This window comes from Apteryx mantelli, unplaced genomic scaffold, assembly GCF_036417845.1.
Source record: "Apteryx mantelli isolate bAptMan1 unplaced genomic scaffold, bAptMan1.hap1 HAP1_SCAFFOLD_220, whole genome shotgun sequence".
NCBI classification, from domain to species: domain Eukaryota; kingdom Metazoa; phylum Chordata; class Aves; order Apterygiformes; family Apterygidae; genus Apteryx; species Apteryx mantelli.
This window is the reverse complement of record NW_027118574.1, coordinates 1-71086: the sequence shown is the minus strand read 5'-3', so window position 1 is coordinate 71086 and position 71086 is coordinate 1. Positions and strand designations below refer to the sequence as shown.

The window sequence follows — 71086 nt, the reverse complement described above, 5'->3', positions numbered from 1 at the left end:
CCATTTGGACTGAAAAAGACATCAGTACTGTAGGTTAAAAAAAAAAAAAAAAAAAAAGCCTTTCCCAGCCACTTAATCTGCATTCAGAAGTGATTCCTGCCATGATCACATTAGAGTCAAACATGGCAATCATTACTGTAAAGTTCATCTTGACAGATTCACTGCAGTATTCTGCACTGAGTTGTTATGCCTTGAAGTGCCTTGAAAGGGAGAGTGAATATTACCCACTTGTTTAGGGCAGGTATTCTTTTCGTCCTCTGCATATATGTGAGACTGAATGTTTCAGGCTAGGAGGTCCACATGGTCTGTGCTTAGACCGAGCACCTTGGGTGGTTTCTCAAGGAGACAGTGAGTAAAAATGGCATTTTGATCACAGGCAGCCCATAAAGGGGGGTGAACATGCTCATATGTAGACAGTGATCGTGGTATGGACTGGCCATGACCATATGGAAAGTTGTGCAGCAGATGAGACTTGTCATACCAGCACTTTCCATGTTTGCCAACAGAAGAACTGATTTCCTTTCTGGAGCTGACTCCAGTGGAGTTCTCTGTACAGGCAAGTACTCGGGAGATTTCCTCGGTGAGGTAATTCTATGTTTTCTGAAAGCAGGAGAAATTTTCAAAGCGGCGTGTGAGCAGTCCAAGCATTGTTTCCAACGAGAGATCGCCCAGGGACTGGGACGTGCAGGACCACTGACATGGGATTTCAGGCATCACCCATTACGAGAGCGCTTTCAAACTGCTTTGCGATCTCCTTTCCAGCCCCCTCCTGTTTACATCTTTGAAACTACGTTTTGTGGAGAATCATTAAGTGAATGTGCGGGATCCAGGTCCTGTGAAATCGCTTGCTGAAACTCAGGACTGAGAGCGCATCATCATTTACCCTGGGTGGCAAAATCCTGCCCCGAGGGGCCTCCAGCACACTCCCAGGACGCAACCCACTCTGCTCTGCTCTGCTCGGCACCTGGTGCATGGTGTGCACCTGAGAGCATCACAGGCCTGCGCTGGCAGGGCTCGGTTGAGGGCCACGTCACTTGTTATGCTCCTCCATACAGCAGTCTGTTGAAAGATGGAAAAGCGGCCTTTTAGGTATAAAAGTGTTAAATAACTTCTAGCAAACCTAAGGTGTGCAAAGCGAAAGATCTCTAAAGAAGAGTATCTGTCAAAGGCCAGAGCTTTTAAGAGTTGGGATCCCAGGGAAAGGCCTGAAAGTGCTTGTGAGGGCTTTTGCAGCCTCAAACTTACAAAGCATATTTGGGGAATGACCTGCTGTGATTTTTGAGGAAAAGTCAATGTGTGTTGTTCTGGTTTTCAAATCAGAGGCGAGGTTACCCATATATTGATCCGTGGGAAAGATGAGTTACCATGGGTGGGGGCAAAACCCCTTAAAACGTCAGCATCTGCAGTGCTGTATCCTGAGATACAGGCCAAGGCTACCTGCAAAATGAGGAGCGAGTATCTGGAAGCCCAGAGTGTGTGTTTCTGCCCTCTATTTTCAGCTCCACCTAGCTGTGCAGGAGCATGGAGAAAGATCTGGGTGCTGTTCCTGCGCTTGCCTGTAGCATGGTCTTGGGGGCTTGAAATTCAGGGCTGAGCTCAGTGCAGGACATCTCAGAGAACTTGCACTGCTTGTTTTGCTATCAGCAATTTTTTGTCTTGTTTTCCTACGTGTAAGCAGAGATGACTGTCCTTTACCCTCCTTTGCAAAGGACTTTCATATCCATCTGTGAAATACGCTGTGGGAGGACAGAGATGGTCTGCAGTAATGCTCCAGAGACTGTTGGCTGGAGGCTATGGAAAAGCTCCAGACTGTTCCCAGTGCACTAGATAAAGCTGTGCAAAGGTCTTGATTACGGAAGCATGTACAAAGCCCATCTGTCTCCCAGGTTCATTAACTGGGCTGCAGTGTCACCAGGAGTTACTTCGCCGCTAGATCCCGGGGAGGCAGCCCTCCAGATGGTCTGTGTCAAGGGACTCCTCCTACCGCGCTTTAGGGGACACTCCACGCTGCTTTGGTACTCCTACACAGTGCAAAGTTGAGGACTTGCTGCAGGGCTGTGGTAGACCTGTTCTGCTGGTGGGGGTGACATGGTATCAACAGTGCTGCGTATTCATAAATCTTGAACTCACCTCCTAGCATCACGATCATCTTAGATTCCACGAGAATCTAAGAAAACAGTAAGTTTTTAATTGGTCTCTTGGCTGTGGGTATATCTGGGTCACCCTTTCCAGCACAGGAGGTTGCTGTGATGCTGATGTGGGAAGGAGGAGGGGGTGAGAGACGGGAGAGGGATGCATGTCTGCAACCTCTCTCCTGGGGTAGGCAGCATACAGCTCTTGCAGCCTCTTTCTAGAAAATCTGCCCCTGTTTTCAAACTTTGCAGTTTAGTAAAAATGAAGGGCTCATAACCATGTATCACTGGGAACTTCTGCCCCAAAGAAGAGTCAATAAATCCGCAAGAGTGGGCACACTGGGGTGGTGCAGCATGACCTGCACGCGGCTGTTCCCGAGGCAGCCGGTCCTTTGAAGCCAGTCCTGGTGGTGGTTCACTGGTGGCTCTGGCTGTGGGTGATGTGAGAGATGGTGCTGAACGCTGGGAAAACACTTTTAGTCTGTCCACATGTGTGAAATCTGTGGTTTGGTTGGCAAACTTTCTGTAAATACGATTGTTTTGGAGTATGTGTTAAGCACGACCCCCAGCAGTGGCCCTAGCTCAGCGTTCCCCACTTCCACATTGTTGGGTTTGCTCATCCGCTTCATGAACAAGTTGCTCAGGGTCCAGCGCGCTTCATGTGATCTCGTCTGCTGGTTTGATTCGCTGCGCGGCGAGTCCCATCGAGCCTCCTGCCCTCCCATGGTTTCTGTGAGAAACACTACCGATTTAGGCAAATGAGCTCTCCGGGGCAGGAACGTGTCATCGTCATGGATGGGAGGCGGGGGCGCGAGGAGAGCAGCTGGCCGGGGGCTGCCGGGTGCCAGGCGGGCGCAAGTCCCGGCGTGGGGCGGGAGAGGAGGAGAGCGCGGACGGGAGCCCGCGACTGCAGCCTCACAGACCGTCTTTCCATAGCGGTATTTAGGGCCCCGCACCCAACCCTCGGCAGAACTGTCCAAAGCCAACTCCGTTGGTACTATTGTCGGGTGAATAAGTGTGCTGTATTACAATTATTACTGTAATAATACTGTATCGTAAAACTGTATTGAAATAATGAATTATCAAGTTTCACAAAACAAGAGCTGTGCTTTCCAAATGGTGATGGGAAACATGCAACCAGTAAGAAAAACTCATTTTCTATAAATGTTGTGGGGTGTTTTTTTTTTTTTTTTAACTTTGGTGACAAAACTGTGGTTTTAAAAATATTTTGTCTTGGAATAATCACGTGACCCCTAGTAGGATTAAGACACAGAGAGACTAGGGGAATTCACAGGAATAAACTGTTCAAACATGGACAGGGAGATTGATCCTCTCCGCAAGGAATGCAAAATCTGAGTGTGGAACAGAGTATAAATGTCACAACCTTGAACTGACAGAAGCAACAAGGTGACAAAAAAGTAATTTTTGCCTCAGGAGGTTTTTGGCTGCTGTCTGTGAAGAGGAACAGGGCAGTCTCCCCAGATGAAAGTCCTTTCCTCCAGTGCCTCCACCACAACACGCCTTAGTTTCTGCACCCACTCTCTGGTCACGTTGTAATGAAGATTTAGAGGAGATCTTGCAAAAAAAGATAGTACAACTGTTTAACGTCCTTTTTTGGAATCACAGTGGTGTATTTTGCAGGTCCAAATTCAATTCAAACATAAGCCAATAAATTTAGATCAAAGAAGAAAAAATCCCAAGCAGGGGTGTAATGTCCTCAGGAAGCGGTGTAAGATGCGGTCCCTACTCGTGGTCAACCCGTGCAGGATGGCTGCCATGCACAACCTTAACACAGTCAAAACTGGGACAAAAGGAAGATTTGAAGGATCCAGTTCTGTCTCTCGGGTTCCTCTGTTGAACATTTCCACTTCTCAAATAGCTTGAAGTAAAAGTTTTTATGTAAACGAAGCCAACTTGGCTGGTTCCAAAGGGCTCTTTCTGTCGTGACTCTAGAATAGCTTCATGCGCCTGTTTTGAGAGGAGATAATCCCAAAGTCTTCCCACTAATTGGTTCATCACGACCGCATACACAACCTGGTTATAAATGTTTTAAGATTTCCTATCCTGTATCTTCGTGCTGCCAAACAACGCGTGTTTGGGGTAGGACTCAGTGCAGCTGGAAACGGCTCCTTCCTGGCTCTCTCTTTCCCCCTCCAAAACTTTGTGACGACGCCGGAGACTTGAGGGGTGCGAGAGCTGCAGAGGTGGTGTGCACCGGGCAGGGCAGGGGCCACGTCCCTCCTCTGCTGTGGTCTGCATGGAGGTTGGGCAGCCGACACTGGCTTCGCCGCGAGCCAAACCACGCGTGCGCTGGGCTGATGGCATCGCTTCGCTTGGCGGCTTTTTCGGTGGGAGCATTTGCGAACGCCCCCAGGCTGAAGGCCAGTGCACGGCCGCGTCGGTGCAGCCCGGCTTAAACCCTCCGTGCACGCCGGTCATCTTTCAGCTTTTTGTCAGCTTAATGAAATGGTCCCTTTCCCCTGTTCCAGATGTGGCCACTGCTAAGTGCCTGGAAAATGCATTCCCGGGGGGAATAGTCCTGCAAGTGAAATGGAAATGACCTGCTACGGACTGCATTAGTTTCGGTGTAATCGCTTTTATTTTGTGTTTTTGCTGGCAAAGCGCTTTTTGCCCTGCGGTGTCACCTACTGTCCCAGCTGTTCTGCAGGAAAGGCGATTCCTGTTGTGGCCCTCGCGGACACGGCTCCCAAAGGGAACTGCTCTGGCTGGGAGCTTTGCCAGCCACGACAGAAAGCCTGCAGCCGTGCCAGGGGCCAGGTTTGCCGGGTCCAGCTCTGCCGCTGCATCCCTGCTGCTCGCGGCTGAGCGTGCTTCACCTTGGCGCGTTTCATCCCGGCAGTGCCAGGCCTTTCCGCGCTCATTATTAGCCCCTATGTCCCGTCAGTGCCATTTGGTGTTTTCTTCCATGCAGATCATGACTTGAACACAATTTTGCTATAACAAAAATAATTTTCTACCAGGAGACACATATATCTTGTTTGGTAGTCAAAGTCATTGAATCCTGGAGTCCCAAAGCATTATTATTTACTGGCAACTTTACATAAGTGCGACTAATGTGTCCTCTGAGAAAGCACTGTCCCAATTTACTTTGGTGTAAAGGCAAGAAGGAATTGCGATCCACCGTAGGTGAATTAAAGGAGTTTATCTGACATTAATTGCAGAATTTACAGCACTACCATTTAGTGATAGGGATAAAAATGTGAAGAATCCAGTGTCCGCAACGTTGCAGACCAAACACCAGAGTGGGAGGGTGACTGGTATGATGATAACACAGCAAGTATAAAATAGCGTCTCAGCAATCAACTGAATTTTCAAAAGGGCTGGGAATTTAGCAAATGATGTAAAGTGCCCAATGTGTCAGCAACGACAGCAATGGTCAAACTTCAGCTAATGCAGCAGCTGAAACATGTAACACTGTTAACGACCTTTCATAAAATCTTGGTGTTGAGGGGTTTTTGTAAATTCATTGGCCGACTTGCAGATACTGAATATGGACTATTTCTGTGGCAACAAGGTTCAGGAGGAGTTTCTGCCCCCCGAGCCCTATGTGAGAAAACACCTTGCCTGCGTGCCAGCCGGCCGCCCTCGCCTGCACGTGGAGGGTCGCTCCTCTCCAGGTGCCCTTAGGTGCCACTGGCTTGGAGGCAGATTTGGGGACTGTGCTGGCAGAGTAAGGATCCCTCCAGAGGGATCTTCTCTTGCAGTTTTCATGCAGCTGCTGCGAGGCCCTTGCCCTTCGGGACACAGAAGTGATGTCTCCCGTGGGAGTTTACACGTGCCGGGACTGCATTTCTGGTCCCCTGAAAATGTGGATTGTTTGAATTTTTTGTTAAAATTTGTAAATGAAAATAGAATAATAGGAAATTTGGATAGCGTTATGCTGTCTTTTGTAAGTATCTCCAAATAATATACGGACTAAAATTCTGGACTTCACTTTAGCGGGGCTACGTGGTATGAAATGTGGTGCAGAAGCTACCCGTGTTGTCATGTGGCTGCTGTCACCGACTTCAGCAAGGCCCTTGGGAAGGCGTGCTGGATATGTGAAGGAAGAGGTTATATTCTGATGCAGAAGCTGTTTTCCTCAAATCCTTAACCAAGAAGTTCACAGGGAGCTTTAACGCAGAATTTCAGTGTTCCTTCTCTTGCCCTGGGGTCTGTCAGGCAGCCTCTACCCTGTTATTACTTTTTTGGAGTGAATTGGCTTTTTGGCCTAAGGCTGCATGAAGGCAGCAGGTTTGCAATGAGGCTGAAGTTTTGACTTTGATTTTTCTTATATATGGAAGACCTATTGGTCGTAACTGTGTGATGAATTTGTGGAGCAGAAGGGAAAATAGGGACAGAGCAGCCAAAAAGACCACTCTGAAACCTGGCACCCCGAGGGAGCGATGAGCGTGTCGCTGAGAGTGTGAGGCTCAAAGGACAGCTCAGGTTCCTTCATTTCCTCAGGAAGCCTCGAGGCACCCAAGAGCCCAGAAGATGAAGGTGGAAAGGAGACTTTTAAAGCAATGTCCTAGACTACAGTAAAATGCTGAAGATGCTGGTCTGCTTGAATTTGCACTGGTAACCGCTCAGCAAAGTTAAATGAAGCAGCACAAATTTAATTAATGGCAGAATCTGGCTCACAGTGTCGAGAGAAGAATATGAAGAGAACCAACATGGAAATGAATTGTTCTGTGATTTCATTAACCCCAAGGTTAAAAATCAGCCCTAAGGTTAGATTCAAGATAATAAAACCCACAATGCCTTTTTTTCTGGCAATAGCTGTTGGCAACATCTTACAGCTGACTTGCATGGAGATCACAGTGATGGCTCACGTGGATGGGACAAGACTGCTTTTTAGCACTGCTGCAAATCCTTCTGGCACCCTGGTGCTGTCATCGTGCCCGTGTGGGACCACAGCAGAGCAATGACTTTTGGGGTGAATCTGCCAATTCAGCTGAAAGATTAAGGCAGGAAAGGGCTATTTTTATGTGTTTTATTTTGGGGGGTGGGGGAAGATATAAACACCTCTTCTTAAGGAAGAAGTGCCTTTCCGTGTTCATTTATTTTTGCATTTGATCTATTTATGACAAGACAGCTCAAGGAGAAAAAAAGACTTGTCCGTAGCTGGAGTAAAATGAATATTCAACTGAACTTCTGGTGCCTGACTTTTGATTCCTTATTTCCTTTTGCATAGGCCAGAAGCTATTGAAGAAGTTAGGGAAAAATGGCGTATGTCTCTCTTGGATCTGGGTGAAGATCAGTGAAAGGAATCTTGTGCACTAATTCAAGGGGAATCAAATAGCAGCAGAATCTGTTATAGTCTCCTTGTTAGGAAATTTCAGCTAGAGGAACCTCCTGACACCTCTGCTGCCTCTCCTGTTAGTGCTGCTTCCGGGAATAAAAGTGTGATAATTCACTTAATTTTATGGCAATTTAAGATGCACAGCATCATGTAATTCCATGGTTTACATAAATACAAGGTGATTTGTTCCTCAGCGAATGTCTTGACTGCTGTAATGTAGACAGCAAGTTACTACTGACTGGACCACTTTGGGGAATTTTGGGGGGGAACCAGAGGCCATTGGAAGGCTAAAGAAGATGAGGTTTATGACCTCTGTCTTTGCTGAGTCCCTCTGCAGCTGACTTGCCCTGGGCAGTGGGAGCGATGTCAGCTACTCTCACTGAAGGATGTTTGGTCCCTCGTGTGAGCGAAACCTTTCTGAACCTGACCTGATGCCCCACGACCAGGCTGAGGGGGGTTTTGCACACGTATAACCGAGCTACGCTTATGAATGCAGCTGCCAGTGCTCTTCCCACCTGCAAAAACCCAAACCAGCTCCCTCCTCCAGGACCAACAGCGAGGTTCAGCAGCACGGAGCAAGCTGTGGGGTGTGTGGATCCAACAGGTGGGCGGCTGCCCAGCAGTCTGGAGACAGGTCACGTCCTGCTGCTGTTCGGCAGCAGTGCTGCTGGCGTGGGGCTGTCACCCGCTGCCCTTGGCAGCGCTGGGACCTCCCGGGGCGCCTGGATGACCTGTGGGCCGAGCGCTCTGTCCCCTCCTCTGCACTTCCTTCCCCTCCCTATGGCAAAGTCATTCGGTCTCCCCCTCCGCAAGAGCTACGAAGGGACCCGACACGAGTCGAGTGCTTTGTTTCATTTTAAATCAGTCTGCATCACTATCTACCTCTCTTCCTTACAAACCGCCATCAATACTCATATGACTAAGCCCCAGATCCTTGTCCTGCAAAGATCCCTGAGCAGTTGCACCGAGGTCAATGTATGTGTGCTGCACAACACAGGACAAGCAGCCGGGAAGTCTTTGCAAGACAAGGCCTGGGAGAAGTGGTTTGCAAAAAAGACCAACTTGAGACAGTCTGCAGAAAAATTAGAATGCTTTTCCTTATGCTCTGATTTTTCCCTGTTCCATTATAATCCAAATCTGGCATTAGCTACATGAGCTGTGCTCAAAGATGAATGTGTCAGACTTGTTTTTCAAGCACTTTTGCTCATACCTGTCCCGATCCTACATGCAAGGTAGCATTTTCAGGATGGGGTCCTGTACTGGTCTGCCTGCGCTCTGCTCTGCTTTACAGACTGCTGTAAAACGCGGTAGCTGACAGCCTGATTCTGTCTTGAGGTCCTTAAAAGCAAAGCTCCCCTTTACTTCAGCGGGGCAGCATCAGACTGTGGGCGAGCAGCTAGTCACTACAAAGGCACCTGAAAAAAACAGGAACTTTTCATTGCACAAAGAGGCAAAAAATGTTGTTTTCCTCCTTTATTGAACTTTGGCAAATAATATGTGTGTGTGGTTTTTACATCAATAGCTATAAATAAAAATTTGAAAACAATGCAATACTTGTCATTAAGATAAAGGACATCTATTGGCACAAATCATTGAGTAAAAACCCTTTAATGATAAAATAACATTCACTCTTTAGCTACTTTATTTGTCTGAAAAACTCAGCTTACACTCAGTTCAACATATCACCTTCCACAAAGTTAAAAAATGACATAAAATGGCATAATAAAATATACCTTAAATTTCATAATACAAGTACCTTGGCAAATTTTAGTAAGCTGAACCGTCTACTGTTGAGAACAGTAGTGAACATTGTCATTGTCTCACATACCCCTTGTTTCCTTTGGATTGAGAAATGCGTGTGAACTTCATGTGTAGACATTACAACAACTGCGTTTCCTAGGAATAGATTTTGGATCTGTTAGCATGAGTCGAGTTTACTGAAACAAATATTGATTCTGCTTATTGCGGAAGAACATATAAAGCTTTTTGGAAGATTAAACACTATTACAATCATTAACTGTCTTACAAAAGAACCTATTTAAAATTCTTGTATCCATTACTGTCTTTGGCAGATAAATAAGAAAAAAAATAAACAGACTATATTACAAAGCTTTCATTATCACAATCTACTTTTATAAGGCCAAATAAAAATATGTTTCTTTGCACTAATGAAAGCACATCTCTAATATATCCTTAATGACAGACACTATAAACACTCTACTGACGTTAACTCCAGATGTCTTGTTAGAAGACTGCGACTTTTGTACTTCCTGTTCCCTAAGTTGCACTCTTCTATGCAAAGTAAAGTGTATTTAGTAGTTGATTTGGCTTTATGCTTAAGGATGATCAGTGAATTAGGGTTATGTTAAATGTCTGAAACTGGACCTGGATATAAAAGACAATAAATTTGCCAGTCCAATGGTGGTATTATAAAATTCGGGGGGGTCTTGAAAGTGAAACTAGTTTATGACATGAGGGACAACTCCAATGGGGTAGAAAACATTTTAATAAATATTAGCCCAGAGTGAAGGGTGATAAGTGATGGTGGTGTCTTACGTAGACTGCAAGGGACTTATTCCTTATTACTCTCATTTCCTCTGAGTGAGAGTTAAATGGAATGACCATATGCGCTTCGGGGTGGAGAGAGGGAACCGAACTGGTTGCATAGGCAAGAGGGCTGCAAGGGGACCATGGCCGTGCCACCGAGACCGACATGGAGGCAGCCTGGTCCGCCGCGACAGGCAATGTGGCTGTGATAGATCTGCTAATACTGAAGTCTTTTGGTTCACGCTGAGTACTGACCTTGTTGTGAGGTACCAGAAACCAAGCGCAAAATGATTAATACAAGCTTGATCCACAGAAGAGGCATGGAATTCATGTGAAGCTCTGTTGTTACATCTCTTATTACATGTTATGTTTGAGGTCTCTGCCATAAAGCCAAAGTAACTCCTTTTCTTCGGAAAAAATGCACAGTTGGCTCAGTTTTGAGTAAGACATGTATTTTCAAGTGACCGACTATAAATTAAATTGGCTAGGAAAAACTGCCAGTTGGTCAAACTTTTCCTCAGATAAAAATTAAATTTAACTGGAATTCAATTTGACTCAGTTGCCTTTAAAACATAGATCAGAATAGATCTAAATATCAGTATTTAATTGTATGAGGCAAAACTGTGCATGTTTTCACAGTTCAAACGTATACACAACTGTTCCACAACTGCTAACAGATAACAGGCTCCCATGCATAAATAAATACCATTAAACCAAAAGATCTATTTTCAAATTTAAAAAAAGAAGTTGCCATTAAGAACCACGATGCATCACACTGCTAAGTTTTTTGCCTCATGCATAAAAATGATAGCACTGGTTGGCAGTTGCTAATTATAATACTACACCGTAACACAGAACAATTAGCTGTTCAGACCAAGTAGCACAAATGTAGAAAATAATCTTTTTTTTCTTTTTTTTTTTCAACAGAGCAAATTAACACAGATTGTTTCTTCAGCAAAATATGAAACTGTAAACTTTGGGCTCATTCTGCAACTTTTCCCCAATCCTTAATAAACAAAAAAAATCTAACGGGAAGAAAGACTGACATACATTTTTAAGCGCACCTTTTTTGTCTATTACAAAAGCACAACCTAAAACGTATAAAGCTTTTTTCTTTTTTTTTTTTAAATCACAGTTACCAAAAAGAAAGAGTGAATAATTTATTACATACGCTATAATAACATTACTCTAAACAACTATTATCTATGAGGTATATCTGAGAAAATTCGGTAAGGGATTGCACGGTCTGCGTTGCCAACATGCCCAGTTTTATATTAAAGCTTTGGAACCATGAAGAAACAGAAGAGAGAGAGGAGAGGAGAGGAAGAGGAAAGGAGGTGAAGGAAAGGAGGATGAGGACAAGGACGAAAGGATGAGGACAAGGACGAGAGGAGGAGGATGAGGAGGAGAGGAGGAGGACAAGGAGGAGGAGGAGGAGGACAAGGAGGAGGAGGAGGACAAGGAGGAGGAGGAAGAAGCAGGAGAAGGACCTTTGGTATTATCACAAACCTTGTTCTCTGCAGGGCTGCATTGCAAAGCACCACAGTACAATAAGCCCACCAGGTACGTTACGGTGGCCCAGTTGAAGCTGAGGTATTCACAGGAAGAATAAAAAAAAGCACAGAGAGGTCTAGACTGGCAAAATCGTTGCTTTGGTTCAAGCAAGGCACTCGTCCCGTGGTTATGTCACACTTTGCAAGTGAAGCATGAGTCTGGTAAGAAATGCGACTGCTGTAGAGGACCCTGCCAATTCTGAGCATTTTCTGTGTCCAGCCTGGGGCCGTTCCTTGCTGCGTAAGGGGGTAACAGAGGGGCACGGCAGGGAAGGTCTCGCTCAACGCGAGGGACAGACCATCTCCTCCACACCTAAAAGGCATCCTGAGAATTATTATAGCTTTTTATTGAAGGAATATATATTTATAGTTATAAAAAGCACACTTGTCAAGTCTCTATCTTTTCCAATACAGACTTTTTGAAAAAATGAAATAAAAAATAAAAGCCAACATTTAGTTGAAGTGGAGCTTTTGCGTTGAGCTGTTGGTAAGCATAGTTAGTCTGTGTAAATCCAGAAGGTGTTGCTCACGCAGGCTTGTTAGCGGCAAGCCCAGGCGTCCCTACCCTGTGTGCACCGGACTGCTGCAGGGGCTTACGGCCCCAAGCCCGCGGCGGGATGTGGTCCCTCTGACCGCTCCACCCGTGCAACATCCCACCGATGCAGGAACTTCAGCATTAGAATAAGGCGTCCCTTGCCTTGATCCTCACTGCGAAATCAGGGGTTTGTATCTATGCGGAGCTGCCGGTTTCCATGTATTTCCGTGGGAGGAGGATGGGGTCCAGATATTTTATGAGCCAGCTTTTAAGCCTGGCCAAAATGCCATACCTGAAATCTGACTGAGTTGGGTTTCTTTAACCTATCTACCAACCCATGCGTACCACGTTCTTGTTGTTTTTACAGAGGAACAGGTTCTCCTAATCGCGGGAGGACTGTGAGGGCTCCCAGTCAAACGCTGAGTTTCACCCTGTGCCGAAAGCTGGAGAGGTGCAGAGTCATGTAATAGCAAGCAGAGGTGAGGAGTGGACTTGGCTCGTCAAATCACTTGATTCAATCGTATAAAAGGATAAAAGAAACAAATACAAAGGGCTCCATTTACTCCCCAAAGAGAAACAACCAACTTTTAAGTAATCACTTAGGAACATGATACTAATGGAGCTTAATGTATCTTTGTTTCATCGCTAACTTGAGAAAAAATAATTAATTGATTTTCATATGAGAACTGTAGTTGTAAACAACAACAAGAAGCTCAGCAGGGGAAAGCAGCCCTTGTTTTCTGCGCTGCTCGGCGGCAGCTCGGCAGCACGTGGCCATCCCGCCCTGACACCAAGCATCCTTTCCCCATGCCCCTCCGCAGCTGCTGACGCCTGGACAAGGTCTAGCTAGGAATGACTACGGCCTGCGCCTCCTCGCCTCCCTCTGTTTTATGCCATGGCTGGTGGGACCAGGCTCTACAGCTTCCTGTCCCATGTGTTAGAGGTTCTGCCACAGGTGATAAGTAGTTTCAGACATGCCTGGGTCTCGCACACGCTGCCCACTGGGAAGGCCGGTGCCGAACCCTCCTGTCCAGGACAGAAAAACCTCCAGGTTTCATTTCTGGAGCTTTTACTAAGGGTTTTTTCTACATTGGGAAGGCGAGTCTGCAAGCAGGCGTATGGCTTGAGCAGCTCCTCTCTGCAAACTTGAGGGTGCCAAGCGCCTGCAGCAAGAGGGACTGCACTGGATGGTGCCTGGCCTCCAGCGGGGTCATGCAAGGTGAAGGGGGCTCCTTGCACGGTTTCAGCCAAGACACGTGCGCACACGGTCCGGGCAAACCGGGCTTCGGTTGAGTGAAGAGGTTGGCATGGTCACAAGTGGGTGCTTCCCACCAGGGACGTTGGTCACTGACATTGGCCAGAGATAACGTTCCTCTTGGTCTTTTCTCCCTTTACGCCTGAGAGCCCCAGCTGGGACTCATCTTGCCTGATTACAGATATTTAAAGTGGTTGCAGTGGTCAGGTAGCCTCTCTGTATTATTTTCAAGCATCACATCAGTCCTGACCTAAATTCTGACCTGATGCATATGCAAAACCCATAAATACTTAAATACAACTTCTGCACTCGCCAAAATACAGCTCTCCCTAACTAAGAAATCTGCTGATGAACAAAATCTGGATTTCATCCCTAAGTCAACGCAACTGCTCCAACAACTTGAATTTGGCTAGTGGGGAGGGACGTGAATTGGTCCCATGTCTCCAGACTTGCTTTGCTTGGCCTTGGACCTTTGTGGCTGGCAGAAAGGCAAAAGGTAAACACAGAAAATGTCTTCACCAGAATTAGCAGCTTCCACGGTAAGTATTTCTTTGGGGTATCTGGGTTGCAGCTGTACATTACTGTATGTAGGAGAGAAAAGTTAAAACTATAAGAGAGCACAAGCAAAATGCAGACCGCACAGAGAAAGAAATCTTTGGTATCTTTGGTATCATCAACACGATTAAAATTACAAATGGAAAAAGTCAGTGAGGTAGCCTCTTTGGTTCTCACTAGAAATAGAAAGGTTTTTTCTTTTTTTCTTTTTTCCTTTTTTTTTCTTTTTTCTTTTTTTTACACACACAGAAGTTCATTCTTGGAAGCAGCTAGTTTAAGGGTTTCTCTCTTTTTGCTTGTCATGTATTATTTTTCCCCCAGCTTAAGTTTTAAGAAGCCACAAAGTTCAGGCAAAGTATCTCAGTGTCTTTTTTTCCTATTGTTTCTGAACGCACAGTTTTAGGTTGGATATTCATTGCTTGTCCTCAAAATTCGCTCTGTTGTTCTGACAGAAAATCAACTGTAGTGCTTTAAAAGTCACTCTAAATAAAAAACTATACAAGGGCATCCTGGGATGATGATGAATAAGTTAAATAAATAAGTTATATTATGAAGGCTTTATGTGCCATAATAAAGGTACATCCCACTTTCTAATCAGATGGGAAGGGGTTAACTTAAATAATTTAAATTTTGTTGTTAATGTTAATTTTGTTGTTAGACAATTAAAATCAATTAAAAAGAAGTAATTAAAACTAGACTCCTGATTTCTGTAACTTGTTGTTTTCCCCTGTCTGTAACAGAACTTGGCTTCTTTATGAAGCAATACTAACTTTTAAGTGTATTTACTAACATAGGCTTGGCATCTCTGATGCACTACAACACTAAAATGGATAAATAAGCAAAATTAATCCCAAATTCAGAAATTATTGAATTAAATAGTTACAAAAAAATAACATTTGAGCTTGATCCTGTAATCCGTATTCAGGCAAAACTCCCATTGAAGTTTAAAGATAAAATGAAACTACAGGGGATTTAGACTGAACAGAGATTTCAGGACCTACTCTAAGACTAAATTAAATAAATTACATTATTGATAGATAATATATTGGGTTAAAACCCGCAAGTGTCCGGAAAAAAATAAAACCATTTTAAGCTTTGCATTTTTTAAAAATTTAAACAATAAAAATTCCCCTTAATAAATATAAAGGAGGCCAAGTATAAAGTTTCCCCATGTCTTAAAAATACCTAGGTATTGTGACAAGCAAGAAAAAACATTGTTTTTTTTTCCAAAGCTAGCACACCCTTTCCAATACTATGTCGTTACCGTGTCTTGTTTTGGAAGAGGAGATCCCTATTCCCTTTAGCAGGTTCGAGTGTAGTTTGCTGGTTTAGTCCTTCTTAGGTCTTTGGATTTAGCTTTCGTTAAGAGAGATCCAGAATAAAGCTATTCAACCGAAGTAATCAAGCACATTCTTTGTTCCTTCACAGATGATTAAACAATATCCAAGGTTTCTTGAAAGTTGAATTCATCTTGGATGTGCCCATGATAGTAACTCCAAGTACATGGTAGAGAAGATGCTGGGATACTACCTGTACATACCAGTCTTTCATATCAGAATAAATAAATTAAAAAGAACAAGTTACATTACACAGCTATACAGATTCACAAATATATTGTATATAAACATAACATATCTATTTGAGGCTTTTTTAGTATGAACAGAATATCGTATATATTCCGCTCATATGCGTACATACAAATATATCCACCCTCAGTATATGCTATTGACATTCCTTTTCCGAGTTAGCTGCTACATAAAAGCCTGCAACAGTTGACAGTGAAATGGAAGACATAACATAGGGCCATGAAAGATGCAGGGATTAAAAAAATGCAGCAATATTTCTAGATGTCAAAATGAAAATGATTTTTGATAGGTATAGGGAGGAAACATGGGCGCTGTTGTATTTGCAATCTTCAGCACAGCGAAACCTCATGCGTTTTGCCAAGCAGATACTGCACTACAGGCAGTAACACTCATCCTCGGTACTGTTCGGTCAGTATAATTATATTGTTTCTGCTGTGAGATTGCAGATCAACATCTGAAAGATCAAGGCAAGAATTTAAGCTGTTATACTGTGTAACAAGAACTTCCAAAATTTGGAGAAAATTAAAAATCTCAATGAAGATACATCTTTTACAATTCAGTACTTGCCCTGGAAATTGCTAGTTACAGCTATTGGTGTGAAGCCAAATTAAAACATTAAAAAAAGGTCTTCTGCTCACCCCTGGCTGCTTGTTCTTGTGGCACGCTCAGCAGCCGGAGGTCCCTCACCGACTGTGAGGCTCAGGCATGGGTTCCTAGCGTCTGCTTCCCAAGGAGGATTGGGCACTTGCTGTGCTTTTTGTTGTTGAGATGAGGAGAACAAAACCTAAGAGCTAGCTAGGTCTTTGGCCACCGGGCTTTTTGGTCCGAGGCAGTCACAGGCCTGATGCCATTTGCTCGTGTTTGCACCACAGTGTGCTCCAGTGGCAACGCGTCTGGAGATGCAATACTGCTTCCTGGTGATCCAGGTGCTGGGACCTGTTCTGGTGCCTGACTGTGACACAGGGATACAACCTAAGATGCTAGGGAATTCGGTAGGTTTCATGAACCGGGATGTGAAAAGGACCTGTCTTTGTGAGAGTTTATTCACCCTTTACTCTTCTTTTGCTCCAAAAGCTCTAGACGCCCCCTAACTGCCCAGCATTACAGTAAGGAAAACCTCAAGAGAAGAACATGGCTCGTTTCTCTTTGCCTCTAGGGAATGCGGAATGCAAGAGGCAGGATCTGTCCATCTGTGGATGTGCTTAATTTTAGTGTCCCACATGGAAGATGTACTTTGGCATGGACACCTGCTTTCAAACACATTCCTTAGCTAATGCCTGAGATTCTTTTCTTGTCCAAGACTCGCTTCTCTTCCTTGCAACCGCAGTAAGATAACAAAAGATATGAAATTATATTCCATGTTTCTACTAGTGTTGTGTTTCTCCCCTTTACATGACTGTAAGGGCATTATGGAATGGAATATGAGACAAATAATCTGAAAAACAGCATTGCATAATACTGCTAGAAAATGCAGTAAAACACTGTCAGGATGAGAAATTATTCATGTGGTCAATACCACATCCAAAATACAGATGTAGAGGTTGGTTTGGATGGACTCTCTTTGATGTGAATGAATGTAAAATTTAAATATGAACAAAACACCTCAGCTGGGCCCTAACTTTTAACTCAAACACTCGGAGGAATTGGCATGCATCAGCCCAGACCTGAACATTTTTTTGCAATTTTGTCCCATGTCTGATCATGAGGCTTCTTTGGTTCATTTTTGCATCCTGTATGATCTCTCTGGGAAAGCTATGTTTAAGGATGTTTTGATTCCCAGAGCTGGTACATGCTGTCAGTTTAGTTATGATGTCGAATCTTTCAGAAAACTTAGGTGTCCTGAGCAGAAAAGGCTTTTTCTTTTTTGTTTGTTTTTTAAATGTAAAAACTGGAAAATGACTGCGATAATTTTGCAGATTAGCTAAAAAGAGGCCTTCATTTAAATGCAAAGATGGAGCAAAATGATACACTGGGTACAACTCTGCTCCAGTTCTGAAGGTCAAATTTGGGTCTAGATCCGAATGTCAATGAGCTGCATCATCATGACTTTGACCAACCAACATAATATGTCAAAATGAATTATTGAATTGCCACATGGATTGCTGAAACCTCAATTTCAGTTCAGATCAGGATCTGATCTTCATGAGCCAGCCTCTAATGGCATCCAGTACCTACAACAAACCAACCAGTACGCACATTGCAAGTTTTATCCCCAGGGGAGAGAAAGACGATGCAGGCTGTTAAACCCTTTTTCGCATACTGAAGGATGGGTGTTTAAAGCTCTAAACATACAAGAGACCAACTCTAGCTGATAAAACAAGTAATATACAGCTGACACATTTTTCATACACGTTTCTGGACAGAGAAGACAGAGTAGTTTAGTATCCCAACATCTTATACTTGGAGTCCATGGAACTCTGGAAGAGCCCACGTCGGGTAGAAACAGGAAAAAAATAAATACCCCCCACCCTTTTTGTTGCTCAAAGAAACAGAATCGGTTACCTTTACACAGATCAATGGTGCTATATGCATTTTAGTCGTGCAAGAGGAGAAAAATGAACTGAAATAAAAGTTGTGAGAATCCTCATCTTTGGTATTGTAGCTGTTGAGGTTTTGGTTGCTCTGTTCCTTGTTCTTTGAAAAAACTGCATAGGCACAAATTAAAGACAATCTTCAACTTTAAGACTACTGAGTTGTCAAATGAAGCAGCAATCATACTGGCTTTACTTTGTTTTCGTTCTTGTCAACCCTTTCTTTGAAATCTGCTTCCGAAAATGTCCAAGATGTCTGTCAAAACACAGTGTGTTATTTGTTTGCTTCCTGACGTGCTTCCTTGCTTTTTATTTTTTAGTTTATTTTTTTAAATGGAACAGTTCGTTGCAGAAGAAGTAGGTGCAGAAAAAGTTTCTTTGGTTTCGATTAAGTAGTACATAAAAAAAAAAAAAGTCTCAAGTGTCTTTAGAGAATCGTTACAGCGTTTGGCTTACTTCTGAACACCGGGTGGGTGTTCGGAAAGGGGCCATTCACTGGTACATACGCACATCAAGTGACCGTGACCATTTCAGGGGTGGGAGGGATGTATGCGTCTGAAGACTACGGTGACCGCAGTCCGCGTGGCTGCGACAGCCCTGCTGCTCCACTCAGACCTTCGCTAGCGGGCGTTTTTCTGCGTTCGCTTTCTGCTCAATTGTACAGCAAATGACCGTGAGATTTGCACGTCATGCGGAGTCTGTGAGGCTTTCTGATTTCTAAAATAACCACCAACGCTAATGAGGGTGAAAGGAAAATGGCAAGTTACAAGTATCTTTGGCTTGCAGTGTCCTGTCTCTTTGGTGTGCTGTGTTCTTGGCAGGCTGCATGAACTGGTGGATAAAAAGAACTTAACAATGATTCAGATGATTTAGATTTAGATTTAGATGGCATATTGAAACCATATGCAGCACATCTAAAATGGTCAATGACATCTGAAGGGCTTGTTTCTGTTTTTTTTTTTTTCCTGCTTGAAAGTACCATAAAATTCCAATACAGATTTTGATAAAATGAACAAAAATACATCAAACCCTAAATATGTTTCAGTAACAATGACATTATAAAGGAGAAACTAGATTCCTGGTAACTAAAAAGGACATATTAATGACCTAAAAAAATCTAGATCTTTCAAAAATCTTGTGTTTGCTCCATGTACTGTAGCAGTTAAATTGACCTCCTGAGTATGCATCTGCATTATGTACAAACACAGAATTTGTGACAAACTGCAAACTGTGCTTGAGACTTGTATAGTCACGTACTGTTTCGCTAACAACTTTGTAAATTAGAATGCATCTTAAAAGAACCGCTGCAGTGAGTCCAGACTGTACCTATTTCCATAGCTATTGTCTTTGTGCTTGATACTTTGAGCTCAAGTGAACTGAATCTTTCTGATCCAAGATCAAGCTATATTCACTGATTAAATAATAATTAAAAAAAAGAAAAAAAATCCAAACAAAAACTTAGATTTGATCATTTTTCTTCTTAAAACACTTAACAAAACCATGCCTGAGTTTTAAAAACTGGTTCTTGGGTTCCTTTGTGTGTGTGTGTGTGTGTGTGTGTTTGTGCTCAGTTCTCGTGTTGTCATGCTATGGCTGTGAGCTTTGGTATATCGCGGTGTGACGAGGCTAAGCAGCCTGAGAGCAACCGCGGGCGGCCGCGGCTCGTCGCCCTGCCGTCCCCACTGGGGGGTCCTCGGGTCTCAGCAGAAACTCATGCCACGAATGACCGGTTTGCTTTTCAGACCTGCTTAGCCTGTCCTGAGCATAATATCATATAGAAAGAGGTTAATTTTTAACTTGCGCCTTCTAGAACTGACTAAAAGCCGTAAAAAGTGTCCTCTGCTTACAGCTAGGCTAGACTTCGTTTGCAGGAGAATTGTGCTTTCAAGTCACCAGTGAAGGGCCCCGCTGCGAATGCGCGCTCTGCCGGCGGCTCTTTGGTTCGGCTGCACGCGCCCAGCCGCCCGCCCGGCGCCGGTCACGCTTTGGTGCAAGTGCTGGAGGCCGCGGAGGAGCCCCCCGTGCTGAGATCGTCCTGCCACTTCTCCAGGCTGCGCCGGCGCGCGTTCATGAAGAAGTTGCTGACGGTGGTGAGCTCCAAGCCCAGCTGCTGGGAGATGGTGATCTGCATTTCTTTGGATGGACGCTTGTTCTCCTTGAAGATGGCGAAAAGCGTTCTGCGTTGGAGATCGGTGAAAACCAGGCGGGATTTCTTCTGGGAGTTGTTCCGTTCTTTGTTCGGTTCCTGCTCTTTGCGTTTGCATGCTTGGGGGACGGGGTGGCCGGGGAAGGAGACAAAGAGAAAGAGCGAGTCAGCACGTGCGTGGCTACCAACGAACCGAGCGCATCGCACACGGAAAACACCGATCAAGCCGCGTGCTACACGTGAGCTGTCACACTTCCCCATGGGTTGCAGCGTTGTTGGTGAGACGCTGGCTAAGGTTCATCTCCTAAATACGCAAGCCGCTCGCGTGGCCACTGCAGCTGAAGTGCTGGTGGCCTCAACGAGCGTGGTGGGAACAAACTCCACGGAAGCCCTCTAAGGAGAACTATGTACATGGCGTGTTTGTGTTTCCGTATAAAACACAGGAATTTTCAGAAATGACTAATGATTTTGGATTGGCACTTAATTTTTAGGCATTTGGGCGCATAATTTATAGGCGTGTGGAGCACTCGTCCTCTGCGCGCTCATTGCCTTCGAGATACCACCCCGAGATGCAGCACTCGCTTTCGCTAGCCATTTCTGGGCAGTGCAGAATTTTGGGATTTTCCACTCCCTTTATAAAGCCCCCATCTGAGAAACACATTGTTCCTCTGTCACATTAACATTAGGATTAAAAATTCAGCTTATCTGATTTCAGTCTAGGACAGAAAATGCAAAAGGCATGCCTTTTTTTCGTAATAGCTAACAAAAAGATTGATTCTTTGCAGATACTTCTCATGTGCCATAACAAATAACAACTCCAGATTATTATTTTTTAATGAAACTGTACAGGCCACTAATCCATAATGCAAACTGCACCATCTGGGTAATTTATATAAAAGACCCACGCGCTGGGGAAATACAGGTGGATGTTTCATGCATTTGGAATAAATATTCTATCCATATTTTGGCACAAATAGTCATTTCTCTGACCTGCTGTTCCAAGCACATGCTTGAAGCATCACCATGGGCGCAGTGCTGCAGGCAGGAAACGCAGCTCTGCGTTGTAAGTACGCGGGGCAACGAACAGCTGAACAAGCACGAATGCAGCCCCCCGCCCTCGCCAAAAAACTGCAACACAAAAACATCCTCCATCTGGGGCTCGGCGGTACGTTTTCTGGGTATCCGTTTGAAATTAGCAGTGAACGGGTCTCCACTCTCCTCTGCCAGCAAACAGACATAATTCCTTGCAAGGAATTCCCCAGGGAATTGGTGCCGACGCTTCCTCCCGCGGCTCCCCGTGCGGCAGGGACCACCTTGGGTACAGCTTCAGTGGCCAAAAGCCACTGAAAACGCTGCCTGCTGCCACTGCCTTGCTTCCCTAATTGCCTCTTCCAGAAGATGTTTGCCTGGCAGAGGGTCCACGCGCTGCTGGAGTCGTGGTGGTAACATGCCACGTGGGCACGGGAAGGAAGCAGGGGTAAAACTCCCACGGCAAAACGCGGACTCTCCTGGCCCCAGTTCCCAGCTCAGTGTTGCTCTTGTTTGACCTCAAATAGGCTATTCTGAGCCCAATATTCAGCTTCTCCATCTACATACAACGAGGCATGGACCCACCTCCCCAACGACCAGGTTTCACATCTGTAACGCAGCATTATTCCCCCAAACCCCATCGGAAACCTCAGTCAAAGCTCCCACGGCAGCAACTTTGTGCGAGCAGGACTGGGGAAAACACTACGCTTACTCAGACCGCCGTGCCCGCACTCCGCTCGGCCCTTTCGTTTGTTTGCTTCTTGAGAAACAGACCTCTGCGGACGCTTTTTAGACTTTTTACCAATTTATTTTCCATTACTGCAACAGCCAGTGCCTGAAATGAAGCTGCTAATCACCCTGGCATGCTGGCGCTATTCAGCTGAAATCAAAGGCCTCTTTCAGTAGAATATATTTTATGACACAATCTCTTTTTACTACTTTGTTCGCTAATCTGAAAAGCGCTGTAACTGGCAACGGCTCTCTCCACCTTTAAGGGTGAATTAGTACAGGTTTATGTGGATTAAGTTAGCTTCTAAACATGACTTGTATTGAGTAATTAGGCCTCAGAAATGAAAAAAGGAGAAGCTTAGGTAATTAGACTGGTGTAGGTAGCACACGCCACATCGATTTGGTGTAGCTCTACTGGGGTACAGTTGTCCATTCGCATGGATTTAATTGCAAAGTTGAGGTGAAGCAAAGAGTTTTTGCTTTCACCGCAGTGATCTGAAAACAGAATATAGACGGTCCGGTGCTGACGGCTTTAGATAGCTCTGCAGATAGGCAAACAGTGCGCGCTCCTACACCTGGATTCAATCAGTCTCCAAAACAATTTTTTCAATCAGTCAGGAACCCGAAGGGGCATGGTTATGATCAGCTGGCCAACATTTTGACTTATCCCCTCGTTCGCTGAGACCCCGTGATTCTTCCCTCGTTGCAGTGCACGGTGCTCTGGCCCGGGCCCAGCAGAGCACTCGCATGCGCTTTGCACCAGAGCGCTGCGGCTGCAGCTGTCCAAGAGCGCTGCCGGACTGGGACCGGCTCCGGCTCCATCCCTGCCCCAGGCCGGCATGCCGAATGCCAGGGCAGCGCTGGATATTTAGGGTTAGAAACCTGGCGCGTGGGAGTTGCAGCGATTTCCACCTCCTGCATGGAGGCTGTGGATGCAGAGGGCAGAGGACTGTCCCTTCCTGTCCCAGGCTCGCCATGCAGCATCTCGGAGGCTTTTGGAGTCGGCTGCAGGACCTGGGAGCTCTGCCCTTTGGTCCCCAGGTTAAAACAGCGAAAGGCTTCTGATGGCAGGGCTAATCGAGCCGCACTGCTAGCGAAGACTTGCCTGTCGGCTGCCCACGGCAGCCACTGTGGCCGTTGTCCCGCGTGCATACGGCCCACAGCACACCTCCAAGCTCCAGGGATGAAGCCCAGCTGGCCCCAGGCAAGGGGCCACAGAGACCGAACACAACCTTCTGACGCATCGTTCTGCCAGGGAGGGGGATGCCCTAAAAAGGGGGAAAAAGCACAAAAGAGGAGGTAGAGCGACACACCTTCCTTGGGGACAGCCACCTTCACAGCCGCCGGCTTTGGTGACTTTGGGTTATCACCCAAGGTTGGGGACGAAGTGGCTGGGCACGTTGCAGACATCTGCTATGAGATAAATGTCAGAGCAGAACCTGTATCCTTCCTCTGACCGACAGCACCTGCATTGCACAGCGTGGACGCGATTTCATTGCAGGGCAGTTAGGGACGGGGACGAACTCTTCCCTTTAACGCTTTTTCCTGCCAAAGTCGGGCAGGAGCTGCCCTTCCGAATGGGGGAGCGGGACCGCCCCTTCGCGCAGCCGCCTGAGTCCAAATACAGCGCTCTGCTGTGGGACCGCTCGCTTATGGCCTGCGCAATGACAACCAGAACACTTCGTGCGTCTCAAGTTGTACAGTTCTCAGGAAGTTTTGCATTTTCACGTGGTCTGTCGCAGACAGACATGGAAAAAAATGGAAAGGAGTGAAATCCCGTCTTTCTGAGATGAAACTGTAACATCTCTGCTCTTTAGGCTACGGCTGTGTCACAGTCGGCAATGAGCTCCCCACACCTCCAACAAGCAGGACCTCCGCGCCGTCCGACGCAGCCGCGGCTGCCGAAGCCCCAGGGCAGCAGACGCCTGGCGCACGCAGCTTAAAGCTCACCAGAGCTTCCCCGTGCTGCCCGGCCGTGCTCACCCGTCGGCTTGGGAAGGCAGCGTCCTCCCCAGGGAACACCGCGTGCCCGAACAGCGGGCGAGACCTCCACCACAGACCCTGGCGTGGCTCTGCCTCCTGGCAGCGGGACCTTCCCCGTCCCTGCTTCAGAGCAGGTTCTTGAGTATTTTTTCTTTTATTTTTCATAAACAAACTTGGCTGCCAGTGCTGAAACCAGGCATTATCTTACGTTATACGTTCATGATGCTTTTCACAAGTTACTCCCTATCGGCCCAGAAATCAGGTGACACTTCCTAATGGAAATCATCTGCAAACATAAAGACTGACAGCTTTTTGAAATGTTTGTCGTCAGTGGTTACGAGAACCTATTTCTACAAAATGGCAGCGTTCAGGCTGCTGGCATGGCCGGTTAGGCATCGGCCCATCGTGCTCTTTCCCCCCCCCCGTCCCTGGGGTTTAGCTCCGGCGTCGCTTCCTGCGGCGTTGCCACCCCGGGGGAATGCTCCCTTCTCCCTGCTCCGGCCTCGTGCTGGTGGCAGAGACCACTGCGGCTGAGCCTGCTCTAGTAGCCCGTTGTGCACCTGAGGGTGCCTCCCCGGCCACGGCCAACCAAAGCAGTCTTCAGGGTTTTGCAGGGGTGGCCTCAAGGCATAAAGCTATCTGAGCTGTCCAGAAGTCTGAGGCATATTTGCATTTATCTATATTTGTGTTTTTAGCATGGATTTTGAAGCTGCTTCCAGGAGGAGAAAACAGTCGAAGATACCCCACATCGCAAATGTCTTTCAAAACAGCCCGATGTTTTTCCTCAGCTGAGAAGCGACCTCTGCAAACCTCCCCTCCCTCCGCAGATCTCCCTTGAGCCTCACCTGCTGCTCCCCGGGGACCGAGGTTGGGCAAACCCTGCTCCCCGCTCTCGCTCCACCCCAGCGAGCTGCGGAGCAAGCCACGGCCGTCCGGGCGGGCCGGGCTCAGGGCAGCGCAGCCGGCCGCAAAACCCTCCAGCAGCCTGGCACCAGCGCCAGCTGCGGGCTGCAGCGCCCAGCGTCGGGGACCGCTTGACGCGGGCGAGCAAACGCGTAACGCTTCCCCCAGCGTCTCGCAAGGCAAAGCCGGCCAAAAGCTCTTCGTCCAACCCCGCCAGCCTTCCGGGCAGGGAAGGCAGCCCCACCTTGGCAGCGCTGATGTCGAACCATGCTAATGGATCTTAAAAAAAATCAGCATTAAGAGCTGATCTGTATTTATTAGCACAAAGAGAACATCAAGTGCTGAAACCAATACCACCACCAAAGCATATCCAGGTTTAAAAATAGACTGATAAGGCTGTCTACACAAGGCAGCAAGATAAAAAAATCCATATGTTGACATGATTAGGTAATGTGCTGGGATAAAACGAGTAGAGTGAATTGATAAATGGCCAGATTTTTAAGTAGCCATATTAAAAAACTCGCAGCTCTAAAATCTGAAATTAGAACCTGAGCCAAAAAGTAGAATTCAGAGTCTAGAAATGTTGGTAGTTAAAATATTCCTCTATGTATGGCTGAGTATGACACCTCGGTGAACCTGCCTCAGCTGGATATTGATCAGCTTATGTTCGTGCATGTGAAAATATTTCACAGGTTTTGTGCAGGGAACTGCAATATTTTGTTGGATTGGCTGAACCTGAGTCCTCTCTTTCATCAGTCTTCAGCTGTGAAATTCAAGTGGCTGCAAGAGAGTTGTCTCTAAAAGGCAGGTCAGAATCAGGACACTTGAAAATACCAGACTGGCCAAAACGTAAAATGAGGACCCTTTTAGAATTAAGATCTGAAAGCACCCCTTCCTTTCTTAGTGCAGTGTACCCCAGGAGTAGATTTACAGCACGGCCCCTTGCAGGGCTCCCACACAGCGACCCGGGGCCCTGCTTGGAACTGGGGCTCGGTATGGGGCGAGATGTAGAGGTCAACTTTATCATACATTCGGCAATTTTTATTTTTCTTCCTCGAAAAGTGAGGACATATATAACATATAACATATATAATGTTATATAATGTTATATAATATTATGTATATATTCAAAATGATCTGGATAAGCTGGAGAAACGCTCCAAAGTGAGCAAGACAGTAGCTATTACAGATGGGTGCAAAAACACACAGAAGAAGGAAAATTGAGTACACAGATTCAAAATGGAGAAAAATCGATTTGGACAGTAGCAGAGCATAGGACGATCTGGGACTATAGCTTATCACAAACTGAGTCTGAGTTTTGCAGTGAAGTGAAAGAGAAAGGCAAATATCATTGTGGGATGAATTCAAACAAGTGCTGTACAAAAGACAAAGGAAGTAATATTATTTTTCCTCCAGCTGGCATCGGGGAGGTCTCTGTTGGATTAATATGTCCAGTTTTGGATATCAGAGGGACGATTCCTCTCGTCTAACTTTAGACGTTTGGAATAGAGACATCTCCACCCGAGCTGTCTGTCGGGATGGCCAATGAACAGAAACAGGCAGTTCTGGGATGTGACTCAAGCCAAGTCTGAGATGAGATGAATTGCACACGACTGTATTGATTTCAGTCTGTTGACCATAAAAACAGTCCACACAATTAGCTTAGATGTAAACACCCGCAGCGAGCTAGACTTAGGCAAGAGGACTCCTACTGCACCAGCCTAGGGAAGGTCAACGAGAAAGATATGAAGCTGAGAAACGAGGAAAGACTGGAAGGGCTGCATTTGTGCATCCAGAAAGCAAAACCAAAGACTGACGGGAGGGATTATATGCAAGATTGTTTTAAAGAGGATGATGCTTCATTATTCTCTGTGCCTACCTCAAGGAAGACAACAAATAATTAGTTTAATTTGTGGTACACAGATTTGTAGTTAGACACTAGGAAAATCTTTCCATGAGGTTCATTAGCTGCTCTAACAGGTTATTCCGGGTATGTTTGCCTTCGCAAGGCTGTAAGCAAACGCCTGCTCATCCTGTCTCCTCCTTTTCTCACCAGATCCTCTCCTCTGTGTTCAGATAGTTCTGAACTTTCTGGATATTGTGTAACATCCTGCTTGAATGACTGTGTGCAATACTGACTTGTGGCTTTATTTTGGGTAGCACTTTTTATGCAAAATCTAGCCCAAACATTTTCTGGAATTATATATATTTTTAATTTTACTTTTCTTGTGAGTTACTTGGCGAATGTATCAAGTTTGATCCCTATCTTTGTCTCACACTAAACTCAACAGTGGAGCTACTCCTGATTTAAACCGGTGTGGATCAGAGAACCATACCCAGTGTATAAAGAACAACTCATTGCAGCATTTTTATTACAACACTTCTTTTCCAAGAATTGACCGGAAAGGAGTGAGGGCAAGATGCAGCCGGAGATCCCTGCCAGAGATAGGCCAGCTTCAAAATTAAGGTAAAATGATGCAGTTCTGTGGAAATAAACAGGACCGAACCCTTCCTGACACACCTGAATTTCAGTCAGGGATAAATCAGAAATCCTTAAAGATACTGCTTAAAACTGAGTCTGTTTTAAATTAACTTTGACAAGTGAGGGAGAGACAACTGGAGAATGTAATTTTCCTAAATAAGGTTTGTACTGCCACTGTATCACCCAGCACACGTCTCAGAGTGACAGAGCTCTCTGCAGCATTAAAAACGGAGAGTTTTGTGTGTTTTTTGCAAAGGAAGGAACATTGCTTGCTTTCCCTTTCCCTTTCCACCTCCCACCACAAGACCGTTCAGCTAAACAGTGAGTCTTTTCCCAACCTCTGCTTCCCTTAGGTCTGCGTGGGGACAGCCTGCTCCAGTTTCCCCAGGCTCTTTCCTCATCCAGGCATTCCTCCCTGCACGTCACTCTGCCCTATCCTAGGTCGTCTCCTGGAGTATTCCCCGTCCAACACCGTCCCCTTGGATAGTCGGTGTTTCTCCTCTGCATCTCTGCAAATCCGCTCTTCCCTCCCGTGCTCCTGCTGCCTCCTTCGTTCCTTGGAGCTCTTTCTCTGCCCCTCTAAGCTACCAGACCTTGCCCTCCCCAAATAACGTCTTATTGCATGTCTACGATGAAAAATCATAGTTAGACTGGAGATTCTTCCCTTCAGTGTTTTACTTAGTCCTTTTGTCTCAAATCAGTGTCACGGCATGCCAAAGACTAGGGATGTGATGAGCTCCTGCATTTTTGCTGCAGTTTCTAATAGTTTCCGGGACACAGGGAAGATTCTAGTATTTCCTAACATCACTAATTTATGTCCAGAGACACTCTGCGTATTGCAGTTATTGGTATCTTATAATAAATAATGCAAAGGTATGTGCTTTTCAATGCATTCAGTAAATACTTTCCTTGAACTGTTAAGTTTGTTCTTGAAAAGGAACCATAAAGGCAAATGTTTTTCCTTGACATGCATTTATCAGAGAAGAAAAATGGAGTGAGCACTCTAATAAAAGAAATTTATTATCTAGAAAACCTTCCTATGGAATGAGAGACATTTTAATAGCAGAAGGAAGGGAAGTAGCCATCTTGATTTTAAGAACAACTTGATTATATTAACTGCAGTTAATCCTAAATATATTCTATGGAAGAAAATAGATAATTAATTATAATTGAAGGCTGTAACAGTGGGAAAAAACAAACAAACATTCATCCCTTTTCTGCTACCCTGGACTAAGGATGCTTTACATAGAAACAATATAGATAAAGTTCAGAAACAAATTCACTACTGCTTTACCTAATTTTTACTTACATGGAAAGCTACTGATTTAAAACGCATTAACAGTGGTTTAAAAACATGACATCACTCTGCTGAATCGGGCCCTTTGTATTATGTCCCTAAAAGGGGGACAGCCTGTCTTAAATAAGGACAGTTTTGTCCTGCAGCTAAAACAAAGGGAATGTTAAAAAAGAATTGCTTTAAAAATGATGAGGTGGTTGTGTTTACAGAGTTAGGCATTACTTAGAAATTCAAAAAATAGCATTCAGAATGAGCATGCAGAGGCAGGAGGTTACTCAGGTGAGGTGGAGATAAATGCAATGAGCCCCCAAATCGCTGCAGTTCCCATCATTAAATAAGACTCTTCTCCATGAAGGTAAATATTCAGATTCAGTGATCTGAATTACAGAGATTAAATTTTAGAATAAACTGGTGATTTCTTACTTACTCCAGCTTTTTTGCAGGCGTAGATATACTAAAACCTAGTACTAACACTCAGATTTTGCTGGTGCAGATTTCACAAGCAATGCTGAAAACTAGGAGTAACTGCAAGACAGACAGTGGAGTTACTAGGTGGTTATATATTAATCCAGCAAAATATTTAAGCATGAGTTCAACTTTAAATATGCAAGATGCTTCATTGGCTTTAACCGGTGTGTTCACAAGCCTGAGGTTAAGCATGTGCTGGAATATTTTGCTAGATCCCAGAGAACATGAGAGCAGAAGCAGGCAGTCGTCTCTGCTAATAGCTACAGCAGCTGTTAAATAGTTTCATCCCAACTCCATCTTTTTGTGAGTTTTTAGCATTCATGAAATATGCCAGCCAAATAAAATGCTCTGTTTATCAGCCAGAGAAGCAACAAGTTTGTTCATTGATATTCCCTTTGCAATAATATACCAATAACTGAATTTGTATTTGTGGTTATAGTGAAGCTATAATCAATAATGAGAACTTTTGCAACATCTTTGGAGTTCTTCACTACATGCTTTTCTCACCAAAAAAATGGCTTTAGGAGGTTATTTTCGCAGTAAAAGAACAGAAAGGTTTTGTGAGACTCACATGTCCGGTCAAAGCTCGTCAGCAGCATAACTCACATTTTGGTAGACTCCTTGTGGCTGGTGTACAGCATAAGAGGTATTCACAGAACCGTGTCACTGCCAGATACCCTCACATTTCCACTTGCCGGAAATTGGGACAAAATTTAGCATTCAGGCAAATGTCAGTTAAAAATCCTTTGCAACAGTCACTAATACTAGATAAAGAGAACCACAACACACCATAATACTTTTTAAAGTAATATAACCCCTCCCACCATTTTGCTAAAAGCATTAGAAAGCAAGAAAGACAAACGCATCGGAATTGGGGGTCCTCTTTCTTCCGCACGGCAGCAGGGCTGGGAAGGCTTTCCAGGCAGGACCTGACCCCCTGTATGGCACTGAGCATTTACAAAGGCCGAAGCTATCACCAGAAGAGTTTGATGATTCCCTTATACAAATACGCTTACGAGTGATCTCTGTACTAAAAGCTCCAGAGACTGGTAATCTCCATAATTTGCCATAGAAAAGTAAGGCGTCCGATGCTGTCCGGGCCGCGTCCGTGGCCAGAAGGCAGGTGTCCAATACAGGTGGGACTGATTGCCTTCTGGCAGCTGGACGCTTCCCTTGGAGCTGGTGGAAGTTGGGAGAGATCGCTAGAGCCTTCCCTCCCCTGCGCTGAGCCTTGGGACACCCCTGTGGTCCTCTAAGGGAAAATCTGCTCTAAACCGTCTGCATTTAATAGGTTTCAATACAATTCACATTAAAAAAAAGAATCATACCATACCGCTTGGGAAGCAATTACAAAACCCGACACAAACAGGAAGTCCATTGCATGAATCCCAACACGTGCAGCCCCATCGGCTTGAAAAATATCTGCATGAAGCTGATGATTTTTTCAATTTCAATTCAGCAAACCTGTCTGGGTTTTGGTTTCCTTCACACGCTTCTAATTCAAACTTAATTTTTTTGTCACTGAATATCATTAAATTGAATGTTTCTACCAATAGTCCATTTGTCTGCAACAGCAGTGTTATTTTCAGCAACAATAACTCTTATTTTCCATTTTCTTTCTCAAAAGACAGAAATGTAGCCAGCCCATGCATTACAAATAGCTATAAATCCTGACAAATATTTAGAAGCATTTCAGTTGATAAGTACTGTCTTTAAAACTTCAGTTTATAAAGATTAAAGTATTGTGAAATTTAACTCTAGTCATTAAAAATGAATATATGGCAACTATTAGCAAATGGTAGCGGATTCTACTGCACCATTAATACTGCTGGGTAAAGCTGTCAGAAAAGAGAGGTCTATGTCTGTGGGAACCTCCCCTCCTGCCTTTCCACAGCAACAGCGCTAATCTCCATGCGGTGGCCGTGCTCCCCGGTTGGGAGAGCAGCCCGGCACTGCCATGCCCAGCACCACCAGCCCCGTACATGGGGGTAAACCCTTCGCGCTGGGGCCCTCCACCCTCCAGTTCTTGAGCAGCTCTTCACCTGCGAGAGCGGCTTTGTTCGGGTACCCTGAAGGATGAGACCCCCGTTCTGGAGCAAGTCCTCCGTGGGTCTGGTGAAAGCTGGTTGAAGCGCAACATTTTAGATTAGACATTTTGGCCTTTTCTAATGAAACTTTTCTCAACTGAAAAATATCCAGCTGGCCCCATTGTTAATGATGTGCAGTTCAGAGGAATCAACTCGTAGCACGTAACACCAGCCTTACAAAAGCCACAGAAACGCAGAACGGTTGGGGTTGGAAGGGACCTCTGGGATCATCTAGTCCAACCTCCCTGCTCCAGCAAGGTCAGTCCCACCGAAATAGTATTACAACAGTCAGTGCTTTGGAAAGTCCTGGCAGTGAAGCTCCAGAAATTTTGGAGCTGGCCAGCAACGGCAAGAAATACTTATGTGAAGCTTTACTTTGGCAACCACAGCTTCAAAATCACCAAACCACAGAAGACAGGCACAGAGGGACCTTCTGAGGCTACAAACCCATCTCCTTTTTGTTATGAGAGCCTGATACCAGTTTGCTTTGGATACTGGTAACATCTTAAGGAAACAACTCGAGTGACTTTATGTCCTAGGAAACACAAACACAGTGCTAGTCCTGCTTCTTACACAAACAGAACTCCAATATACATCTGACATCACTCCATCTGCCTCAGCTATCTCTAATTTTAAACAAATTAAGCAAGGAGATTTCAGCCAGATACCTTGGAGGACTATTTAGCAGGCTAAAATTTTGCAAGGCCAGACTTTATGATCTGCTTTCACTGGCAAGAGACTCCCTTTGTCTCCATCACCTCCCAGTTTGATTACCCGCAGTTTCTCAGGTTAACTCCTCTTCCCTCTTTCTGCTGATGACCTCGGGTAATCACAGTTTTTAATGATGTTTTCACTATAACAGCAAAAGTGACTTTGAAACTATGAAACAAGTAAGTAAATGCTAAGAAAAAGTCAAGCAGCAAACAATATTCTTTTAATCCGACAGTAGGTCACTCCTCTCTATTGTTTGTAAGGATAAACCATGAATATTGATCTCTTATATGTTGTTTCGTATGGGTGTAGTACAAAGTCAACTAAACCAAGTTATCTGTCTGATGGAACTAAAAAATATTTCTCAATTTGATTTCAGAGAGAACTCGATGTGAAAGAAATTTAATTATGCTAGTAATATTGAACACAATGAAATGACCATCAAAACGTTTTCCAGAGGTTTAAAATGTTTTCTTTTGATATGATTCACTTAAAGCAACCTCTTGTATATCTGTGCTACTACAATCTCTTAAAAACTAGGCCTCAAAAATCAATTTGATTACCTCTCTGAATTAAGTATGCACAAATGAAAGCAACTGAGATCAATACAAATTAGGTTAAGTACTCCACTGTGTACAAAATCATTATGTAACAAGAAACAATTTGAATGAAGATGCAAATAATCACATTGTTAGGGTGTGCAGCCAGTGCACATTTATCTGCTTATTTCCATCTGCTACACACACGCACTAAACCCTCTTGATTTTTTTAATCCCTATGAATGCCCTCTGAAGGCATTTATCTAGAAATATAGAATATGCACACAGATGAAAAGTGTAGTACAAAGTGTTAATTCTGTTCTTTCACAGGGATCGAGTGTTAGTGGAAAAGATCTCTTCGCTCACCCTGACAAGCCCTCCAGTAAATGCAAGATGTTCACTATACAGTGATTCTTGTTTCAGGATACAAGGCCCTGAGACACAATCCCACAACCTAAATATTTCCTGCCAGGAATTGTTTTCTTTGGTATTCAACCTAATTTTTCTCTTTCTTAATTCTACCATGGATAGGACCCCTTTCTATATCTAGTGCTTGCATCCTTCAGCTATCTGAGAAAGAAAGATGAACGGATTTTGAGGCTTTGTTCTTTTAAACTTCTTTCTGGCATGTAGCAGGTCTCAAGCTACTTGTGTCCAGTCTCTTGTAAATCTGCTGGAGAACTGAAATTGGACTGTAAATTCTGTGGGGCAGGGACTGCTTCCTCCTATGTGATACTGCTACACCTATCTCAATGTGGCATCTCTGACAGGGGCTTCTAAGTACTATTGTAATATACATCCATCATTAATACAGAATAATAAATAATAGATGGGGTAGGGCCAATTTATTGCACTCTAGGGCAAGAATGAGTGGAGGCTTGGTGAGCATACAATACAGTTTAAATGTACTCCTTGTCACCAAGTGGTCATAAGCTTTAACCATAAACTGAAGCAGTTTCTGCAGAGCAGCCCCAGAGTTTCTTTTTCTGTGGCCTAGGCAGAGGGCGTCCTCTGATGCTAATTATTCAACCCTCTTTACAAGCAAGCAGTTCTGTGGGCTGCAGAATGAACTGCCCTGATTTCTGACAGACTTCTGGTTCAGAGCTGTTTATGTGTTCTTAATGTACCTTTTGCAATAGCTGGGACATTTATAAGCTCTCTTTCCAGGTGCAATCATCATCTAATATAGTGCAAACTCATGTCATAGCTTTGTTTCAGCTCAAGCACTTACGAGGTCTTATTTCTCTACATAGCCTCCTGTTTCCACAAAATGGGTAGAACCCCCCCATAGTTATCTTTGAGACCTCCAGCTCTGTGTGAAATTAGGCTCATGTTGACCACAGGGTCCAAATGACATTGTGAGGAGAGGAGGGAGGAGGCCACAGAGGCAGACAGACACATGCATCTTGCGTAACTGCATAATCCTTGTTGACAAGCCAAAATATACTTGTGCCATTTTGGAGTCCAAGCTGCTTTGAGAAATACAAGCTGACATAAACTGGCAAAAGTGAAAGCATTTAAATGTAACCCCCCCCCCAGCTATGATAAGTGGCGTCATGCAGTGTGCCGCTCTGACGTGCCATTCTGCTAGCTCACCAGGACTTATGTCGAAGGCGCAGCAGAATCCGCTTTAGCTAGACTGTGCCCACAGGCCTGGACAAATCCTGCCACAAGTTCCATACTTCTGAGGATAAAAGTATTTAGTATTAATCATGAAAACTAGTCACTGAAGCACTTCCCATGGGAAAGGAAGAGGGTTAATGCGGAAGGGATCAGGGAGAAATCAAGAAGGATAAGGTAGTCCACTGCTGAGGCAGGTCCCTGAAAGTAGGGATTTAAGCTAGGTTGTTTTCCACCACTGCTTTGGCACTTTGCAGGGGAGAAACACAGTGTAAAATGCAGCACAGCTCAGGTACTCCATCCAGTAAAAGTGAAATGCTGAACACTGGGAATGACACTCAGTGACTCCTTCACTTCTAACACCTGAGAGATTTATGTTTCCTCTTGTTCTGAAGATTCCCCCTTTTGAATCCCCAAATAGTTTCCAGCTGAATTATAACACTTTTCTGTAAGGTGGATTTATATTCCCTCAGTCAGAGCACAGAACTGACACTGGACCTTCCCCATGCTGAGAGCTCTGCCTGTTGTAGTTGCATCTGCAAGAGTGATGCATCATCACATCCTCTCCAGTACGACAATACAGCAGTGACTTTCCCCACCTGCAGAAATAAAAGTATGTAGGCATCTTTTCCAAGACAGGACAGGGAATTTAAAAAGGCGGAGGTGAGTAAGCACTGAATGAGAGTGTCAAAGCTTAGGGAGGATTTGAATTTGAAATATGCTGTTTTTAGTATTTTCTACTAATTACTTCAAGTTGCTTTCCCTTCAGTACACTGACTGTGCACACTCCCATGCTGCAGTTTCCTTGTATCACCTTGTACTTACAAGTCAAGAGTCTTGAGCTGAGCCCCCTGGGTCCTACTTGCAAGCTACAGGGAGAGTATGGACCTCCTGGCTTCTTGCTCTACACCTCCAAAACCACATTTCTTTCAGAAATCCTGTCTTACAATAGAAAGCAGGAAATAATGATTTATTTGCAATTATTACTGACAGGGTGCAATTATGAAGAACAAGAGAGGAAAGGAGCAAAACTCTCGACGCTTGTCTGGGGAAGTGAGTTCTGTGTTGCCATTTCTGCTCTCAGAGCTGTTTCTGATGAAGGTGAGCAACGTGAGTGAACTCCTTCAGGCAGAGGAGCCTGTGGGTCCCCCATGTCCTCAGTGCAGGTACTACCACTGCGCTGGTGGAGGGGAGAAGGGGATGTTGCTTCATTGGGTTGTGTGGGTGACAACAGTTGTGTCAGGTAGTGTTCACACTACTCCAGTGGATAGGAGCTAGGCACGCACCGAGTGTGGCTCCTGTGTTGGGTCTGTGTGACCCATGGCCCCCCAACATCTCTTTGGAGGTGCATGGTCAGGGCTGGATGTGAGAGGAGAACCAAGACACTGTGCCCTGCCAGGATCTGTGCATAATGGAGGAAAAATTTGGCACTAAAGATGCCAAAAGGACTGAGGGAAAGCTCGGGAAGCTCACGTCTCATCCTCAGGGACCACGAAAGACAGAGCGAGCCTTTTCGTGTTGGTAGCCTGCAGTGAGGGCTGATGCAGCACCATCGTGCCAGCAGTCCTCACCAAAGCGGCTGGAAGAAGGATGCTCGTATGGTGGCACTGGCTACCGCGGAAAGTGGCCGTGCCTCTTCACCAGATATGTGAACGAGTTGGCATGATACGCACAGAGGAGAAGGGAAGCAGTGACGAAGATGTGTGGGAGAGGAGGGGAAACGGTCTCTCTGAGGAAGACTTCCTTATGTTCTTCCTTTATCCTCTTCAGCTATGTGCTGCTTGCCAAAGCTTAATGCCTCAGTGTGGGCCTTCATTTTTAAATCTCCATTATGACAAGATGAGATCTGCTGGAAAATCACCACTGCTTATACATATGTTCCCTGCTCACTTAGACATATTTTGGTACCAGAGACAATTTGTGTTTTGGAAAACTGCCAGCCTCTATTGCTTGCCTAATAATTCCTCTGTGGAGCATTTACCAGTGTTTTGAGCCCCCTTTTTTTCATAATGCAGTAGTTTGATTTTATAGTTCAAAAAAACCCCAAACAAACCCCAAACACTCCATTTTCTTTTTTGATTGCATTTCTATCTACGAGTGAGTTGTCTTGTTGATCTTTTCACTGTGCCTATTTGAGATGATTAGTCTAATTTGTATGATTTCTGCATACAAAAATTCTCTACAAATCAGTGAGCCTTTTATGCAAAAGTCTGCAAGATTGGGACTGGATACAAAATCTTTTACCTTAGAAAAAGGCATTGTCTGTCCCACTGAGACAATTTTTTTTTCTCTGCCTATTCATCTCCAAAGTATGAGGGAGTTTTGTCTAGAGAAGACAGAAGACATGATAACTGTCTTAAATACAAACAGATTGCTGTCAGAAGAAAAGGAATATATATTTTTTGCTGTGTCTAGTGGGGATAAAATGAGAAGTAAAGGATTTAAATGACAAAAATGGAGATTAAGGTTAGTCATTAAGGATTTTTGTATACCTGTAAGGATAGCTAAGCTTTGGAAGAGATTGCCTGTGAAATCCCCATCACAGAAGAATGGGTTAGGCTGTCAGGACAGGTGATGTCTCAAGGTCCTTTTTAGCCCTGTTTTCCATATTTGATTAATCCTCCATATACTGCAGAGGCTGTTTCCACTCAGAAGGCAGCCACATGAGAGCTTCTCTGATGCAAGGAGTCTGCTACGTTTAGGGCTTGGAGACTGAGAATAGATGTGTCGGGATACTGGCAAGAAGCTTGCCACAGCTGAGTAATGCCTAGCTGGAAGGGATGAAGAAGTAACTTGCAATTGGTGGATGTCAGGAACATCTAGTACAAAGTTTTGTGCTTAACACAAGAAAAGGTATTAAGGATGACCAGCTGGGAGCATGGTGCAGAAAAAGGAAGTGCAAAGCTTGAGTCAAAATGCCCCTGTGAAGAGCAAGGGAAGAAAGAGGATCTGAGTTATTGGAAAATAATCCTTTTGGCAAAAATGTTCTCTCCTTTACAAGATCATTGTCACAAATAAAATTCTGTCAGTTTTCAAACACAGAAGAGCATCTGAATCTCAGAAATTTCTGTACAAATGGTGAGAGATTAGGAAAAAAAATGGGATGCTGAAAAATTTAATAAGGAAATAGTAAAGACTGGAGATCAGAAAAACCTCCAAATGAGTAATATATGCTGATAGACTGTTTCTTAAAAAAAGAAGTAGAGGAAGAAAGATAGAGATGCATTTAATAATAAGTGGGGTCAGATTTATCTCTATCAACCAATCAAGAAACTGACAAAAATGGTTTGCTTAACAAAAATAGTATTTGAATATATGCAGAGCAGAAATGTCTTCAGTATCTTTGGGAACAGTGTGGAACAAAAAGATCAGAAAGGATATTATTTTAGAAAGCTGATACATGAGAAATAAGATTTATCACACAGCACCACAATTTATTGCATGGATAGTTCAAACATAACCACTAATCTATATCTGAAGAGAGTACTAATATTTTAAGCCACTAAGCACCTTTCAAAGGATCTAAAGATTACTGCATATTTAGTTCAACCTTAAGAAATAGTTTTATATATATTTAATGTACTTAATATAGATGTTATTATGCCTTAATTTTTAGGCAAAAATGGGTGACAAAATAGCCTCCAAAATCCACAGAAAGAAAACGTAGCTAGAATCCTAACAGACAGAGGCCAAGCGGATGACAGCAATCCACCTGGAAGCTAGGATTCCCTCAGCGATCATCTATAGTATAAGCAAATCTCAACCAAAGGACGCTTCCTAGCGCTGAAGGTGCTATTTAAGTGCCTGCTGGTGCCAGAGGCTGCACCAGGGCACCAGCCCAACCCCGGCCCCAGCCCGGCCTCAGCCCCGCCCAGCCCATCGCGGCCGGGCCCGGTGGGCGCCGCCGCCGCTGTCCCTGGTGCTGAAGGCTCGCGGTGGCGCCGTCCCTGGTGCTGAAGCCCGAGGGCTGCGGCGCTGTCCCTGGTGCTGATGGTCTGCGCGGCGGCGGCGGCGCGTCCCACCGGGCTGCCCCGCTCACCACGGCAGGGCCCTCGGACGTCAGGCTCCGTCGAGCACCCGCTCTCCTTTCCCTCCACGGAAGTCGGCTTTTCTAAGTGCATTGGCTTCAGCAGCGCCCATCTCTCTATCTGCCACTACTTCTCTTCCTTCCAGTGTGAAAAGCATCCTGCCGAACTTCCTACTGCACTTTTTGCACAGAAGCCACAGCTGAACTGTTTCCCAGTGCACTGGGGCAAAGGGGTTTATAAGGTAGCCAGGAGTGCACAGCAGCCCATGAAACAGTGCAATGTGGCACAGATCAGCACTGCCCTAGAGTGACTGCCTAAGTGTATCTTCCTCCAGGAGAAGAGAGAGAAGAGCTTGTCCAGACCAGAGGGACCCTCTCCTACTGTGACTGCCTCTGTGCCCAGACCGGGCCCTCCATGATGAGTGCCAGTGCTAGGCCATGCCCTGTGGCTGCAGTTGCGAGAGCCGCAGTGAGACCCCTCCCATGCCACCCCCTCCGCCGCCTGGGGGCATGAAGAAGAGAGCAGACCATGCACATCAGATGTTAACCATAGCCTGTAATACACTGCAGGAGGAAGATCAAGCTAAGGTGAGGGGGTGGTGTAAGAAGCAGAATAGGACTGTGTGCATTTTTCTAGCACTTGCAAGGAGCAAATGTGAGGAATATGGCCTAGATTTCTACGCGGGAACCTGCGATGCAGCCTTGAGTAAGCACCTGTTAAACCAGACCTGGCTTCCAGGGCCTGGGCTGGATGTGTCTCCCCTGGGTGATGCTCTGCAGCCCTGCGCAGTGGGGCCGTGCAGCTGTGCCCTGGCGCAGCTCACGGGCAGCTGGCGACAGGGGGCACTCATGGCCAGCACGGCCGGGGCCAGGGGTGGCAGGGCTGAGGGCAGCGGGGTGGGGGTGGCGAGGCCCTCCCATCCCTCTGCTGGGCAGTCCAAATAGGAGCCACGCTGGCCCAGGCAGCACTGCTGAAATGCGCAGTGATCAAAGGGATACAAATACAAAGAGGTCAGTATGTGTGTTTTGCACAAATGAATCATTGATGGTGTTTTGGTACAAAAATGTTTAATCATCAATAACGTGATTCAGCAATCAGGAAATGTAAACAAGCAATGCAAGCATTCTGCTGATCAGCCCAGAAAAATAATAAGATATCTGCAAAGCACAGGATTAGCCAGACTGTCTTTTGCCTTGCTTTCGGACTGTCATTGTTTGTACAGTAGGGTCAGTTGTAACCTTTGACTTTTCAAAGCAGTAAATAATTTTGATGGGGTTAAATAAGCATGAGGCAAAAACCTGATTATGTAAACAAACGTTTTGCTCTGCTCTGATAGGAGCATGTTAGTCTAAGGCTGAGTCTCAGCCTAAACTGCAGAAGCTGCTCTACAGGTCAGTGAGACCCGTATTATTTGGTGAGAACTGTATTATTGGGTGAGAAAATGCTTCTTTCACCCCAGAGGTCTTTACCCAGAGTTTCAGAACCCAGTTGAGCTTGGTAGCTCACAAGAGATTACAGCACGAAAGTTATTTTAATTGCATTCTTCCTGTGTTTGCTTACCATAGATTTGGTGCACCTTCCAACTGATAATATTCTGAGGTTTAGTACTTTGCAGGCAACACAGGCATTAGGACATGGTTTCGTGTTCAATTAACCTGAACCACAGTTGAACTCTGCCCTTTGAACTCACAGAGCAGATAAATACATTGACTCACCTAGGGATCATTAATATTTTTCATCCTGGCAGAAATTTAGGGACTGCCCTACTGGGGCTGGAGCAAATAAAGGTTTTATAGAAATGTTTCCGTATTTGCAGTTCGTGCAGTTAGAAGGTCACAGAGTTGGGGGGGGAGGGTGCAGCGGGCAGATTGCTGCTGCCAGAGCCTCTGCCAGAGCCAAGCCAGCACAGCCCCTTGAGGAATGACAGTCCCACCTGCCTTGCTGTCCTGCTGGCTCTCGGAGCCGTCCCCAGCTTGCCTGACCTGACAGGACAATCCTGCTAACACTGTTTTACTCCTTGTGGCCTGCTCTGCCAGAAGAGCTGCAAGTACGGTGAAGGTTTGGGCCCAGGCCCAGCAGTGCTGGAAGCCTACGGTGGGCAATCAGGAAATGAACCTTTCTGGAGAGAGCTGAGCATACCATGGGGAAGTATTTTACCCCTTGACTTTGCCCACCCTCATCTCAAACACCTACCACTGATTCAGCAAAGTGTCCTGGAGCAAAGTCTTTCTCTACCTCGCCTTTTGTTTGGATCCCTGGTTTAAAGCCGTCCAGCTACTTCGACTGAGACCACTTAAAAGAGTATTGCAAGCATGAAGGGTAAATCTATTGAGCAGGGGTCTTTAACTATGCGGTTTCCGTAATGGGGAGGACTGGATCAATAGGATCAATATGAAAGGTTTCCCTGGCCCTGCATAAAACGATAAAGGGCTCCTCTTTCCACTGGGTTAGCGCTCCTCTCCAGGTGCAGATTGGTGAGCCAGCGTGGGCAGTGGACCCGTGCCGCGGCCCTGCTCGCCCTCCGCCGGGCCGGCTCACCCACAGCGGGCACCAGCCTTCTGTAAGGCAGCCCAGGCACGGCAGGAGCAGCCGCCCGAGCAGGCTGCTCCCTCGGGCCTTGCTGGCCTCGGCCTCGCCAATCCCGGGTGCACCGACAGCTCAGTCTCCGAAGGGGATGGAGACAGTAGCCACACACTCCCTCCTCGTTAAAGATAAGAATATGTTATTTATGTGTCCTTCCTATTTGGTTTCATGCCGTTTCTTCCATATGCCCCGCGGTCACCCCACACAGATTCATGTCACATCTTCCCTGCCGCAGAAAGAGGAGGTTTACGTAATTTCAAGGGTGAGATACAAGGGTGGTGAAGTGACAGTCGAGGTATAGTGAGAATCTGAAGACTGGCGAGATTTTATTTATTTTTTTAGGAGAATGTTTATCCAAAATTGATAGCAACTCTCCAGAAATAAAAACCTTTCTGTTTCCATCTGCGTAGTTGGAATCTTTAACAAAGCCAGACGTTCCTGTTGAAGATTCTCAGAGGTTTCTCTTGCTGCAGATCGGGGTCCTTTGTTACAATGTGCCATGCAGAGTCCTACGGCTAACAGAGATCCTTCCAGCTGTTAGCGGTTCCTCCTTCTCCTTGCTTGTACAAAGACAAGTACTCCTTGCTTTAGACCACCATGCACTCATTTGAATGCATATTTTATCTTTCCCTCTAAACATTTCTGAAGACATTTGTATGTGCACCTTTATGCCAAAGGATGATATTTTGTCCTTGTATCTTTAAAGCATTCAGCAAACAATGTGTTTGTTAACATAAGGATATATTTTAGACATTTTAAAATCTGTGTAAAATTTAATCAGATGTGATCTACTATTCTGTGTGTAGAATACACTGCCTGTATTCCTGTAGGTGTCTAAAACTAGGATAATATCTGAAATTTGAACTGCATGAGCTTCTTACACCTCCATAGGAGCTGCCAAGTACTGCTTACAGCTTTATGCTCTGATACTGCACAAAATCGCTATAAGCGGTGTCGGTAATTCCAGTACAGAAATGGCTGAAGATGATCAACGGACTTAGCAGTCCTTTAAAAAATAAATAATGAGCACATCCCTCTTCTACAGTTCCCATGGGGAGAGAAAGGCTTTCTCTCAAAGGACAGTATATTTTCGTTTCGTTTGAGGAAAACTTACGGCAAGAGCACAGGGGTAAACGGTTTTCAGAAATCTGACAGCACTTTCAGTTCATTCCTTTTGCTCCGAGGGATTTAAGTAGGAGAATAAAGGGAAAGGAAACATCGGGGCAATGAAGCTGCATATTCACACGTGGTAATAAAAAATCAATTTCCCGAAGGGACGATAATTTACAAAGGTCTTTCCCACTCCCCCTCCCCGCAAGCGCAGGCGGGTTCCCCGCTCCCTGGGACGATCAATGCCCAGCCGGGCGCGGACTGGAAGCGGCCGGGAGGATCGTCCCCTGCTATTCCCTGGCTCCTCGGCTACGCGGAGAAGAAAACGCCTAGGCCACGGCGCGGACACGACGGGATGCCCGTGTGATTTATATGCAGTAATTAAGCAGGTTGCACAGGAAGCCCCAGCAGGGACTGTTTCCCCGTCACCGCTGCAGCTCACACGGGCAAAGGGGCCCCGCGGCTCCGCGGCCGCCCGAGAGGAGCCAGCGCTGCCCGGCGGCCCCGCGGGAGGGTCGCGCCGCCTCTGCGCGCCGCTGCGCGCCTCCCTCCGCGGGGCTGCGGGGCCGGGGCGGCCGGGCGCCGGCGGGAGGGCGCTGCGCGGAGCGGCCTGGGGCGCTCTGGGGAGAGAGGGCTCGGGCGCCGGGGAGGGGAGGTTTCGGGTTTTGGAAGAAGGAAATAGCAAAGCAAGCGGCGTTTCTCAGCGCCCGCTCGAAGCCCTGCAAACACACCAAAGGGGGAAGCAACCAGAAAGCCCGGCCCTGGCTGTGATGGAGCGACGCCGAGTTTAGTGGAAAGGCAGTGGGGAAGAAGCGGGGAGAGCAGAGACCCACGAGCATGTGTGCGCGTCTCAGCGCGCGTGAGACAGAGAAAATCGGAGATCGTATCCGTAGGCACTGGCAGCCCCAAACAAAACCGGATTAAAACTGCGAAGGAATATCGGGCGGCCCTTTCTAAACGCGCGGGAGCTCAGGAGACAGCCCCCCGCCCGGCGAAGGGTGCCGGGGAACACGAGGACGGCGTGCTGGGGAGCCTCGCCGCTCCGCCGGGTGCCCCGGCGGAGGGGGCTGCTCCAACCGCCCTTCCGCGGCCACGGCGGGTCCTGCCGCCTGCGCCCCCTCCGCAGCGCCCCGAGCGGGGCGAGGAGCCGGCGCCGGCGGGGAGGGGCGGGGAGCGAGGTGCTGGGAAGGAAGAGCACCGGCAGCATTACTGGAAATAAGCCGGATCAGGTTCCAGATCAATGAAACTGGGTCCACACGTTTATGTTCTTGTTGCCAGCATTAATGCTCTTTTAATCTTCTAAACATTATCTGCATCGATTTCCCTCCACGTACACGTTTGTTTGAGAAAGTGACATAACCGCGTGCTTCCAGAGGCTGGGATTAAAGCGAAAGGGACTAAAGGCGACGGGGGCCGGGCTGGGGCTGCTGCTGCTGCTGCTGCTGCCCGGCCTGCGAGCGCTGCCGGCGCCGACGCCGCTGCGGGGAAGCCGCCGGAGGAAGGGCGGCCCGACGGGGTAGGGGAGCCGGGGCCGGGGGTCGGGGGAGCCGAGGGAGCCGTCGGGGGGACGAGCCACCCTTGCTGCCCGAGAGCGGGGAACCGGCGCCCGCGGCGCTGGCGCTTCCCGCGACGGGGAGGCCGTCGGTGCGCGCAGAGCCGCGGAGCGGGGCCACGCAGGCCCGCGGAGCGGCTCCGACCCCCGCGGACCGCGCCGCCCTGCGCTGCCGCTGCCGCCATAATAGAGAAGTCGCTGGGTTTGGGGTTTCTGGGGGGAGGCAGGGGTTAAAGGGGTGTGTGACGGCGGGGGGAGAGAGTTGACCATAAGCGATCGCTATCGCAAAGGTGAAAACAATTAACTCGTGGTCTCTTGCATCAGAGGCAGCATAATGTGATGAACACGCAGGCTGTACGTGGCACTGATCGAAAGCTCCCTTCCTACAGAGCAGCCGCTACTGCCACCTTTTCTCTTTCTTTCTTCCTTTAACTACCAAAGGCCCCTTCCATTCCACCGACGCTCTTGCTGCGGACAAACCTAGACCTGCATTAGGCTGAAAATGTAAAAGGACTGAATATCCTTCCCCGCTCGACCCGGGGTGTTGGAAAGGACAGCAGGATTTGCAAGACGAGAACAAAACCACCTCCGCAGCCCTGTGCTTCAAGACCTACTTCCCCCCGCCCGGCTAACCAGGGCCCCGGCAGGGACTGCAAACCCAGGCAGCCCCCGGGCTGCTGTGAAAGCCTGCAGAGCAGGGCGGCTGTGCAAAGCCTCTTTCACCTTGAAAAATCCCCGGCCGCCTCGGTGAGGCGTTTGGAGGCTCCAGGCTGGTGCTTGTTTAACCCACAGCATCTCCAGTTCTGGGTCGGGCAGGAATTACGGCCATCAATAATTCATGGCCTCTCTTCCTCCTGCCCTGCCCGCTTCCCACCCCGTGCTGGAGCTGCCCAGCATGCGGAGGCCCTCTGCACCCAACTGCCCGTCTCTCAGTACTTTGTTTGTTTAAAATCATGATCCTTGACTCAGAATTTAAGGCTACCAAGCTCTTGTTACAATATTGAGCGTATTTGTTTTATACTTCAAATAAGGAAAAATTGTTTCCCAAGCAATGATGTCTGAAAAATTTGCAGGATTTATCCTGTTAGTATTTAACTTGTTTCATTCTACAGTCTTTTTAAGAAAGTGCATGGAAGAAACTATTTTTAAAATAAAATTAAAATGAAAAAAATCATATAGACCCAATTTATATCTCAAAAGAGAGGCCTTTCTTACTGCCCTATCAAGTACGAGTAACTTTGCTTTTGGCAAACCTGTCTGTAACACAGGTCCAGCCTTCCACTCACTGTTGTCCAAATTGTACTTAAAGTGCTATTCCCACGTGGGATTGGTTTTTGTTATGGTAGTAGCACCATCAGTACTTTTGCATTGGTAAGGCAGTTGGGGCCTTTCACCAGTTATTACGCTATTGAGCTGCGTGGTTTGAGTCATTGGTTTGGCCTGTCTAGGGGTCAGGGTACTCTGTAACGTGATGGTAAAGGTTACATCTTAAACACCTGGGCTATTTAAGTAATTTGGATCCCTGAAAATAGAGTCAGAGCTCCCTGGATCTGATACGGTGTGATTATTTTGAAACATGAGATGATGTCAGAAGTAAGAACTTTGTTCTATTTCATTTAGTGTTGAAGTGATTCGTTTGGGGCAAAGCTATTTTATAGACTGGGACCTGCAAATGTATTATGCTGAAAAGGACACGGCTGCAAAAGCCAGAACCACCAAACTAAACGAACAGCTTGGACAAATCCACTACATATTCTCTGACAAGACAGGAACACTTACACAGAACGTCATGACATTTAAAAAATGTTGCATTAATGGCCAAAGATATGGTAAGTCTATGCGACTACTGCTGCACCCTATTATAAAAGCCAGTTTTCAATTTCAATAGCAAATGCCAAGTTATTCTGCTTCCAGAAGCATGTTTTATTGAGCGGATTGACACTGGGATTCCCAGTGGGCCGTGTGAAGTCTTTCTCTTCTCTCAGACCTCTGTGTGTGGATGCAAAGCACAGGGGGGTATCAACAGCAATTGAGGGAAGCGGAAGTTTTTCCTGGTTCTGCTTTCCTGGAGAAGAGAAGAGACAGAGACTGACCCCTTATGATGTCCCAGTAATCAGGTCAAGTATGAGGCTTGGGAATCAAACCCCTGGCCAGAATGGGCACTAGAACAGGAACTCTGCCCGTGTGAGTTCCAGTTTGTAACAGGAACATGTGCTGAAACCTTAAACGTTACTGTATAGAATAGCTGGCAGCCTCTGACCCGGTTTTCATTTTTAGCCTATAAAAATGAGTAGAAATTGTAACGCCTGTTCAGGAGGGGTGTATATGTGAAATGAGGTATGTACGAGTCTTTTTAGTTTCAGCTCAACTTCCACAGTTTAGCCCTGGAAATGAATAAAGATCCAGTAAATTGAAGTTTTGGAGGGCTTTCCACTGTTTGCTCCTTTATAAAGGACCTGACTGGAAACCTTCCAGGAGAAAACTCAGAAATGGGTAATTTATAGAATGCTTTACTTTTGGTAGAAACGTTGCTTGGCCAAAATTGATTTAGAAACAAGAAAGTGTAATGAGAGAAGGTTTTTGTTCTGAAGTTTGTTAGTTCTATTTCCAAACTTGTTTGGATTATAATATTTAAAATACACAGTGAACATACTCCAAAACTGAACTATAGTTTGATCAGTTCAAACAACAAGGAACACAGTGTGATAATGACGTGTTTTTTAAACATCCTACCTCTGAAGACGGTAAAAATTGCCTTAAACCAACATAGACATTTTATGACAATTCCATGTCCTTCCTGTAGACAGAGATACTTGACAGGATGCAAAGGTACTGTTGTTGTGAATAAATCTGCTTTCTTAATCTGAGATAGTCTAGTGTGATTGTTTACTTTGTGAAAGACTTGTAAAAACTTTGTTATTCTCTCTTATGGCTTCCAACTGATGGTGCTTGCATTGCAGGAGCCTGCAGGGATGGATCAGGGCAGCTTCAAAACCACCCAGAGGTAGGTCGCTGATTCGATCCTGAGGTCCCTAGGGTGGGTAGTGAACCCTCCCTTGCCAAAACATGAAGACATACAGGTAGGCCTGAAGCAATTGCGCGTGAAATGACTCAACCTCGCTCTTCTTCTTTTACCCAGCAAGTTGATTTTAGCTGGAACATGTATGCAGATGGAAAGCTCTCATTCTATGATCACTACCTGATAGAGCAAATAAAATCTGGAAAGGATCCAGAAATTCGACAGTTCTTTTTTCTACTTGCCATTTGTCACACAGTCATGGTTGATGTTTCTGATGGTGAGTATTTTTCCTGTGTAAGGGGAAACAGCAGTTCAGATCCAGTTGCAAATGGGAGAGGTCAAAAACTAATGTCTTATCACATAGGTGGGAGGGAATGTTAGGCTGTTCTTTTAAATTAAACAAGAGCAAGACCCAGTGGAATTCCTTGTGCTGAATTTATCTGCCTCTTTAAGATAGGAGGACTGTCTTTATGACAGTCACCGTTTTGGTAAATATGCATCTTAAATAACAGCAGACTTAGGTAGTGGAGCTGTTTATACAGAGGTCTTGTGTTTTCTGGTTATTGAACTTCTCTCTAAGCAGGTCCCATATTTAAAGTCTCAGAAGCATAAACCCCGAATAAAATGAAAATGACACTAGCATAATCTCTGATTCCACATACACTTGTGCAAGTACAGATACTTTTGGAGACCTGTTGTTTTCAGTGTGGTGAAAACAAGTGTTTTCAGTGTGAGAGTTTCATGCACTTGTTCCTTGAAGTACAGCTCCATAGACACACATGGATTTGTGTATGTCTAGTCTAAGAATATCTGCAACAAATAACCAAACTGAATAATGAAAATATGCCAGAAAGTGAATTTAAAGGTGAGCGGCTATGGGAGAATTGGTGAATGTGGAAAGTAAGGATGAAAGATTTAGTTAAAGCGTACTTGACACAAGAGAAGAAGAGTATTGTTTTAGGGGTTTCTTCAGCTGTCTTTTTGTGAGATCTCCGTGAAGTCAGCATTTCCTGTCCTTTCTTGCTATTCCAGAAATGGTTTTTGGTTGTTTCCATTACATTATGTTTGGTGTCTGTGGCCAAGGATTTGTGTGTTTGAGCTTCCTTTGAAAATGCTTAAATGAAAGGATTGGGAAATTAAGATATTCAAATTATACTTATTTTGAGGCAGAGAAGTTACAGGTACGTGGAGGGAAGAGGTTCAGTGACTTCTCCCGCTCGGAAAGTATGCATAACAGAAAATGGGGAGTTCCTTGTTCCTGGGCTCCGTTTGCGCTGCCGTCAGTTCATTAGACCCAGCTTCAGAAATGGAAGGGCTGTGGCATTGCATGTGCAGCTCTCGATTATTTTAAGGAGTGGATGAGAAGTTTTTGCTGTGGTGTTTGAGTGCTGCCCTGTAGTACTCAAGTATATCTTTTCTTTTCACTGTTTCAATGACACAGGTCAGCTCAATTACCAAGCGGCCTCCCCAGATGAAGGGGCCTTGGTTACAGCAGCCAGAAACTTTGGCTATGTTTTTCTTTCACGAACACAAAATACCATCACTATAAGTGAGATGGGAATTGAAAGAACTTACGATGTCCTTGCTATCTTGGATTTCAACAGTGATAGGAAACGAATGTCTGTCATTGGTAAGTCAATTACAACCAACCTTTAATTTGTAAGACCTCTTACAAAAAAGTTTGGAGGCTAGAAATCGTGTATTGCGATCATATGGTGTTTGACTCCTAACCCGCTCAGCTTGCCGTTCAAAAACCAGAGACAACTAAATGTTAGTGACAGGTTTGTATAGCTCCTTAGCAGAGGTAAAAATTGGGAGCAACATGTTATGAGGAAGCGAAGGCAATGCATATTTTGTAGGTGAAAAAGTAAATGCGAGGGAAGCTGTCTGAGGTCAAGAAGTTCTGCTGTGTGACATGGCCCTAATAGTAGACTCTAATCCACAAAGCTCTGGGTAGCAAAAGATAGGCTTTGTCATTAGTTGCAGGTGTGTTTACTAGACTGTCTTGGTGTTCAAGCGTGGCCTCTGCTGTGGTCAATCTTAGGCCACCTTAGAAGAAGCGTGAAGAAATGTTACAAAGATGATTTATTCTTCTTTCCCCCAGAAAACAAATTGATTGTATGTGATCTTTGTTCTAGCTATAGCTAGAGGAGCTTGGTTTGCAGGCTGAGGTTAAACAGCTTTTTAGTTTTGATTTTAATTACCTTGAAAGAAATCAGTCTTGAATCAGTTACAGACCTAATTTTTTTCCATTATTTTATTGTGCATCATCTCTCTGGTGCATGTCTCTGCCCAGCTCCTATGGGCAAGTGAGATGTTGCTATTATATGAAACATCACCAAAAGCACAATTCTTGGAAGTTCAAATATTTTGTCCCCCCCGAAAGGGAAGAGGATGCGTAGTTGAACTATGTTAAGAGATGATGTACTAGAAAGAAACATGATCTTGTAGTTTTGATAGTTAACAGCAGTAGACTGAAAAAAATAATCTGAAACAGTTCCTCTGTCTAGATTACTCTAACGTTTTGTCCCACCTCTCATATTTTACTCAACAGTAAGAGAATCTGAGGGAAATATCAGGCTATATTGTAAAGGAGCTGATACAGTAATTTACCAACGCTTGCATCCAGGGAATCTGAAGAGAGAAGCTACAGAAGAAGCACTAGATGTATGTTTGCAAATTATATGCTGTTTTCATCATAATGTTTTAAGTTCATTTCCACCTATAATCTCATTTTATTAATTTCCTTTTACTAAGCTATTAGAACAAATGCAGATCTATAATTGGTAGTTGTCAATATTCCAGGTCACTAAACTTTGTTCTGTTTCTCACTTCTCTGTTTAGTCTTTCAATTCAGACTGCCTTGTCAGCTATAGTTTAATTTTTAGCTTTTTGAAATGCCAAGGATTAATTGCACGGTCAGATTTGTTTTATCAGACTCACAACTAATGCTTATTATCTTAACTTTTATGTTTGGTTTCAAAATGAAGGGTTTTGTTTTTTGGATATGCTTTTTTCATTATTTTTCAGATTTTTGCAAATGAGACTCTTAGAACACTCTGCCTCTGCTATAAAGACATTAGTCATGATGAATTTGAAGCATGGAATAAAAAGTTCATGGTGGCCAGTGCAACTATAACTAACCGTGATGAAGCTCTGGATAAAGTATATGAGGAAATAGAAAAGAACTTGATTGTAAGTAAAACTTTAAATTTTTAGTGCACTTCTTTTCTTATGTAACCAGAAACAGATCTTTTTGAAAATTGATTATTCTTGCTAGGACCTTTTGATTGAGGTCTTTTCAGTATTTTATTGGCTAAGTCAAATTCTAGAGAGATTAACAGAATGAAAGAAAATGTTATTTTCAGCTGATTTTCTTTGTTTTTTCTTCCCCATCTCCTGTTCTTCTCTGTTATTCTTTAATGTGCAGGTTCATTTCCAGTTTATGCCAGTAGTTACATTATAAACATGTTTTAAACAAACAAACAAAAAAAACCCCAAAACTTTTTACCCAATTCTTCAGGCCTGGAGTAATTTTAGTAAGCATTTCTGCTCTGTGATTCAGCTTTCGTATGTCAGAGGGTTTGTTTAGTTTCATTGGAAGACTGAATACAGTGTCGTGCGTGATATAAGGGTGAACAGACCAAACAGTGTGATCCAAAGTAGCAGATCCTACAAGCAACATGAACTAAGCTCTAAGTTATATTTTGATAAGCAAAACCTGTAAAACCACATACTAGCATTTGGGAATGGAAGTCTACTTTAACTGCATTCAGATTAAAGGTTTTCTGTATAGAAACCCATTGCTCTGAACCATATCCTGTTTAGGTGCCTGCTCTATGATCTTGAGAGAATTTAGGTCAAAATTTGAGAATATTTTGGTGCTTCTGAAGAAATGCCTTATTTTAAACTTAGACTGGTTAGTTGCATTTTTGAAGATCACCATAAAATTGATTTCTGAACTCCTAGCTGATGATAATATTTATTAACTGTTTAATCTGAAAATTATTCAGATCAGATCTCACTTATTATCACAGCATTTCAACACGGTCATTTTTGGACATTTTAGACTTGCTACTTTAAGACTCTGGAATGCAACCTGCATGGAAACTTCTGAGCAAACAATTCAAAAAGCAGTAACCGTAAATAGGATTTGCGTCCTACTCAAACTGCAGAGAAGCTGCTTATATCAGATACAGTTCTTTTGCTCTGCTTACTAATGCTGTCTCTGGGTGAATTTTCTTTATCTACAGTCATAATCTTGGTGTGACAAGTAAATCATGCAGTTTGAGTATGCTAGACAGTGTTCCCCTCATTTCTGTTTTGCATCACTGGGTGAAGGTTTCTAAATAACATGGTTTCAAGACTTGCGTATTTTTTTAATGGAGGATACTTCTTATAGGTTTGTGAATTCTTCTGTATCTGAAATCAGTTTTGTATGCATGTTTCTTTTGCTAAATACTTGTGTTTCATCTAACTCCCAGCTCCTTGGTGCGACAGCTATTGAGGACAAACTACAGGATGGAGTTCCAGAAACAATTTCCAAACTTTCAAAAGCAGGCATTAAAATCTGGGTGCTTACTGGTGACAAAAAAGGTGGGTTTACTTGCAGCCAAAGAGCTAGCGAAAGCCGGATGATAGCTAGAAGATAAACTGAGACAAATGCAAACTAGAAATAAAGCATATGTTTCTAGAAAAGCTTAGTATGAAAGTCATTTAAATCAAAAGTGGAGGAATTTCTACAATATGCACAGTATTTCATGCCAGCTGTTCCCAGTACAGAGTTTACTAAATGGATTTCTGTGTAATTTGTGTTCCTTCAGCATATTAGCCTAGGTGACTGATTTTGTGACTGTTTTCTGTAGGGAAATATCCAGCCACTGCCTTTCCCAAAGCAAAGTAAATGCAGGACAATTTGCTTTTAACCACCAGGCTTGCCTGGCTCTGCAGGTAGGAACGCCTCCTTGGAAGACGTTGGTGAAGCCAGTTCTGTTTCCATACGTCAGTCCTCCATTACGTGCACTCTGTGTTGTCATGGGTCTGAAACCTCGCTGGGTCATATCATAAATGTGAATATGGTCCTTTTAAGCTGCAGTTCAAAGCACAGTATCTCTTTAAAGATGACAAGAAGTGCTATGTTACGTTAACACTTCCTTAAAGTGTTTATGTTTGTTAAGAGTTGTACAAACCATAATTAACCTTCATACATCTTTTGATGACAAAAATTATTTTTCGGTCTCATTAACTCAATGTCTTAGCCTCTCCTGCTTGTCCAACTGTTGCAGTCTCGTCAGACTTCTGCCTCAGACTAATCCCTTTCCTTTTTTCCTAACTCTCCAATCTGCATTTGACTCTCAACTTGGGTTTGGGACATCAATGAGAACCTGATGAAGTTATTTCTTCGGTCTGTGTTTCAGTATCCCAACTATTCCAGCCTGAAGCGGCTGTGACCGTCCCGTTTCGCTAATACAGCAGCTGGGTTGGAGCATTAGCAAAATGTGTGGTGGGATCAAACACTGGTCAAGGAATCCAGTGTAAGCACAGGGCAGGATAGCAAGGCATAGTCTGTGGTCAAGTCTGTCAGTAGTCTTTGGTGTAAGGACTCTCTGACATGGAGATGGCATATCCACCATCAAGTTAAATAGCTCTCGATATTTCTTTCTTTCAGAATTAGCTAATAGACTTTTCCAGGTCGTTTATAGTTGCATACTATAGTATAGTGTATTCAGAATATCTTGTGGCGGTGCGCTCCACCATGGAATATACTGTTCCATAGTGCTGCCTGGGAAAAATAATTTTTTGTGGTTGACTTTAAACCCATCGCCCACTGCATCTTCATTGCCACATAGTTCTTGTTCTATGAGAAATAATTAACAAGCACTTCCCCAGCTTCTCTGTGCTATGTATGATTTTCATATTTATCTACACTGTGTGGAAATGAAAGTGAACTTTTCATACTTAAACACAAGTTTAAAATCTACTTAAGAGGACTTCAGGTACTTCTGGCTGCTCCCAACAGTAACATGTTACAGAATTTTAAGTAGACACTTTCTTCTTCTTTTTTTTTTTTTCAATTGTAGAAACCGCTGAAAATATTGGATTCTCTTGTGAACTCTTAACAGATGAAACAACAATCTGCTACGGGGAAGATATAAGGCAAGTGAAAAGCACAAAGGATTTCTTGTGTGGAAGTTAAAAATGTTTAATTTTCAAAATCATCCCAGTAGTAACATTGGCTTCTCCTGCAGTGATTCTTCAGTGAACTGAACAGCATTTGGTGGCTGTTGTTCAGTTGTACATTGTCTGTTTCTTTGGATTTTTTCCAGAATTGTAATTTTACAAAGCAACGTCTTCATTGTGGGTAAAGATGGTGATGTTCTATTCGGGGGAAGCACTCTTGACATTAAACTTGTGCTATAGTTCATATAAGTAAGATTCAGCCCTGTGCCCTCTAGAGTAGAACCATGGTCCAAATCCTCTGAAAATTGACAGAGATTTCGTTCCAGAATGCTCCCTTTTGGAGTGGGCTGAGTAGGTCTCTCCCTAGTCCAAATCCTGAGTAGTTCGGTATGTAGAGCAGCCCAGAGAGTGCTGCTGTAGGATTTGTAGGCAAATCTGTGCCAGGTTTTGCTCTCATAGCCTGTCCCAGAATTCCAGTATTACCCCAGCTGGTCTTTCACCCGATCCCACACTCCTGTACGCAGCGCGGACCCATGCTATAAAAACGTAAACATGATGTATTGCAAGGTATCCAGAGGTTAGTGATGAAGAGTTTGTCAAAATGCTCAGACCCAAGGAAGGGCTACATGGTGTTGGGAGAAGAACTAGGACCTTGTAACAGTGTGTCACAACTACTCCTGACCCATTTTTTTGTAATGGCAACTTTTCCTCATTTGAAAAACATCAAAGATATTGATTTAATGTGACTCTCTGTCTTTGCTGTTGCTCCAGCACTACCTAGAGCATCACGTAATAAATAGCAAAATGTTCTCGTAGCATATATTGCATTTCTTTCTTACAGATTTCCAGTCTGGGACTGATCTAGCTTAGTTTAAAGTTTATCCTTGAATTTTCTATAATAGTCTCTCCTTCTCTTTCCAGTGCTCTTCTTCAAACAAGGCTGGAAAACCAGAGGAACAGAGCTGGATCCAGTACACATTCCTCTCTAAGAATGAATGAACCATTCTTTCAAAGTGGTAGAGATCGTGCTTTAATAATCACTGGCTCCTGGCTGGTATGTACCAAAGAGGTTGTCCTGTGTATTTGAGAATTTGGGGCCAGGAGTACCAGCATGTCACGGCGTCCTCTGCTGAGGACTCTGTTCATTTGTCTGCTTTGCTAAACCAGTCAGTGAAAATCCTTTGGCCCTTGTGCCACCAGCTGAACATCTTTGATATTTATGTTCAGAAATATTTTTAGTGTTGAAGGTTGGAAAAAAAAGTGCTCTGTAAAATAAGGAATGTCTCAGGCCTTTTGAATCACCTTGGTAGCTGCCATTGAAGTAAAACCAAACCTCAGCAAAAGCAGTTTGGTTTCCAGAATGTTTGTTCTTCATGGGGATACCAGTCTAATGTAAAAAAAAACAAAAAAACAAAAAAACCCAAACAAACAAGAAAGGGAAAGAGATGGCTGCTACCTTTACAGGATGCATGACTTCAGTGTAGGCACAGAAATCATTCTTGAAATAAAAGGTGTGAGCGAAATGGTAGAAACATAAGGCAAGAGGCTTGTTTCCTGCTCAGTCCTGCAATATAGTGCTCTCACAGGAGCTTAGAAAAGAGGAAAGATCTCCCGGCAGAAAGGGAACCGGCAGCAATTCAACGACTATCACCTCTCCTGCTGGCAGGCTGCTCTACAGACAGCTATGAAGGAGAAAGACCAAAACCAGCCAAGAACTGTCTGCCTACATCTCAGTGTTCCAACCCTGAGCCTTTATTCGCTATACAAATGTGTAAATAGTGTTCTTTGTAAGGCATAGTAAGCAGGCCTGGGATCCCGAAAGGTAATCTAGGGGAATTAGGTAAAATTGCAGCTCTCTGTTAACTCTCTCTTCCAGCTGTACTGCCTCAGAGCTAACTTGTGTCCATGTGATTCTCTGATGTGCTTAGCATGAATTTAGTGTGGTCAAGCTTCCTTTGGGAGATGGGGAAATAGGAGGGAGAGGAGTTTTAAATATCAGAATGTTTTTCAAAAGTGAATTAGCTCCTATCAGAAGAAATAATCCTTCAAACCGCAAGAATTGTGGTGACACTAAATACAAGTGTTTTGGTTTTGTTAATCTCACCAATACCTTTTATTCATTGTTTCCATTATTTGTCGCTCCTCTGCATGAGCATCTTTTGAAAATGCTGTAAAGGGGACATAATGAAGTTAACTGTGTTGTGTGTGTGTGTTAAGGCAATCCTTGTAGTGCTGTTTGAAACATAGCTTGTTTCTGTCTTGGGTTACACAGAATGAAATCCTGCTAGAGAAGAAGAAGAAGAAGAAAAAGAAACTTAAATTGAAATTCCCCAAAACAGCAGAAGAGAAACAAAAGCAAATTGAGAACAGAAGAAGGGCTGAAGCTAACAAAGAACAGCAGCAAAAGAACTTTGTAGATTTGGCATGCGAATGCAAGGCTGTGATCTGCTGTCGAGTGACTCCAAAGCAGAAAGCCATGGTGGTTGAGCTCGTGAAGAAATACAAGAAAGCTATTACTCTGGCTATTGGAGATGGTGCCAATGATGTAAACATGATTAAAAGTAAGCGAGCTGTAAAGTTTGTTTTGTTAGGAAACATCTCTTCTGGGAATTCTTCCACTGTCTTTTCACTATTAAGGTGTTAAGAAGAATCTAGAATTTACTTCATTACCCATGTTAACTTTACTTTGGTGGTTCTTGTTAGCTTCTATGTGTGTGCTTTCCCTTTCTGAGAAAACCTTATATGAAATGGTCGGTGTTTTTTGCCAATATGCTTATATTCTAGCTTTTTCTGTAGACATTCCCTGAGAAGGGACTTGGATTACATCTCTTGTCGTGTTGTGGGCTACAAAAGTGTAATATAATAAAAGGCAGAACAAGAACTTTGCTATCCTGTCCTCAGAGGCATTAGCCATACTGTACTGCAACTGGTGCTCTTTGAAATGCTTCCTGAAAAAAAATCCACTGAAAAGGAAATTTCTGGGTTATGGTTTATATTAGGAATCTATATTTGTAAACTGCCTGGTCAGTTCATTCAGGGGTTCCTTGCTCTGTCTCATCACTCAGTTCTGTCAGTCAAATTTCCCTTTCTTTCCCTTCCCTTCTCTTGATACCAGCATCCATTCTGATGGAGTAAGTACTGAGCGAAAGAATCCGAATGACTGTGGACTTGTAAGCAGTAAACATCAGAGGAAGGGAGGGCTTATGCACCGTTGTGTTGGTCTTTAAAGTAGCCTTTGTGCTGCATACAAAAATAAAATGGGGCAGGAGAAGCTGAAGTAAAGAACAGGATTGGTAGAGGACTGTGCTCAGTCACGTTGTTCCTATCCCTTCGTACAATTAGTATGTGGTGTTTGTTTCATGAACTTAGCTGCCCATGTCGGAGTTGGAATCAGCGGCCAAGAAGGGATGCAAGCTGTCATGTCGAGCGACTACGCTTTTGGGCAATTCCGCTACCTCCAAAGACTGCTGCTGGTCCATGGCCGATGGTCTTACATAAGGATGTGCAAGTTTCTAAGATTTTTTTTCTACAAAAACTTTGCCTTTACGCTAGCCCACATCTGGTATTCGTTCTTTAATGGCTTTTCTGCCCAGGTGAGAGACATGCATGTGTTTAATACGAACAAGCAGATCTTCCTTTTTGTCAGTGCAGAATAGCAAAGGCTTAAACTGGGAAGTGATGGGAACCTGAAGTTAATGTGAACAGACTTAAAGGCAATAACTTCTGCAAGAGATTAGGTAATAACTACTAAGCTAGCTAGTTGTAAGCTAAGCAGTAGGTTAGGATGTCAGAACACTTAAAGTCAGTATCATGGTTGTACAGGGAAAAAGAGATGGTTAAACAGGGGTTTGACCTTTCTTTTTTCTCTCAGTCTTTAGCTGTTTGCAAAACACTGTTTTGTTTACCCTCTTCCAAAAGCCTGGAAAGTGAACCAGGTGCCACAAAATCTGGATTGTTTAGAGAATTCAGGCCTGTCTCCTCCTAAAGAGAAAAACTTATGTGCAAAAGCATTTATTTCAGGGAGAGGCAATGAGGTGTTTCCCAGCGCTGCAGCTTAAGATATTCCCAGGTGAAGTGAGATGAAGAGATGGTGCATTTATGTATTAGTATGAAACCAAACCTCCTCCCCCCCCCCTTTTTTTTTTAATCTTGAATTGCTGCTTAGCGTGGCTTTAAGTGTGTTTGTTATAAAGGACAGTGCTCCAAGTTCGAATAGTGTTGCAGGGTTGTGGTCACCTGTGCACCACAAGGGCTTTGAGAGATGAAACACATCTCCAGAGGTCGATGCCAAGAGGCCCACAGTTCTAAAGGCATAGACCACCACCACCATGGAGAGTCAAGGGCCACAGCTGCAAACAAGCAGCCCTGCCTGAGGCTAATGGTGTTTGCTTTGATGGCAATTGTGGGTGCCTAGGGCAGAGCAGAAAAGAGTATTAGAAGACACAGGGGTTAACACCAGACTTGCATGTGGGATGCCAAGCGCTCATCGCAGTCACCAGTGCAGCTGTGAACCCGAGTGACGCTCAGCACGAGATGTCAGGTTTGACAGTATTTCAGGGCAGGTAACGTAGATGGTTTGTAAGGAGTGAGGCAGCTTAATACAGGTTAGAAATGGTTTTCCCAGAACTTTGACCTAAGGTGCTGCTTGGCTTTTGGGGAAACACTGAGATGGGTAATTTAATGCTATTATAGAGTGTGAATTTTCTCAAAAATTGGAAGGAAAAGGTGTAATCAAAAAGAAATAATGAACAGTTGAGTTTCCTTTTCTTTTTGCAGACAGCGTATGAAGACTGGTTCATCACACTGTACAATGTAATGTATACTAGCCTTCCGGTCCTGCTGGTCGGCTTGCTTGACCAGGTATGTGCCATGTTGTTAACAGGAGATGAATGCAAGGGCATCAAGTGTTAAATTACACTGAAACCCTTTGCTTTGTTTTACATACAAGGCTTCCCCCCCCCCCCTTTTAAAAGTATTCCTCTTGCCTTTTCAGTGTGTGTGGTACAAAAGACAATAAGTAGAGGGTTATTGAAATAGCCAAAGTTGAGCAGGCCAGAGGTCTTCAGTGTTAACACTGTTTGTTAAAATTATTTCTAAGTGCCTGCTGTGTTGTGTGAATGATGTTGTGGAATAGCAACAGGTGACTTTGTTAATGGAGAAGATATTCCTCATCCTTCTGCGCTGAAGGTGCAGGGACCGAACGATTTTGAATGACCTCGTATTTGGTAGTATGTCTTGGTGTGCAGCGTTTGTTTTAATTCAAGGGACAGGTGCTTTGGCCTTGTCTGCTTGCTTTTCCAGACAAGGCTTGCCTGCTGATGGGGCAAATCAATATTTCTGCTAACTTCTGTGATAAAAGCTAAAATAAATTCAGCACTAAATTAAGCAGTCTCCTGAGTATGTGTTAGAGACATATGCAATGATGCAGAGTCAGGATATGCAATGATAGCACTAGTATTCTGCTTATTCACAGTGTAGTGAAAGTACTCCTACACAATATGTAGCTGTAAAGAGCAACACAGCTGTGGATGTTCTTGTCTTTGCAAATAATGAGTTAAAAAGCTAGAAATCTTGGAAACGGGTCATGCAGTAGCTGCGTGAGAAATGTTCTGTAGTCTTGGTTCTTCCTAGTAGCAGGACTTTCCACAGAGCAATGCATGCAGCCCCCAGTGCTGTTTGGAAAGGAAAAGAGCTGTTTCCTTTGGGGCGCTGGAGTTTCTAACTCTTCAAAGCTCAGGCTGAGAACAAGAAAGTTGTGTTGTCGTTGTAGCCCCGCCAAGCTCCTGTTCCAGGCCCAGATGATGCTGAGGGGAGAAACTTTTTCTGTGGCCTTTGCTCATTTCTAATTGCAGCAACTTTTTTTCCTTTTATTAAGGATGTAAGCGACAGATTGAGTCTTCGGTTCCCTGGATTGTATGTTTTGGGTCAGAAAGACTTACTTTTTAACTACAGGAAATTCTTTGTAAGTTTGATTCATGGAATTATAACTTCACTGATAATCTTCTTCATACCGTATGGAGCTTATCTTAAAACTATGGGACGAGATGGAGAAGCACCTTCAGATTATCAGTCATTTGCTGTCACAACAGCATCTTCTCTTATATTTGTCGTCAATTTTCAGGCAAGTAAGCTTAGTTTCATGATCTCTGCTCTGAAAACACTTTCTGGTCATGTTTCTAAATACTTCTCCTGGAAATGTAACAATATGCAGAAAAACTTCCACGTTTTTTGCCTTCTCTCTTCTCTTTTAAAACTTTATTTTTCAGTCTGAAGTGTAACTATGTGACAGAAGATTTGACCAAAAAGTTGGCAGTCTTCAGAGTACTTGACACATCTTTTGAATTAATTAATTAATTAATTCAGAGGTTTTGATTGTTTGTTTGTTTTTACTTTCAGATTGGTTTGGATACATCTTACTGGACTTTCATTAACGCTTTCTCAGTGTTTGGGAGTATTGCACTTTACTTTGGTATCACATTTGACTTTCACAGCGCTGGAATCCATGTTCTCTTTCCTTCCGCCTTTCAATTTACAGGTCAGTCGTTATTTTTTGCGTGTCTTGTTCCTGTCTCAAACAGCTTTGAGCACAACTACTGCCAAAATGTCATGGCATGAACTGATGCCTGTAAAAGTAAATGGTGGTAAATACTAACTCACTTCAAAAGGAAGATTTTGTTGATGTTTGGGGCCAGGTTGCTCCACTGGAATAATTCTTTTCTTTCAGTGAAAATGAGCTGGAACTTGATACTGCACAGCAGTGGGAGTTTGCAAATGAAAATCAAGTTAAAATTGGTGGGACAGCCTGAAATAAAGGGAATCTGATGATCTCACAGAGTGACTTGGCAACATGTGAAATACATACCCTAACTGATCAGTGGAAGGTCAAATCCCAAAGCAAGACAGAGCCAAATGTTGCTACCAGCTCCTTGGGGTTTTGTTGGAAGTCCAATGAGGCATGACTAGAGGCCGTTTGGCAACTTTTTTCTTGGGAAAACTGAGCTTCCTAGTCTTCTGAGTGACAAAGCATTTTTATGTTGCCTGAATCTAAATATTCCAAAAAGAGATAACCCCCTCAATTTTATGTTCTCATTTTTAAGCCAAATCCAACTGAAAAAAAGGTAGTTGCCTCTAATGTAATATTTTTCTTTGACTTTTAGTAATGTTTTAGAATTTTTAGTAACTTCCTTGTACTTGAATATCTTACACATTTCAGAAGTATATAAAGACACAGCTGCTAGTTAGTTTGATAAAGTTCCATAAGATTGGGTTTCATATTAAGGTATCACTTATGTACTAGACCACATACATAGCAATGGTACCAGGAGTTTTTCTTGCTTTTGTATGTTTTAAAGCAGTACCAAAGCCATGCATCTCAGCCAAGCATTTGTCTCTCAGCCTCACATAGCCCTTAAAAGAGCTTTAACATGAATATGACTAAGTTGTAAAGGTAATGGAAGTGTTTTGTAAACTTTTGTCTCTTCATAGTAGATTCTATAAATAAAAGCTTGATGTTGTGATACACCACAGAGTACCCGAGTGTTAGGTCCTCAGGGAAGAAGCTGTGGCTTTTAGTATGTTATTTATGTTTTATAACTAGTTTACTTGATCATATCCTATGTAAGCTCTTAAACTAATTTCTGCTTGTTATTCTTAGGAACTGCGCCCAATGCTCTGAGACAGCCGTACCTTTGGTTGACCATGATTTTATCAGTTGCTATTTGCTTACTTCCCGCTGTTGCGCTGCGTTTCTTATCAATGACGGTTTGGCCTTCAGAAAGTGATAGAGTAAGTAGAGTCTTACAGTATTTTGGTTAATTTGATCCTGTAAGTAAATACAGACCTAGTATTAGTTCAAATATTCAGAAACAAATGAGATAAGTGATTGTGCTCTAGGGAAAATTACCCCAGACCGTAGAATTCGGCTGCTGTGACCAGGGAGGGTGGCAGCTGGGTTGTTCAAAAGCCAGACTTTTAATTGCGTGAAGACTGTTGCCAGGATGTTTTGCCATCCAAAGTAGAATGTTACTTTGATGTATTCTTATTGCCCCGTATCTTCCTTGAGTGCTTGTGTAATGTAGAAGTGCGTGTACAAGCTCATCACGCAGCTTAGTTAACTTATCCTTTCTCTCGGCTCAGCACTTGCCTTTGTAAAACCACAGGAGCCTTCCTTGAAGCTACCGATGGTGTGACTTTTGTTTTCATTTGGGCTATGCTGGAGTTTCATTACTGTGTATCCGGATATAGTGAGCCGTTTTTGTTGTGCTTGTATTTTGCCTAGAGCTGACAAATTGCATATGCGCATAAAAATAGTTATAATTGTGAAGAAGTGTTGTTTAAAAAGAAAGAAGTTGCCAGTCTGAGAACACAGTTCAAAGCCATCCTATGCATCTTCAATCTATGGATTGCCACTTTAATGAAAGGCATTTAAAGATAAATGAAAACAATTAGTGAAGTGCAAAAAAGAACACAGTGAGCCCTTAGGAAACTTTGATGTGTTACTGTATATATTCTTGTTTCTAGCACAATCAAGTTAAACAAGAAACCCTCTTGTTAAGCTGTTAACACTGTAAAAAAGTATCGGGTTACTTCCCCAAACAGTAAATGCAAACAAGCTCTTTTCCTTTATAATCTAGTCTGTTGTAGTGTATCTGTAATCTAATCTGGTTTTGCATGCATGAAGATTCAGAAGAACCATAAGAAATACATGGCAGAAGAAGAGCAATGGAAGCGAAGACAGAGCACTTTTCGACGAGGGGTATCTGGCCGTCGTTCTGCTTACGCTTTCTCCCATCAGCGGGGATACGCTGATCTTATTGCTTCTGGGCGCAGCATACGCAAAAAGCGTGCTCCTTTGGACGCAGTCCTACGCCACAGTGTGACAGAAGGCAGAGACGCTCACGGAACAAGCTGATTTTTACTATGGTTTAGGAGAGAAGGTTTTTATTCAAATGATTGCACAAGAAAAGATTTTTTTAAACTCAGGATATTTTTTTAACCAAATGGCATATGGATATGAAGATTGTTAAAGCTTTATCACAAAACTTCTTGGTTTTGGACTACTGGAAACATAGAAGGGCCAAGATTTTTCTACAGAGCTACTACTCCTTGTGCAACTATTTCTGTTAAATGTGAAACTGAAAGATAGGTAATCTAGGGCATGAAAACCCGGCGTTGTAATTTTTTTAGTGATGTCTGGAATTGCAAACTTTTTTCACGTTTTAATAATATATTGGAATAAAATTGCAGCTACTTTTCATATCATGACTTTAAAAGTGAACTGCAAAGAAACAGTTACCTTCCGTGCACCATTTACAGTGATAATTGCAAATCAGAGGATCTAGGTCTTTTGAGAGGAGCCTGGATAATCTCGTCTGACCTTGTACAGGTGACACTAAGATATATCTGGTGATAAGCTTTAGTCAGCAACAGATTTTATTGGGTATTCTGACATTTATAGGTGTGGTTTCAGCTCATTTCTTTTTCTTCAATAGTTGACTACAACTTGCTGCACTAAATTGGAAGAGATCTGTCTTTGCACCTCGCTAGTATGAGTGGTGTGGCATTACTCCCCCCGGCTGATTCCTTGGCGTTCCCTGCAACGGGGATCTGAGTCAACAGTTAACAGCAATTTTCTTTTTCTCTCTCTCTCTGTCTGTCTCTTTCTAACTTTCTTGGATATGTTTGTGTCTACTTTCTTGGACAGTATTTTTATAAAGAGATACATTCAATCTTTGGAAAGCTGCCCTTTGAACTGGCAAAAATATGTTCATTTCAGTTGTTTTAGATACAGCAATCAATAACAGTTAATTAGAAAACAGTTTGCTTTTATACTGAACATATTTCACTTGCTGGTGAATAAATACCATTCTTAGAGCGTAAAAAGCTTTTTATGAGAGTCTCTATATTTGCACATATTTTCACTCGTCAAGTTGAGGTGTATGAATGTTTCACTCTTACCTACTTTGACTCATGGACTAAGGTTGAATGCTGAAATGTTTTTATAGTAAAAAAACCCCATGATATACAGTTTTTTTTCAATGGAAAATGTACATTTCAAAAATTTAATGGAAATAAATATTCTAAAGTTACAGCTTCTTTTCTTATAAGTATATGGATAAGCATAGTACAGTTCAAGAGTGGGAAAGGGATTTAAAAAGTAGAGATAGCTGTAATCTCCGAGATAGATGGGGTTGGTGGTTTAAAAGAAAAATGTATTGGACTCCAAAACTGGGTGTGATATTAAAATACTAAATATGCAGATTGAGGTGGATATGTTCCTTTTATTTCTAATGAGACTTAAAGAAAAACATTTGTCACAGATAATCATTGTTTTCCTAACTTTTGGCTTCAGTGAGTCATGAAAAGCAGAGCGGCTTATACCAGTTCCAGAGAATCGCCGAGGTTGGCAGGGACCTCTGGAGATCGTCCCCCCTGCTCAAGCAGGGTCAGCTGGAGCAGTTCGCTCAGGACCGCGTCCAGTCGGGTTGGGAGCATCTCCAAGCACGGAGGCTCCGCAGGCTCTCTGGGGAACCTGCCCCAGTGTTTGACCACCCTCACAGTTAAAAAGTTTGATCTTTTTGTTTGTTTGTTTGCTATTTTTTAATGTCTAAATGGAATTTCTGTGTTTCAGTTTGTGTCCATTGCCTCTTGTCCTGTCACTGGGCACCACTGAAACAGTCTGGCTCCGTCTTTTCTTACTTTCCCCATCAGATATTTATACACACTGGTATGTGCCTCCTGAGCCACTTCTTCCCCAGGCTGAGCAGTCCTCCTCCTCGTATGAGAAACGCTCCAGGCCCTTAATCGTCTTCGTGGCCCTTTGCTAGACTCGCTCCAGCAAATTCATGTCTGTCTTGACAGATACTCCAGGATTTGATAGACTGCTTACAGTATATTGGCTTATTTGGGGAACCCACAGGTTCTCCTGGTATGAAAATTCAGCCCAGGTGATGCAGCGACCTGCAAACAGATACTGCATTTGTACCTATGGAGAAGGTGAATGATCATGTATCAAACAGCGGCGACTGTGAGCTACAGAAATACTTCCTTAAGAAAGCCTTTGGTCTTAAATGTTACAAAGTGAGAAGCAGCTTGCTGGCTGCTTCTGCCTGCTGCTGTTCTGTCTTGCCGGCTTTTCCCCCTGTTTTGAGTCTGTGTTCATTACTGCAGTAGAGTTTGGTTCTACGTGTTCTGCCTGCAAGACAGCTTTCTAGCAGGAAGCCTGCCATTACGTTTAGCCCATCAAAATAGTTCCAAATGAGAACCAACAACTGAGTTTATGCTGATACTAGATGTCATCTGGCCTGTGCAATAATTATTTATAAAAGCTAAGTAAGGTTAGAAATGTGCTTTAGCTAAAGTTTGATTGTTTGAAGAAATAGTGACCAAAAAGTTAAGAAAAAATGGATGAGAAGTGAACTTGCCTGCTAAAGTGTTCTTTCCCCTAAATGAGAAAATATTACTGTTGTAGTAGTCAGCAGTAGAGTTCACTCCATTTTGTTAGCGATTGTTTTACCAATGCAGTTTTACTGCTTGCACAAAAAGACAGTACATCCCACGCAGAATCACAAAGACCAACTTAATTTTGAACCACGCCTTCCAAACGGTCTCAAACTGCCTAGAACAAGCTGAAATGTTTTAAGTTTTCAGATAAAGACTGGTATTCCTCAAAACATCTTCTCTTATCATCCCTCTACCAATCAATTACTTAAGTCAGTTGTCTAATTGGGCAATTCATTTTTATATTATTCACTCCTGCAATTACTTTTATACTACATTCCTATTTCTGCTGTTGAAGGAAGGCAGATGTGAGCATTACTTTTATGAAAACACAGAGCTTATGGGATCAAACACAACGCTGAGCTGAAGTGTCCGCAGTGGAACTACTGTAAACGAATATTCCAAATACTCGGTGCCCTGCATCTCCAAGTGCAAGATGAGGATGTTACTGGAGAAGAACAGGTAGTAGTGACAACGAAAGGTGGCAGTGTGTTTTAAACAGCATACTTTAGGAGGAGCGCAGTCCGTATTATGAGATGGAGAGAGACTTTTTAATGAGTGTGTCCGGACGCAAAACAGCCGTCAGGGGTCCGGTGTGTAAGAACGGGCTCTAGACCAAGCAGCGGTAGAGGCCCACGCTCAGAGAGGCTCACGAAGGCCCCTTTCCAGCACGTTTAAATGTTTTACAGTCCGTTCCGCGGACCCGGGGCCGCGTTTTTCCCGCCTCCTCCCGGCAGCCCCTCACAGCGGCGCGCCAGGGCCACCGCCCCTCAAACCCCGCCCCGCCCCGGCTGCGGCCGCAGCGTCTGCGCCCACCCGCGGGCGGGGCGGCTGATGCAACCGCCAGAAGCGCCGTGACGGCACTTCCGGCGGCCGCGGCAGCATGGCGGGCGAGGTTATCGGCAGGACGGCGGCGCTCGTCATGGGTGAGGCCCGGGGCCGGGACCGGGCCCGGGGCCGCGGCGGTCGCTGGGGCCGCGGCGGTCGCTGGGGCCGCGCGCTGCGGGGGCGGTGCCGGGGGCGCGGTGCGGCCCAGCCCGGGGAATGGCGCTGTGGGGCGGGGGCGCGGCGTCCCCCGCGCGGGCGGAAGATGGCGGCTGGGCCCCTCCGTGCAGGGCGGCGGCAGGACCCCGCCTCCCTCCCCCCCCCCCGGCCCCGTGAGCGCGGCCGGGCCGGGGGCTCCGGGGCTCCCGCTAGCGCCAGCCCCTCCGCGAGGCCTGGCTCGGGGGCTTGGCCGAATTAGGTACCTTTTACATGACCAGGACACCTTGAATTACTCGGGTTTTCCGGTTTGGCGTTTTAGGGTTTGTGTCTGCCCAGGATGGGCGTTTCCGAAGAATTTACCTGTTAAAAGCTGCAGTTAGTTATTCCTCCGCTAAATGTGACGAATCTTGCTAGACTGATAGGAAACATTATACTGATGTCTTTTATTATGGCAGTTTATGCTTTTATTCCCTATCGGTTTTTCATGAGCAAGTCCATTTTCCATGAACACTGGAACTATACATTAAAGTATTTCTAAACTCTCCAATTAAAACACACACACGTGCGCACTGTCCTGATAGAAGTTAGTTACTTATAAGAAGCTAATTAAAGTATATATTGCTTTTCCATCTGCTTGAGGAGAATATTTCTAACATGAGTTTTCACCAGTGTGTTTCGGGCTTCTAGATGTATGAAAGTAGCAAAAAAGAATGAAGTGCGTGTATGTACCTGTCTGTGTATGGGTGTGTATTGACATATATGCAAATATATAGAGAGACACGTGGATAACCTCTGCATTTTGCTCTTGTGCACTATTGTGCTCAGTTTTGGCTGTAAGCAGTTAATGCAGCTAGTAATGAGCTGGAGTGTTTTAAGGTTGGAAGATGAGAAGTCTTGAGAATGCTCCTTACTGTGAGACTTATGGAGCTTCTCTGTTTAGCGTGGAGAAGGCTAAGGGATGGCTTAGTCAAAATCTGGGAATACAAATATGGGAAGCAAGGTTTTGGTAATGGACTTACCATCAGACTGAGGTTTTATATGCTGTTATCCCTGGAAGTTGAAACTAAATACATTCACATTAGAAGAAAGGTTCGCGTTTGTAGACTGCCCATACCTGAGCAGGGGGTCATGAAAGTGCTTTGTGGGTCCTGCAGCAAAAAGATCTTATCCTCTGGTTTTGATTTCTAGTTAGGCTGTGGAAAAAGGAGGAAATATCTTCAGTTCTTGTAACTGGTGATTCATTTCTTGGCTATGAGTCAGCCAAATGTTTAGCTGAGCTGTCTGACTTCTCTCAACTTATCATCTCCCTGCTCATCTAAAAAAGTTATTTGCATAAAAAGCTTCTTCCTTTTTGGTTCCTGATGTTAGCCAATAACTTTCAGGAGTTCAATGTCTTGGAAGTCCCTAAAACTTTGGCATAATCACTTGCTACATGGACAGATTTTTAAAATGGAAGATACTAACCAAGTCTTATACTGTCTGACCAAGCAGTTGTTTTTGAAGGTTTATCACTGCTGATAATTCTGAAGACTTCAAATCCTTGTGTGTGTCCAGTACCTTCATGAATGGATGCACAGTCAATACATTTTTAAGCAAGTGTCTGTATTTGTCCTGTGTTGTAGAAGAACTGTACGTCTCTGAACAAGAGGGCAATGATTCCACCGGTGATGGGACACAAAAGAAACCATTCAAAACTGTTTTAAAGGTAACTGCAGAAGACACGTGTGCTGTTTATTTTCAATTCACAGTTCAGCTTCACTTAGGTCAAGTGGCTGGCATTGTGTATGTAACGTACTTGTACATGTACATTTTATACCTCCGCCCCCCACCCCCTGACCAGAAGGATCAGAAGCAGGATGTCTACTCTCTCTCGTGGCTTTAGTCTGCTTTATCTCAGCATGGATTTAGTTTACTTACGGTGCCATTCATTCTGTCACCTTCCCCCTCCCCCTCTTTTTTAGGCTCTAATGACAGCAGGAAAGGAACCGTTTCCTACTATTTATGTGGATTTGCAAAAAGAAAATGAGGTACTGTAACATTAGAGCTTCTGAGCAGAAACTGTTATTTTAATGCTCCTCTGCGTGAAGGGACACAAATGTAATCTCTTATTTTCTGCTGTCTCCCTGGATTCATCTAGAGATGGAGCATTATTTCAAAGTCACAGATGAAGAATGTCAAAAAACTGTGGCACAGGGAACAAATGAAGAATGAGGCTAAGGAGAAGAAAGAGGTAGGTTGCAGATGATGCCAAGTTGGAATCAGCATGGCATCTTTCCTTCCCAAAGACATTAAACAGCCCTGCCCTGCCACCCCCCAAAGAAAAACCTTCAGTTTGCTCCTCCCTGTATCATTCTTTTTTATATATAGGTTTTTTACAACTTGCCTTTGTTTAGATTAGGACAAGCAAATGACTGAAACTGGCTGGGTTTTGTATGATTGCAGTTTATTGCCTTTAGATTTCCTGGAAAAAATATGAAATGCGTCTGTGCATAGTTTCTCATCAAGGTCACCCTCCTAGGTTAGGCCCTAGTAGGGCAGCGTCAAAGCTTTTCAAGACACATGTTGTCTATAAGCGTACGTTATAGTCTCCAGTAACCGAAGCTGAGAATCTTACAAAGCCTAGTAGCAATTGTTTAATAAATTTTTTAACAACCAGGCAGAAGATCTCTTGAGAAGAGAGAAGAACCTAGAGGAAGCTAAGAAAGTTGTTATCAAGAATGATCCTAGTCTTCCAGAGCCAAAATGTGTGAGTAAGATCCAGTGTACTTGATGCGTGGCCTTAGTTACAGCCTCTTCTCTGTACAGACGTTGGTTCTGACCTGCTTTGTGGCACTGGCAGCTGTTGAAGGCCACTGTCTTGTTGCTAACAATAAATGTAATCTTGTTTTTCTTGTTACCTGTGCCTGCTAGTATTTGGACTTTGGTCTTTTTCATGCACTTGATGGTTACCTGAGTTTTGTCAGTTCATGCATCAGACTTTTCTGTGTCCGTGTCTGTCTCCTGGTAGAGACCATACTTCTGTTTGAAAAAGTTTGTTATTTCTGCTTTAGTTGATTCTTCCTGTGGTGGAGAGTGAAGAAACACTGCTAGTTAGAAAACACAAGGTGTTGAGACATGGAGTACAGTTCTTATACGGTTATTTCTACAGTCCTGCTGGATTTGGTGGGGCTGTGTGGGCCTTAGTTTGGTAAGCAGATGTTACATGTGCTGCTGAGTGGTGTTTTTGGACAGGCCCTGTGCAGCGTGTATGGAAGATGGTTTTGCTTTGAGCCTTGCCCTCTCAGGGCTGCTCTTTGCGAAAGGGAGAGCAGTACCCAGCTGTGCTGAAATCATTCGCCGTCTCTTCTAGACCACCCCACTCCAGCAGCCTGACTTAGTGAGGCCTCATCCCTTTCAAAGGGGCCTGCTGGATTAATTGTTCTGACCACAGCAGTGTCAGTACCTCAGCGCACGTCTAGATGTACCTATGTCAGATCCAGATTTGATGTCCTCTGCTTCTTGGGTGCTAACTGCACTCATCTATTGAATATTTTTAGAAATTAATCCAGAGATGTCCACTCACACTTCAGAGCACTGGAAAATGTTTCTGGGGCATCATTTCTAAGTTATCTGGTGATTTAATGTATCTTGGAGTTCCAGTAATACCTGAACACTCTGGTCTTCAGGTGTGAGCTGCTAAGTGTTTTGACTTCTCTACTTGGCCAAATGCGAAGTGAGTTCCTTGGCTGATCGAGGGTATTGCGGTTCCTAGTTTCTTTATGGCAAAGTGAGCCTGCTAAATAGAATGGGCTCCATATGAAGTCTGCAAGTACTGTCCAGACGTGCTGTCTGTGATGTAACCGGATAAAATACTCTTTCCTTCCTACACAGCTGTTTGGTGTTGGCAGCTGTGCTCATATTTTGACTGGAACTTCCCTTCAAGTGCTGGGAGGAGATATTTTGGGGAGGGGAAATGTCATATATGCCTGTATTCTAAGTAATTATATGGAAAACGTCATCTAAATGCTGATTTGCTTTTCTCCAGTTGATTGCTTTTATTCCTTGCTGTGCAGGTTAAGATTGGTGCTCTGGAGGCTTACAGAGGGCAAAGAGTGAAGATTTTTGGCTGGATTCACAGATTACGTAGGCAAGGTAAACCACAAGCACTTAAAAGTTATCAAACCTATGCAAAAAGATGGAACAACTTCCGTAGCCATCAAAATCTGGAAACTCAGAAGGAATCAAACAGCATTTATGCTAAAGTTTTTAGACCATCAGTTAGATGTCCCCTGTGGTGTACCAAGCTGACCAATGCACCACTGACAAGTTCTGCATGATGTATGAATACACAGAGGTATCTTAATCATAATGTATGAATGTGTACAGACTTTTTAGCCCAAAGCCTTTGGGATGTTTGATTTGGAGGCCAATTCTACAGATTTTTTTTTAAAAAGACTTAATTTTTGTTTCTTAAACGAATCCTTCAAATTGAAGAGCTAATTTGCATCTATCTGCTAATGGTGAAATCAACAAATTAGTGGTTTTTTTTTTTTTTTAAGTTATGTAAAGTGACATAACTTTTAAGTATAGTGAGTAATACTTGCTTTCAAAATGATCAGTATCCTAGTTAGCAAGGTGGTGTCAGCTGGGGAGTGAGAGGCTTGCGTAAAACTTCCCAGTACAAAGCCAGAAAACTGCTTTTTGTGTTCTTTTATGATTTAGAAAATAAATAAATCTGGAAGTGTATGACAGAGCTGATTCTGACTTCATACGTAACCTTTGTTCACTGAAGGACTTGACCAAGCAGTTGTGGATTTGGATATCCTGACCAGTTAATTGTCTTTGGTTCTTCTTCTCTGTGGTTGATTCTAGCACCTAGAAAAACGAATTTCTTAACCGATGCTTTTGTGAGGATGTGGATGTCCAGGGTGACATCGCTCCCCACGTTAGCTGTAGCTTGGGCCTGTGCACTCATCAGTTCTGTCAAACGGACTGGCAGTCCCTCAGGACCCGAGCGCGTTTGCTGGGGTCACGGCATGGCAGTGCCACCCCAGCCCTGTTGGGGTTGCAGCAGGCTTTACTCTTGATGTTTGTTGAAGCTTCTTTTAGCTCAAGTTAAACAAAATACAGCTCTGTGAAAGGCTCCTGTAACTGAGCTAGTGCTTCAGTGTTTACCTGGAGCATCTTCTGTTTTGTTTTTTAACGTGATCACAGTCCTTCAGTAATAAGCTGCACACCAGGGGGTAATGTTTCTTGGAGTGGGTCTGTTCGATGAATCAGTGAATAAATCTGAGGCTCTCTGCATTTTTTGTTCTGTTTTTAACTAGGAAAAAATTTGATGTTCATTGTTTTGAGAGACGGCACAGGATTTCTACAGTGTGTCCTTTCAGATGAACTGGTAAGTTGCGATGATACAATTCTGTTCTGTCTCTAAATGAATAAATGAAGAGTTTGTACCTCATCTGTTTTGCCTTTATATAGACTCTTGGAAGCTCTCCTAAACCTGTTGATTAAATCCTACTATTTAGTTAAATTGTATCTCGTACCACTAGAGTTTTTTGTCAATGTGAAAACTAACTAGAAGTGATTATGAGTTAATCTTGTCCATGATTCCAGTAGATCTCATAGAAAAACTAGAAATTAAAAATTATCTTAACTGTCTCTTTGTTTCTTTTTGTCTCTGTAGTGTCAGTGTTACAACGGGCTACTTCTCGCTACAGAGAGCACCGTTGCAGTGTATGGTACACTGAACCTGGTTCCTGAAGGCAAGCAGGTACGGCAGTTAGATAAGGCTGTGTGTTTGCGTTCTCCTGCTCTGTAACAGGTTATCGTTTTCCTGATGGGATGAGAAGCAGAGGTGGAAATAATTACTGGTTGAGTTCAGTGGGAATTTGTTTAAAAATCAAAACAAAACAAACACCAAACCCCCAAACCTAAAGCTGCTGCTGTCACCTGCAGTTCAGTGTGTGTGTGTGAGAGAGAGAGAACTAAGTGACTGTTCTGCTTTACCTTTTGGCTGAAACAATTTTCCACTGATACATCCTGTAGATATTTTATAGGGTATTTCAGTGCAAAATTATATTAACTAAATAACATGGTTTTATTTTCCCTAGGAAAGGTAGTGAATGAGGTTTATTACTTTTTTTTTTAATGAGATCA

At 44.1% G+C, this 71086-nt stretch overlaps 2 protein-coding genes across 3 annotated transcripts; both read left to right on the top strand.

Moving 5' to 3' along the window:
- Nucleotides 1-44992: 44992 nt before the first annotated feature.
- LOC136996176 (phospholipid-transporting ATPase IC-like) lies at nucleotides 44993-62553 on the top strand. Of its 2 annotated transcripts, XR_010887486.1 has the most exons (17): nucleotides 44993-45095; nucleotides 46227-46270; nucleotides 46406-46562; nucleotides 47727-47915; nucleotides 48840-48952; nucleotides 49316-49480; nucleotides 50770-50881; nucleotides 52366-52441; nucleotides 53387-53519; nucleotides 54738-55026; nucleotides 55835-56058; nucleotides 57242-57325; nucleotides 58341-58586; nucleotides 58862-59000; nucleotides 60120-60250; nucleotides 61146-61850; nucleotides 61957-62012. XR_010887486.1 is itself a non-coding variant. In XM_067317127.1 (16 exons), exons 1-16 carry the CDS (start codon nucleotides 45056-45058, stop codon nucleotides 61374-61376), a joined length of 2373 nt encoding a protein of 790 aa, XP_067173228.1. In that variant the 5' UTR covers nucleotides 44993-45055; the 3' UTR covers nucleotides 61377-62553. The 2 variants fall into 2 exon arrangements, 1 of the variants encoding a protein (XP_067173228.1); XM_067317127.1 differs by having other exon boundaries at nucleotides 61146-62553.
- A 2253-nt stretch (nucleotides 62554-64806) lies between these two features.
- Nucleotides 64807-70700, top strand: LOC106491866 (asparagine--tRNA ligase, cytoplasmic-like; the record flags this gene model as incomplete). The annotated part of the gene is made up of 8 exons (XM_067317129.1): nucleotides 64807-64890; nucleotides 66571-66653; nucleotides 66910-66975; nucleotides 67086-67178; nucleotides 67605-67694; nucleotides 69001-69079; nucleotides 70255-70325; nucleotides 70614-70700. Coding segments are annotated over exons 1-8 (612 nt in total), but the record flags the coding sequence as incomplete, so codon positions are not given.
- Nucleotides 70701-71086: the final 386 nt, after the last annotated feature.

What these genes read in the sequence shown, in the direction of transcription:
- LOC136996176 (XM_067317127.1), top strand. Translation starts at nt 45,056, where the DNA reads ATGACATTTAAAAAATGTTGCATTAATGGCCAAAGATATG. An exon ending in CATTAATGGCCAAAGATATG is followed by an intron (nt 45,096 to 46,226) that starts GTAAGTCTATGC and finishes CTTGCATTGCAG; the next exon opens with GAGCCTGCAGGGATGGATCA. An exon ending in TAATCACTGGCTCCTGGCTG is followed by an intron (nt 53,520 to 54,737) that starts GTATGTACCAAA and finishes TGGGTTACACAG; the next exon opens with AATGAAATCCTGCTAGAGAA.